Source organism: Herpailurus yagouaroundi, unplaced genomic scaffold (genome assembly GCF_014898765.1).
Source record: "Herpailurus yagouaroundi ecotype Mexico unplaced genomic scaffold, PumYag 162, whole genome shotgun sequence".
In the NCBI taxonomy this organism is placed as follows: domain Eukaryota; kingdom Metazoa; phylum Chordata; class Mammalia; order Carnivora; family Felidae; genus Herpailurus; species Herpailurus yagouaroundi.
This window is the reverse complement of record NW_024412403.1, coordinates 41,073,049-41,145,137: the sequence shown is the minus strand read 5'-3', so window position 1 is coordinate 41,145,137 and position 72,089 is coordinate 41,073,049. Positions and strand designations below refer to the sequence as shown.

At 37.6% G+C, this 72,089-nt stretch overlaps 1 protein-coding gene across 1 annotated transcript; it reads right to left on the bottom strand.

The window, feature by feature from the left end:
* Positions 1-35,311: 35,311 nt before the first annotated feature.
* On the bottom strand, positions 35,312-37,029 carry HTR1F (5-hydroxytryptamine receptor 1F). The gene has a single exon (XM_040484229.1). The coding sequence runs from the start codon at positions 36,971-36,973 to the stop codon at positions 35,873-35,875; it is 1,101 nt and encodes a 366-aa protein (XP_040340163.1). The 5' UTR covers positions 36,974-37,029; the 3' UTR covers positions 35,312-35,872.
* Positions 37,030-72,089: the final 35,060 nt, after the last annotated feature.

The following is a 72,089-nucleotide window of genomic DNA, read 5'->3' as shown; positions in this document are numbered from 1 at the left end:
TTATGAGTCATACTATTGACCTTTTTTCACTGAATGTTATTTATTATTTTAATTAACTCATCTTCAATGATAAAATTCTATCAAGTTTTAAGTTGGATAAACACTCGCTTCCTTAGGGATTGAGAAAATTATAGCCAAAGGTTGCTCACAGAAAAAGCGTAATAAAACCCAGGGGAAACCTGAATCAGAAATCAAATCTGGTGGCTATTTATTTGGCTCTATGAAAGAATGTGATCTCTACATTATAAAATAAAATTTTTCATGATGTTATTAGTAGCTAATAGTGGCATACAATTTCTTTTTTAATTTCAGGTGCAAATAGTTGCCAGTCTCACATTTTGGTTCATGGTACACTATCCTTATTAGCACAGCTTTCTCTTCTTTGATTTTGTCTTATTTAATTGTATTATATTTTCTCTTCAGATCTTATTCCAACTCATATCTGCTTCCCTAACCCCAGGGTTTATGCTAATGTGTTTTATGTCCTAGAAAATTTTTGTATCCTTAAAATATGTAGTGTTTCTTTTGTATTCATGTGTTTTTAATTTACACAAATGACATTATATTATGTATTTTTTTTTCATTTCTCATGTTTTCAAGATTATCCATGTGGCTTAGATTATTTCTAGTTCATTATTCCTGACTACTTCATAGCATTCTATAATATGCATCATCACATTTTATCTATCCATTGTCTCAGTGATGGATAACTAAGATTCCTTCAAATGCTCACTTTCACAAATAATGCTGAGATAAACTATCTTGTATCTGTTCTTTTAGGGATTAGTGCAAGATTGTCTCTGGGCACATTACCACGACTAGGGTTTCTGAGTCATCGGTTATATTCATATTTATTTATCTATCTTATTTGATTTCCCGAAGAACAGCTCTTGGTTTCATTAATCTCTCCTTTTCACTTTATTATTTATTTATATTTTTGTCATTTTCTACTTTATTGATTCTTCCTCTCTTTATTGTGTTCTTCTTCCTTCTCCCCTCCCCCCCTCGTTTTTAGTCGGTTGTTCCCTCTCTATTCTTTGGATCGACTGCTAGTTCATTTGTTTTTAATTATTCTAGTTTTCTGATAAATACATTCAAAATTATGTTTCCATTAAGCACTGCTTTAGTAATGTTCCTTAGACTTGATACAAAGTACATTGTTTTTTAGTTCTAAGTATTTCACAAGTTTCTCTTATTTTTCTCTCTTTAACCAGAGATCATTTAGTAGAGTGCTATTTAAAATCTCCAAATAATAATAATAATAATAATAATAATAATAATAAAGAAATGAATAAAAAATAAAATAAAATCTCCAAACACAATATTTGCATTTTTTTAAGGCATTCTTTTATGCCAGGGTCTATGTATGAGTTGGCTCAAATTGTTGGAATGAGCTAAAAACGAACCACTGCTACACTCTGGACCTATCAGATATGGCATTGAAAGACAATGATGAAGGGAAATCCTCCCAGAGGACAGAGCTTCAAGTAGCACACTAGGTCACCACCTTTGCGTGGACAGAAAAGTAGTCTGAAAGAAGACTATACATAAGATCTTGAGACATGCCAGGTAGGTTGGCTGGTGGGTCAGGAGCCTAGAAAGAGCAAGATTGAAAGATCCAAATCAAGGAAGACTGAGCAACAGAGAAGTGGATAAATTTTTGGAATGAGCATAAAATGGAAGAGGAGGTAATGAATGACCAAGTGTGCCGGATAATGAATCCATGGAAGTTAGCCTAGCTGCTGTCCTTGGCCAGTGCTCACGACATGCTTATTGAGGGTAGTGATGGTGGAAGAGATGGAGGTTGTACACGGGCTCATCAGCATAGCTTCCTCTTGCCAATGCTAACTACTACTACTAGTTACTACTACTAGTAGTAACTACTACTACTGTTGAATGTCAGATCTGCAGAGATTGATGCTGAGTCCCAACAGAGTACTGTCATTCAAGGAGAGAAATCAACAACAACTGTTACTCAAGGAGGCAAAAATGACCAGGTGGCAGGTTGGTTGTTTTGGACCTCTTTACCAGCAAAGGAGGCATGACAATATGCAGATGACCAGGAACCACCAGTCCTACTATATATTACACTACCCAAATTTGCCAGTGTGATAGAACGTTGAAATAACCTCATAATAGGCACAAACCTAGTCATTATCTTGTGGATGACATTGTGTGGTGCTGGAGTGCTGTCCTTCAGGGTGTGATATATACTTTGTACTTGATCTTAGCCAAAAGGCCAAGAAGCAATTATACTTTGAACCAATGGTTATCATATGTGCTATGACTGTAACAACCAGGCACATGAATCTGGGAATCAAAGGACAGAAGTAGGAGTGGCTCTTAACACTCACACTGGACCACTTTGGATGTTTGTACTTTTATCTGAAAAACCTGGTTTATGCTGGATAATAACTATGTGTGATAACATTTCTAGATTATACTAGACTACAGGGGACTAGTAAAGTTCTACTAAATCTGAAGCTATGGCTGCCACCCAGTCTTTTTGGCTCCTCAAGCCAAGGAAAAATATGTCTGGAACTTAGGGGATTCACTAGGTTCTTCTATGGCTACTATGGTTAATGATAACAGTGAAAAGGCAATTGCAACAACCATGGACTGGTTAGAAAACAGTAAAAAGAGGATCAGAGTCCTCAAGAATGAGGGTCTGAGTTTCATTAAAATGAAGCCAGCTAGACTACCAGAAATGCCAGTCAAGGATGAGTGAAATATAAAATGGCTGCTAAAGAACTAAGACAATGAATAGCAAAGATTGCAGTTGGTCCCATTAGCTTCCTATCGTTAGTATTTCATCTTATTTTAAAATTGTGACTGCATTAAAAAAAAAAATTAAAAGCAAAAGCGGCGGGGGCGGGGGGTGGTGCCTGGGTGGCTGTCTGTTAAGCATCTGACTTTGGCTCAGGTCATGATCTCAAGGTGGGTTTGAGCCCCATGTGGGGTTCTCTGTTGACAGCTCAGAGCCTGGAGACTGCTTTGGGTTCTGTGTCTCCCTTTCTCTCTCTCTGCCCTCCCCTGCTTGCACTCTGTCTCTCTCTCTCAAAAATGAATAAGCATTAAACATTTTTTAAAAATAATGACTGGCCACTGAATTGAAGAACAGTGGCAAAACAGAAGGAATTTAATGTGGGACATAAGTAGATCTGTGCAGGCAGTGGCAGACTGCAGAAGTTGCTGTTGGTGTCCATTCCATGTCCCCTATGCTATTTATGTTTCCCATACATGCCAATAGCTTCTTACTTCAAGAACTGTGACCCATAGCCAGAATTTTCCTGGGCTTCACCAGGGTGTTTGGCCATATAGGGGGCAGAATGGAATCTCCAGGGAGTTAATGCTCATGGGAACAGCACTTAGCCAATGACAGATAGGAGCTGGTGGGTCAACGCCCATTTTTTTTTTTTTTTTTTTTTTTTTTTTTTGCTCTTTGAATGGGACAAATCTGAGGCCTGGTCTACATCTCCCAGAAGTCCCCAGTGAGATTTAGTGTCATTGTCCAAAGTGAAAACCTGCTCCCTAACATGTCTTGTATTGGCTTTCTTCCCTTTCCTGTCTCCCCTCTGCATTTCCCTATTGGTGTTTTTTGGGGGTCACCACCAAAATAAAATATTTGCACTCAAATCTTTGGCTCAGGGTGTGATCCTGGGAAAATCCAGCCTAAAACAAGATTGATATGTTCCCTTCAAAGAAGATCAATATCTTAGCCCTATCTCCAATCCCACTATTCTTTTTTTTTTTTTTTTTTAATTTTTTTTTCAACGTTTTTTATTTATTTATTTTTGGGACAGAGAGAGACAGAGCATGAACGGGGGAGGGGCAGAGAGAGAGGGAGACACAGAATCGGAAACAGGCTCCAGGCTCTGAGCCATCAGCCCAGAGCCTGACGCGGGGCTCGAACTCACGGACCGCGAGATCGTGACCTGGGTGAAGTCGGACGCTCAACCGACTGCGCCACCCAGGCGCCCCACCAATCCCACTATTCTTGATAGCACCCTTCAAGAGTGTTGACATTGTGATTAATTTATTGCAGAATCCTTATTGATGTATCTTTTTTTCCTTTTTTACCCTTTTTGTTACTTTCTTTTTTTAGTGGTGATCATATAAAAAACAGTAAATGTTATGGGGTGGCTGGGTGGCTCACTTGGTTAAGCGTCCGACTTCAGCTCAGGTCATGATCTTACGGTTCGTGGGTTTGAGTCCCGTATCGGCTCTGTGCTGACAGCTCAGAGCCTGGAGCCTGCTTTCGATTCTGCATCTCCCTCTCACTCTCTGCCCCTCCCCCGCTCATACTCTACCTCTCAAAAAATAAACATTAAAAAAAATTTAAAAAACAGTAAATGTTATTGTTAATTTCTCCTATTTCTGGAATGCTTATTCTGTGTTTTTTTTTAAACATTTTTTTGAGAGAGAGAGTAGGAGAGAGGGGAAGAGGGAGAGAGAGTGAGAGAGAGAGAAAGAGAATCTCAAGCAGGCTCCAGGCTCAGTGTAGAGCCCCATATGGAGCTTGATCCTACAACCCTGAGATCATGACCTGAGCCGAAATCAAGAGTCGGACGCTCAACTGACTGAGCCACCCAGGTACCCCTGCCCCTGCTTATTCTGTGTTTTTGATAATATGTATGTGTGATAAAGTTTGAGTCTTCTATGCTTGAGAACGTCTTCATCTTACCCTCACATTACCTGCTAAAACTCTAATTCAAAATTGGTTCAGCACTTCCAAATGAGTAGTCCTTGCTCCTATTTTTTTTTTTAACAGATTTTCATTTTTAAGTAACCTCTACACCCAATGTGGGACTCAAACTTAACAACCCTGAGATCAAGAGTCACATGTTCCACCAATTGAGGCAGCCAGGTGCCCCTCTATTGTTGCTCTTGAAAAGCCTGGTGTCATTTTATTTTTTACTTATTTTTTTAAATGTTTATTTGTGAGAGAGAACGAGAGGAAGCGAGTGGGGGAGGGGCAGGGAGAGAGGGAGACAGAGAATCCCAAGCAGGTTCCATGCCACCAGCGTAGAGCCGGATGCATGAGCCCAAATCAAGAGTCGACACTTATCTGACTGAGTCACCCATGTGCCCCGGCCTGATGTCATTTTAAATCTTGTTCCACTGTAGACTTCCTTGCATCTCTCTGAAACATTCTATTTTTCCCTGATACATATTTTATTTTCATAATAACTGAAAGAAGAGTCCATATGACATTGTTAATATAGTACATATTGTATCTGGCATTTAAAAACTATTTATCCTGTCATTAAAGAGAAAGAAAGCTTCATGGTTCACTATAATTTAAATGGGAAATGCAGTAGCTGTGAAGGTGTGCCACTTAGATCTCCCCTTAAGGGAGAAGCTGCAATGAGCTGACAGCCTCCAACTGCAGTGCCTTGAGAATCTGCCCCGTGTTCAAATCAAGGCCAAGCTCTCCCCAAACAGCTCCCTGGAGAGACTAAGCACAGCAGGGATACTAGAGCATGGCAATTTCCTCCCAATTTGAAACTCTACTATAGGAAATCTTTGCACCACTGCTCCCCATTGGGCTGCCTGAAACTTTCTCAGAACTACACCATAGTCTGAGGCTTTTTGCCAATCTTTCATTCTTCTCCTATTATGTTCACTGGTGTCAGACTTGCATTGTGGACTGTAGGCTTTCTCTGCCCACTTTTCCTCCCTCTGCTCTTTGACTTTCACAGGTGTTACCTCCACCATAGCTCTTGTATTTCTAACTTCATTTTGGTGTCTGCTTCCGGGACACTCAGACTGAAAGGAAAAAATGACTGTGTGTGTTATTTATCTTAGAAAGTCCAGCCCAGAAGACTTGAAATTTGATTATTTTCTGTATGCTGCCATGGGAGTTGGATTTCTCTTACCCAGCATGTTCTGCTTTTCCTATTCCTCATCCCATCAAGTTCTGCAATGAAATGAATTTTGGGCTATCAAAAATAGATACTTTTATTATAGATCAATAGACTCTTTTTATGATAGCCTTCTCTGGCTTGCCATGACATATTTTATATTTATAGTATAAAGAGAATGCAAATGTTTACCATTATCTCTCTAACCCATTCATGGTTTACCAGAGTGATTTTGCCACAATAGATCACAACTTGGATACTGGTTTGGCAGTACTTGTTAGGTCATTCCTGTTTACTTTTCTGGCTGTAAGAAATCTGTGAGTGGTTTCTGACTTATTTAGAATTAATATCTTCCATCTTCAGTGTGTTGCTACTTTATAAAATGCTAAAACCTAAGAAATAAGACACCAAAAACTCAGAATATCGTTGTAGGCTGTAAGGCAAGTTCATAAAGACAAAAGAATACATATTTACAGTATAAAGATGAGAATTAGTTTTAAAAACTTGATGTATTCTGGAAACACTTTTTACAAATATAATTTCAATATGATATTTTTATATTAAAGCACATTGATTTAATGAAAAGTAAAGGACCTCTCTAGCTACATTCTTGGTTTGGCTGTAGCAATTTGGATTTGTTAAAACTTCAAAAAATTTAGAGCTACTCCTCTATCTCAATCAATTCAAATCACTAAAGTTTATAGTGGAAAGATTATATTTCTTCAGCCTGAAGGCTTTCTCCAATTACAGGTACTCAGCCTGACAATAAGAAAGTTGGAAACATTTTATGAAAAACATGTGGTTTGTAGTGGTGTGATTATGATTACTTACATTTCAATTTTTACCATGTATTAGTCTGCATACTGACTTTTTCACTCTGTGGTTAGCATCAAATGTTTGGCACCAGCATATTTGTATAGAATAGACTATTGTGGTTATAGTTTTTTGAGTTCACTACTTATTTTTTTGTGTCCACAAAAACCACAGAGCTACTAGATGTCACATAACAGCTGCATTGCAGCAAATTTTTGCTGAAAGCCACATTTACTTTTGCCCTAGTGTGATGGATCCTTACTATATGTGTTCTAAGACTCGTCTCTGCCAGAAAAATGGCTGGCACCATGGGCACTTTTCTGAACACATTTTTTTTATTTAAATTTTTTTTTTAATGTTTTATTTATTTTTGAGACAGAGAGAGACAGAGCATGAACGGGGGAGGGGCAGAGAGAGAGGGAGACACAGAATCGGAAGCAGGCTCCAGGCTCCGAGCCATCAGCCCAGAGCCTGACGCGGGACTCGAACTCACGGACCGCGAGATCGTGACCTGAGCTGAAGTCGGATGCTTAACCGACTGAGCCACCCAGGCGCCCCTGAACACATTTTTTTAAATTATAAACGTTGAGTTTAATTTCAGTATAATAAAGACAAAAGCAACAACAACTAACTTGTCACCTCCGCATAATAATTTTAACATAAAAGGTTTATATTTATTTATTTTATAAACGTGTTCTTCGCTGCATATAGCCATAAGAAGAAAAAAGACAGAAATCTGTGGGCCATATTTTATAAACAAACAAAGGTAAGAACACAGGGTTTTAAATTTCCATTGGAGGAATTCTGCATTAAAGTGGTTCAAGCTATTAGTGATAAAACAGAAATTATAAGAAATCCCTTGATGAGAGTAAGAAAACAAAATTATTGAGGAGCTGGAAATGTACTAAGGATATGATGGTAAACGAAGCAAAATCCTTGCTCTCATTAGATTTCTCTTCTCAAGTAGGAGACAGACAATGAGCAACTTTAATGTCAGATAGTGATAGAAACTATTATTAATAAATTGTGTACTCAAGCAGAGAGGAACTAATCCAAGTGGCTTAAAACAAATAAACAAACAACCAAACAAACAAAGATATCCCTCAAGAAATGGCTGATTCTAAATCTTGAGCAGTAATAGTACAAAGTAAACTTCGAATATCTTCTTATACCAGGAAGTAAGTGAATTATCAAAGACTACACAATGTTATGTCAAAAGGACTCAGGAACCAACCTGAAGAAACTCTTTACCAGCCCAGATTCAAACAAGAGAAGAGTCACCACAACTATTATGGGAATAAAAGGGATTACTATAAGAATTTGAATTTACAGGAGTGTAGAAAAGCTGGGAAAGAAACCACAAAATCACACCACTATTGTTTTCAGCCTGAAGCTTGGAGTTTGGTTTGAAAGGTAAGAATTCTAGAGAAGTTTGAGAAGCTGTCAGTTTACCTAGTATGTCTCGGAAGTAGGAGCTCATAGACAGGTCTGTGAAAAGATTGAATCTGGTCGCAGCAAACTCCTGAGAATACTGGCTTCCACTTTCAACTTTCAACTTTTTCCCAAGTTCCTGTCATTGACATGATTTTGTCACACAGGAAAGGTGATTCTGGGAAATGTGGTTTCCAGACTCAGAGGATGTGGCAAGCCGTTCCAAATATATGCTGGCTCTCAGTGCTAGTATTATCCTAATATGGAAAATTTGACTATCAATAAGGATAACTGTAATTGATTAAAATACATCAAATAGGACTGATTCCATAAGTCAATAATAATTCTTGGAGTGATTACAAAAACAACCTCAATTATTCCCTTTCTTATATCTCTGCTCCTTATAACTGTGACTGCAGCTCTTCTCTTCAAGAGGTAGGATATTTTCCCCATCTCTTGAATCTGTTTTTTTCTTTTCTTCAAATTTTTAATTAAATTCTAGTTAGTTAACATACAGTGGAATACTAGTTTCAGAAACAGCTCATTCAGTGGTTCATCACTTACATACTACATCAGTGCTCATCACAGCAAGCACGCTCCTTAATACCCATCACCCATCTGGCCAATCCCCCGCCCACCTTCATCCATCAACCCTCAGTTTGTTCTCTATCCTTAAGAGTCTCTAGGGGCACCTGGGTGGCTCAGTAGGTTAAGTGTCCAACTTTTGATTTTGGCTCAGGTCAGGATCTCACCATTTGCGGTGTTGAGTCCTGTATTGGGCTGTGCCAACAGTGCAGAGCCTGTTTGGGATTCTCTCTCCCCCTCTCTCTCCCGCTCATGCATGTGCTCTCAAGATAAATAAATAAACCTAAAAAAAAAAGAGTCTCTTAGGTTTGTTTCCCCCTCTCTCTTTTTTCCCCCTTCCCTTTCCCTATGTTCATCTGTTTTGTTTCTTAAATTCCACATATGAGTGAAATCATTGGTATTTGTTTTTCTCTGACTGACTTATTTCGCTTAGCATAATACACCCTAGCTCTATCCACCTTGTTGCAAATGGCAAGATTTCATTCTTTTTGATGGCTGAGTAATATTCCATTATATATATGTATATAAACCACATCTTCTATACTCATTCATCAGTTGATGGACATTTGGGTTCATTCCATAATTTGGCTATTGTTGATAATGCTGCTATAAACATTGGGGTGACTGTGCCCCTTCAGATCAGTATTTTTGCATCCTTTGGATAAATAACTGGTAGTACAATTGCCAGATCGTAGGGTAGTTCTATTTTTAACTTTTTGAGGAACCTCTATACTGTTCTCCAGAGTGGCTGCACCAGTTTGCATTCCACCAATAGTTTGAAGTGTAACAAACATGTAATAAACTGCACATACTTAACATGCATAACTTGATAAGTTTTGGCATATGTGTACACACATAAAACCATAATCATGATGATTTGACAGATATGTCCACCATCCCCATTTAATTCTATTGTGATCAGAGAAGATACATTGTAGGACTTTAATCCTTTTGAATTAATAGAGACTTATTTTATTGTCTCAGAATATGTCCTTCTTGTTAAGTGTCCCATATGCCCTTGAAAAGAATGTGTATTTTGCTTTGTTGAATGAAGTATTCTATAAATGTCTATTAGGTCAAAGTGGTTGTACTTTTCTTGTATGTCATGTGTTATCAAACTTTTCTTTAAAGGGAAAGATAGTAAATATTTTAGGCTTTGCAGCCCATAGCATCTCTGTCACAATTATGCTGCTCTTCAGGTGGAAATTGAAGGCATTTATTTGAGATTGTTTTTTCTTTTCTTCTATTGGCACTTAGTGCTATAAATTTCTAAGTAATGCTTTAGTGGTGCTTTACAGAGTTTGTTATGTTGGTTTTTATTTTCATTCTGTACAAAATATTGGCACCTAGTGCTATAAATTTCCCCCTAAATACTACTCTTCTGCTACACAGTGTGAAAGCAGACATATATATCTTCTGTTGTAATGTGAAAGCAACCACAGACAATACATAAATGTATGAGCTTGTCTCTAGCCCAATAAAATATAATTTATAAAAACAGATGAGGCAGGGAGATGAATGGATTTAGGTGTCAGGCCATAGATTGCTGACCTCTGGGAACAGAGGTCATTACTGATTTTCCATCTACTTGTTCCATCAATTATTGAGAAAATGATATTGAACTCTCTGAATGTACTTGTGATTTGCCTATTTCTCCTTACAGTTCTATAAATTTTTGCTTCATGTATTTTGAAGATGTGTTAGGCAAATAAACATTTAGGAATGTTTTGTCCTCTTGATAAATTGAGTTTTATCATTGTGAAATGACATTCCTTACTGTCATAAAATTCTTTCCTCTGAAATCTACTTTGTATGGTGTTGATACACCATTATAGCTTTATTTGATAAGTAATAGCAGGATATATCTCTTTCCATTCTCTTACTTTCAGCCTATTTGTATCTTCATATTTGAAGTGTGTTTTTTGTAGGTACCACAGAGTTGAGCACTGATTTATTAATACAATATGACAATTTTCTCATTTATTTTTATTATTATTTTTTTTAATATTTATTTTGAGAGCGAGAGAGAGCAAGCATGCATGAGCGGAGGAGGGGCAGAGAGAGAGAAATTTAAACAGGCTCCGCACTGTCAGCACAGAGCCCAAAGACACACGGCTCGATCTCACTAGCAGTGAGATCATGACCTGAGCCAAAATCAAGAGTCCGATGCTTAACCCACTGAGCCATCCAGGCACTCCCCTCCCCAGACAATTTATATTTAATGTCATTATAAGTATGGATAGGCTTAAATATATCATTTTATTATTTGTTTTCTATTTTATTCATGTGATCTTTGCTTCCCTTTCCATCTCCTTCTTCATTTGGCTTAACTAAATATTTTGTGTGATTTCATTTGATTTCCATTGTTTCCTTATTGCCTACAACTTATTTTTTTATTTTAGTAGTTGCTTTAGGTTTTATAGTATATACCTTTACTTCATCAGAGTCTACCTTCAAATACAGCAGAAGAACTTTACAATAGTATACCCACCTTTCTCCTCTCCTGACCTTTGTGCTATTATGGTCACACGTGATACTTTTATATATGTCATAAACTCCACACTATCTTGTTACTATTTTTGTTTGAACAATCAATTATGTTCTAAAGTATTTAAATAATAAAAACCTACTCATATAAATGAATTTACCATTCCTGGAGCTCTGCATTCCTTGGTATAGATCATGTTCTCATCATTGTTCTTCTAACTGAAGGATTTCCTTTTTTTTTTTTTTCTTTTAGAGAACGAGAGAGAGCATATGAGTGGGGGAGAGGGGCAGAGGGAGGGAGAATTTTTTGTCTTTCTTTTAGAAAGTTCAGTGGGGGAGAGTGGGAGAGGCAAAGATGGAGAGAGAGAGAATCTTAAGCAGGCTGTACCCTCAGCATGGAGCCCAATGTGGGGCTCCATCACACGACTGTGGGATCATGACCTGAGCTGCAATCAAGAGTTGGACACTCAATCAACTGAGCCACCCTTTGTGCTCCCCAAAGGATTTCTCCCCTGAAGGATTTCTTTTAATACCTCTTAAGGTGTGGTATGCTGGAGATCTTTCAGCTTTTGGACATCTGAAGATGTGTTTATTTCACCTTCATTTTTGAAACATTTTACAGGGTGTAGACCTGACAATTTTTTTTTTCGTTCAGAACTTTAAAATTGTTGCTCCACTATCTTCTTGCTTGCATCGTTTCTGACAAGAAATCTGCTGATACCTGATTTTTTCTTTCTGTACATATTGTCTGTTTTTGTTGCTGTTGTCTTGTTTTGTTTTTTTTTTGGTTTTTTTTTTGTTTTTTGTTTTGTTTTTGTTTTTTTGATCTGGTTGCTTTTAAAATTATACTGGTTTTGAGCAGTTTGATTATGATGTGTCTTGGTGTAGTTTTCTTCATCGTTTTTGTGCTTGAGGTTTGTTGAGCTTTCTGGATCTGTGGCTCTATTCTTTTCATCACATTTGGGAACATTTCAGCTGTATTTCTTCAGATAACTTTTCTGTCCCTTTCTCTCTACTCTCTTTTGGGAACTATAAGTATGTGTCGATTAGTCTGTTTCAATTGTGTCACAACTCAGGGTTTTATCATTTTACTAAAATTTCCTGTTCTCTGTGTTTTATTTTAGATGGTTCTGCTGTATCTTTCAGTTTACTTAATTTTCTAATCTATGTTTCTGAAATGTCTAATCTTGCATTAATCACATTTGATATTTATTTCACACATTGTAGTTTTGATCTCTAAAAGTTTGGTTTGGATCTTTTTAACATGTTTTATGTCTACTTTTATTGAATGAAATAGTTATAATAATTTTTTTAACATTCTGGCTTGCTAATTCTAACATATGTCAAATCTGAGTGAGTTTTGATTAAGTGGTTTCTTTCCTTATTATAGGATTTATTTTCCTTCTTCTTCCATGCCTATTAATTTTTTATTGGATTCCAGAGAACGTGAATTTTACCTTTTTGGGTGTTATAATTTTTACATTCCTAAAAGGATTCTTGAGCTTTGTTTTGGGTTATAATTATATTACCTCAAAACAGTTTGATCTTTGACTCTTTAAGATTCTTTTTTTTTTAACATTTTATTTTTGAGAGAGTGCAAATGTGGGAGGGGCTGAGTGAGGGGGACAGAGGATCCGAAGTGAGCTCTTTGCTGACAGACTGATAGCAGTGAGTCCAATGTGGGACTTGAACTCAGGAACTGCAAGATCATGACCTGAGCCAAAGTTGGATGCTCAACTGACTGAGCCACCCAGGTGCCCTTAAATTTAAGATTCTTAGGTGAAACCAACTCAGTGCTTAGTCCAGTACTAATTAATCCCTACTGTGAAGATAAGACCCTTCCATGTACTATTCCCAATGCTTAATGAATCATAGGGTTTTCTAGACTAGATTGGTGGGGGCAAGCACTATTTCTGGCTCTATGTGAATGGCAGGCACTATTGTGTCTAATCCTTTCAGATGGTTCTTCCTCCAATCTTAGGTAGTTGTTGATCAGTACTCAGCTAATATTGAGGAAGTACCTCCGCCTATCTCTAGAGCTCTCTCTAAGAACAATTCTCTCCATTTTTGGTACTCTGTCCTGTGAACTCTAGTTTCTTTGTACCCCCTAGAATCTCCACTATATATGCTGAACTCAGGGAGTACTCTGGGATCTGCCTCAATTCTCTCTCCCTGTGTCATGGCCTATAAATTCCCTCAAGTCAGTATGGTAGGGCAGACAGTGAGCTTACCTTGTTTGTTTTCCACCTCTCAAGGATAACTGTCCTTTGTTGCCTAATGTCCACTGTCTTGCAAACAGTTGTTTCATATATTTTGTATATTAAAAAAAAATTTTTAGGCAGGAGGGTAATATGTGCCTTATTTCTCCATCTTGGCCAGAAGCAAAGTGCTTCATTGTTTTAAGCAATTGAGTTTGTAGGGGTGAGAGATGGAGAGGTTTTTTTTACCTAATGATAGCTAACTGACACAAATAACAACACTGATTGATAACTGTTGCAAAATGCTAGTGAATCCATTATTTTGCAATAACTTTTTAATAAAAGGAACCAACCAAGCATTTATCCTATCTTTCCTATATGAACCATATTACTCAGTAAACAAGCCATTGATGAGGGGGTTCCTCTTTATAGAAATACTCCGGTTAATGAATTAAGATGGAACAATAGAATTGGAATTTATCATTTTGCAACTCCTAATGCATTAATGGATCTAGGCAATGCCCACCAATGTTTGTCTACATGACAAAAGCAGACAGTGTACTTTTTGTTAGAAGAACACCACACCCACTAGGAAGCAGTTTCATCAAGAAAATGTCATATGATCTAGCAACCACTGCACAGGAAATATGAAAGACAAGGGAACATAGTAATGAAACTCATCAGCAAAATCCAGACTTTAGGAAATGTTACAAGACAAATTATTAGTTTTTTTTTAAGTTTACTTATTTATTTTGAGATAGAGCATGAGTGAGGGAAGGGCAGAGAGAGAGGAAGAGAGAGAATCCCATGCAGGCTCTGCACTGTTAGCATAGAGCCTGATGTAGGGCTTGAACCCACAAACTGTGAGATCATGACCCGAGATGAAACCAAGAGTTGGACGCTTAACTGACTGAGCCACCCACACACCCTAGTTTTTTTTTTTTTTTTTTAAAAAAAAATGATTACAGAAAAAAACGGGGGGGGGGGGGGGGAGAGAAAGAACCTATAGAGTAAAAGAGACAAGAAACTTTACCAATCACAATTCTGTATCTTATTTAAATATTGATTCAAATTAGGGAAAAATGGGTGCACCTGGGTGGCTCGGTCAGCAATGCATCTGACTCTTGATTTCTGTTCAGGTAATGATGTTATGGTTCATGGGATTGAGCCCCATGTTGGGCTCTGCACAGACAGCATGGAGCCTGCTTGGGATTCTCTCTCCCCCTCTCTCTGCCCTTCCCCCATAGGCACGCACACACACTCTATCTTTCTCAAAATAAATAAATGAATAAATATAAAAAAAATTAGCTGGGGTGCCTGGATGGCTCAGTTGGTTAAGTGTCAGACTTCAGCTCGGGTCATGATCTCACGGTTTGTGGGTTCAAGCTCCACATCAGGCTCTGTGCTGAAAGCTCAGAGCTTGGAGCCTGCTTCAGATTCTGTGACTCCCTCTCTCTCTGCCCCTCCCCCACTCATGCTCTGTCTCTCTGTCTCTCTCAAAAATAAACAAACATTAAAAAAATAAAAAAAAAACAAATTAGGGAAAAATGACATTCATGAGTAATTTGATAATTTCAACACTGGATATTTGATATATTACAGATTTTTTGTCTTGTTTTCAGCTGTGATATGGTATTGTGGTTGTTTAACAAAAAGATACATATGTAGAGACATGAAATATTTCTGGATAAAAAGACAGGATGTCTGGGAATTACTTCAAAACAGTATGTGAGGGGAAAGTGATTTGCATCTGTATAAAACAAGTTTGCCCATGAGTTTGGTAACTGTTGAAGCTATTGTATCCACTTTCCTATATTTAAACTTTTCTATAAGAAAAATAAAAAGAGGAAAACATGGGAGAAAGAAACTGTGATATTAGGGAGATTAGGGGAGGAGTCTCTTAGGGAGAGACTTGAGAAATTTGTTGGAAATGAAGTAGCAAATGAGGATGAAAACAAGTCTATAGGATTTTTTCAGTTACGAAGCCACTGATGACCTTTACCAGTTTTAGCTAAGTGTGGAGAATGAGTATCCTGGCTGAAAATGAGAGATGGCAGGTAGCATTATTCTTTCCCATAGCTTACTGTAAAGGGAAGAGGAGAGGCAGTAGTTTCTCTCTTCCTGGAGCAGAAGAGAACACTATGCTGATCAGAAACAATACACAATTTGCCATGTCTCTACTTGGAATTACCACCTGACTGTTAGCTCACTTTCTGGAGCCAATATTTCTGATCCTGTTTCCTTTTGTCTTCAGGTATTCCCCCCACTGTCTAGCTGTCCTCTTTGGCCTTGCACAATTCCTTTGGGAGCTGACCAGTCCCATGTCATATACCAGGTACCCCATAGAGAGGACTGCCAGAATTCTTGTGCTGTCGGAGGCTTTTATTTCTTCACCTTTGGCTAAATTGATTCTTCAATTGCTTCCTCCTTCTGTCTGTCCCCCAATCCTGACTTCTGACTTCATTGCTCACTTTGCATTTTCAACTTTGCCTTGACTTTTAGACTAAATTTTCAGCATTGTTTTCTCATCCATAATCGTGTCTCCTTGTTTACCAAGAATGAGGTCCTTTCTATACCCTTCCTTGGGGTGCTTATCTCACCCAGCCCCAGGGTCAGTGCTGTTTACTGAAGATATAGCAGTGAAACCACACATTAGGTTGTTAACCTACAGTTCTGGATCACCTCCTTGGTAAAGCCATGGTCATTTCATGACCAAATTAAAGTCTTCTATGGCTAGCCAACCTGGCACTAGAGAGTACGACATTACTCTAAGTAACTGGAATCTCTGGGCTCATTAACCATTAACAGAGACCAGGGCAGAAGTGCTGGTTCAGCATTCTGAGGTCCAACCCCCCCTCCCCCCCAGTTTCTCAAGCCCTCAGAATTCACTGGTTTACTCCAAAGCACTTGTTAAAGCATTTTCCCAGTGGTTTACACCTGTTCCTTTCTAATGTCCTGTGTGAGGACATGGGAAGTGTGCACAAGGCAATTTGCTGAAATAATGAAGTATTATGATGGGTATCTTAGGAAAGCACTCGGGCTCTAGTTTTAACTGCAACCTGGAACATCTGCTATTTTTCACGGAACACCATTTTTACTTGAAAGGGTGATTGGCAGACGAACCATGGTCATTCAGACGTGGGCATCTGGCAGATATTTTCTTAAAAATAAATGAAATGGGGGACACCTCGGTGGCTCAGTTGGTTGAGCATCTGACATGTTGGTTTTGGCTCAGGTCATGATCTCACAGTTCATGGGTTCTAGACTCGAGTCAGGCTCGGTGCTAACTACATGGAGCCTGCTTGGGATTCTCTCTCCCTCTTTCTCTGCCCTTCTTCCGCTCTATGTTTCTCTCTCTCAAAATAAATAAACTTTAAAAAGAAAGAAAGAAAGAAAGAAAGAAAGAAAGAAAGAAAGAAAGAAAGAAAGAAAGAAAGATTGTCACTTCAGAGAAATCAACTAAGAGTATTTGTTGCCAGTGATAACTTTTAAGTTTTCAAGCATGGGAGAACAATTTATACATACAGGGTTTGCCTTTAGTATTTTTCCTACTTTTCTCTACAGTTATCCATATTGAAGGCCAGAAAACTGCCTTTAGTGAAGTGACTTTCTCCATATGGGGTTAGTTTTTGAGATGATTCACTTATATAATTTTTGTTGTAGTAAAGGAGCTATTTCCTGTAAAATAGGACTTCAGTGCCAAGTACTACACTTTTAAAATGTAATTTAGCAATTTTATTATCTTACCAGTAAGGGGCAGCAGACAACACTGTTTGAAATACCTTTAGTTATTGGACCTGTCCTTGCATTCTTTTGCTTCCTGAATGCATTGCTGACCCCTTCCCTCTCCTCCTAGTGATGCTGAGTCAGAGAGACTAAGAATGGCAGGGACATCCAAAAGGGAAAAGAAGTTACATTTAAAACACCATTCTAAGAAAAGGATAACATTCTGTCAGTCCTGGGTGTTGACAAAAGGTGAATTGCTTATTATTTCTAAGTTGGATTCTAAGTAACTGCCACATACCAAGTTAAGTATCCACAGAAATTATACATAGTCCATTAATGAGAAAGAAAGGGTGTAAGTAATATCTTGATTTTTTTCTGCATGCTTACAAAAGACTTGTTTCTCCTCTAAGCTTTAGTCATCTAGTTTTTTTTAATCATTTCATTTAAGTATTTTTTTAAAATTTTTTAATGTTTAGTTTTGAGAGAGAGAGCATGTGCATGCATGCATGAGGGGGGAGGGGCAGAGACAAGGGGAGAGAGAGGAGAGAAAGAGGAGAGAGAGAGGATGCCAAGCAGGCTTTGCACTGTCAGTACAAGCCCAATGCAGGGCTCGAACTCACGATCCTGACCTCATGTGAGATCATGACCTGAGCTGAAGTCGGATACTCAACTGACTGAGCCACCCAGGCGCCCCTTTAGCGAGTATTTGTTGAGCATGTACCATAAGCCAGAGCCATTTTAGGTACTGAAGACACGTGAGACACATGATAAATAAACCCAACACCCCATCCGTTGTCCTGGTGCTTTCTTTTTAGTTAGGGACAGTGAACCAAACTATGAAAGGGACCAGTAGAATAGAAGAGGAGAAATTCTGAACAAGTGTGAACAGAGAGGAAGATGCTAGCAAAGGAGTGGACAAATGCCAAACTCTAGCACTGGTGAGATTTTTTCAGAAGCCTCCTGAATCCTTCACTGGTGTTTCTGTTTGGTTGGTTGGTTGGTTGGTTGGTTGGTTGATTGGTTTTTCCTATCTTAAGACCCTCATCTGTCTGAAGGATAAAGCCTAATTATTTGCAAGTAAATTCAATTGCTCTATGGGTATCTATTTCACACTTTGCTCAAATTCAGAATCTGCCCTCTGCCACGTTCTTTCCTCCCAGGCTAGGGAAAGTACATCTACTTCTCTTGTTGTTCTGTCTCAATGCCGTGTTGTATAATCTCTGCAATGTAGAGGTACTCTACATTTTATACATTTTATATACATTTTATATGGTATTCACACATCCTCTCTCCATGCTGACACCATTTTCAAGATGTGATCTAAGTGCCCCTAAGTGCCCCTACAGGCCAGCTGGCTGGTTCCTTCTCTTCTGAGACCTAGCTCCTATCTTGGACCTTTGCAGAGTACTGTCATGTTACACTGGCAACAGGATGCTCACTGGGCCTGCATCAGTCTCTTTTCTACCCCATACCCTATGCAATTATATCAAAGAGATTCCCACTAGATCCTTCTAGAATGGAAAATTATCTGGAAGCTATTAGCTGCTAAGGCTCTCATTCCAAAAGCTCAGAAATTCTTTACTTTCAGAATATCCGGAATAAATTCTGTGTTTTCTATTACCCAGCTCCATACGTTGTAATTCAGTTGCTGGTGGGACTGAATTAGACCAACATCTTTTTTTTTTTTTAATGTTTTTATTTATTTTTGAGACAGAGAGAGAGACACAGCATGAGCAGGGGAGGGGCAGAGAGAGGGGGAGACACAGAATCTGAAGTGGGCTCCAGGCTCTGAGCTGTCAGCACAGAGCCCGACGTGGGGCCCGAACTCAAAGAGTGTGAGATCATGACCTGAGCTGAAGTTGGACACTCAACCGACTGAGCCACCCAGGCACCCTAGACCAACATCTTTTAAAATTTCTTCTATGTTATACTTGTATCAGGGCTTCTGAACTTGAAGGCCAGCATTTATTCCAGAGAAACTGCCTTGAATGAGAATCAACTAATGAAAGGAAAATTCAGGAGAAAATAATATAACAAGTAATGTTTTACATATTGATCCATATGTTCTACTGCCTGTTATTTAAGAATCAAAACCAAGGGGCGTCTGGGTGGTTCAGTCGGTTACGTTTCTGACTCTTGATTTCTGCTCAGGTTATGATCTCATGGTTCATGAGGTTGAGCCCCATGTTGGGCTCTGCACTCACATCACGGAGCCTGCTTGGGATTCTCTCCCTCCTCTCTCTCTGCCCATCCCTGCTTGTGCTCTGTCTCTGTGTGTGTCAAAATAAATAAATAAACTTTAAAAAAAGGAGTCAAAACCAAACAGTAACTTCTATCCCAAACACACTTCTCTTTTCCTTTCACCACTACACTCAGAAGTCTCCATTTCTCAATCATGTAACAAGTAACAGTTCCCAGTCATCTGGCTTCCATGCAACAGAAATAAAATTTTGAGATTTTATGAGCATTCTTGTTTCAAGCTTACTAATGTACACCTACACTGGAATATGGGGGAGTGGATTTTTTTCCAGACTTCCAATATATCTGTGAGGTTAAAATTAGCCTGCAGAGGGCAGCAGATAGTAGTGAAAAATGCCTGTGCTTTAAACCTCCTCCTTGTAGTAGCAGTTGAATACGAATAAAGAATCAATGTTAGTTCACGTTATTTAAAATCAGTACATAAAAATTTTCTTGACATAAGGAAGGCTTTTGTGACTACTTAAAAAAAGATAGGTGACAGGCTGGTTGTTAGTGAAAACGAAGTAGTCAAACTTTTTTTGGTAGTTTTTTATTCCTATGGTACTTCTAGGTCCTTTTTCCAGACAAGCAGTACCTATTCACTGCGCCTAGATACACTGGCTCTCCCAGTGGTCTATCATACAAGTCCAGCACCCAGAATTACAGCCCCTCCAACAACAACAAAAAATTATCTTGTCATTCCTACTTGTGTTTTCTTCTATGGGTAGTGATAACGTATAAAGAATAACTGCTCTTGTTATATGCACATTATCCTTCACAGATAAATATTACTGAAACCTAATTATCTAAAATTAAACTACTCATAAAAAGGAATGATTTTTTATTTTAGGGTTGTTGTTGTTGTTTTTTTTTTTTTAATTTTTATTTTAGAGAGAGACAGTGAGCAGGGGAGAGGGGCAGAGGGAGAGAGAGAATCCCAAGCAGGCTCCACGTTCAGCATGGAGCCTGACATGGGACTTGATCCCACAATGTTGGGATCATGACCTGAGCCAAAATCAAGAGTGGGACACTTACCTGACTGAGGTGTCCCATCCAGGTGCCCCAGGATGGAATTTTAAAGTAAGTTTTACTTGGTTTAAGGACAGTGGAAATGTAGCAAGATTCCCCAATACATGTCAATGGTCAAATAATTTCAAAATCTTACAAAAGGGGGTGGTGGTAAAATCTATCATCAGCAACAAAACAAATAACAGGTCACAACCTAGTACCATAAATGAAAATAAATGGGGTCAAAAGAAGAAACAGAAAATATTGTCATATTATGTTAGGTCTCCTATACCTGCCATTCAACTTCTCAGAATTAGTGGGAAAATGAGTCCAAGTATCCTGAAAATTCTCACTAACGTCACCTAATTTGGAAATATTCAGAGAGGAGTTAAACTGCCCTAACAAAAATGAAGGCGAGATCTGCAAAAATTTAATTGGCACTACATCCTTGAGAATTCATTAGAGACTAGAAGGGCCGATAAACTTACAATCTTTAAAAATGCTTATTTATTTTTGGGAGAGAGAGACAGAGTGTGAGTGGAGGAGCGGTAGAGAGAGAGGGAGACACAGAGACTGAAGTAGGCTCCAGGCTCTGAGGTGTCAGCAAGAGCCCAACACAGGGCTCGAACCCACGAGCCAGGAGATCATGACCTGAGCCGAAGTCGGAAGCTTAACCGACTGAGCCACCCAGACACCCCAAGGCCTACAATTTGTAATGAACTGTGTGACATTGTAATAGCAGCCAATCCACGAATCCACTCATGACTACATCTCAGAAAAGAACTCAGATGCCAGACATCTAGCAAGCATAACACTCCTCTACAACAGGGTTCCACCTGTCACCCTTGCACACTCAGTCCGCACCCCCCCATCCCTGCATACTCAAAAAGCCTCAAGGATAGATCTAGCTGGTTTTAGAGTAGATGCCAAGTGATTCAAGGAAAATGATCTATTCTGTTTTGAACTGGGCAGTAATACCTGTGATCAAGGTAAAAATAAATCACATGGCAATTATGAAACCACAGAATAAAAAAGAAAAAACTGGAAGGAAGGAAGGAAAGAAAAATAGAAGGAATGAAGAAAGGGAGGGAGGAAACAAGGAAGAAAAAGACTTATGGTTTATATTATGCAAATGTCTAGAAGTAAGCATAACTCAGACTACAGAGCAGAATCCCCAGAGTGTTTTATGTTATGCAATAGCATAATAAAATATAATCCAATAAAAGAAGAGCTAAAAACCAAGATGATTAGTTAATGGGTTAAACAGAGATTTCAGAGATAAGAAAACAATCTGAGAACTGACTCATAATTGTTGATCTTATAAATAAATCATAATATCAGAAACAGCAAGGAAGAAAATGATAATAAAATGGAGTAAAGGCTTGAGATACTTGTAATGAATGCAGAAGAAAAACCATGTATAAAACAATTTTGCCTGCATGGTAACATGGTAAACTGAGTACCTGAACTGATCCTATTGTTGAAAACTACTAAAACTGCTCAGCAAAAATATTTCTTAAAATTTAAATGTGTCCAGGGGCGCCTGGGTGGCGCAGTCGGTTAAGCGTCCGACTTCAGCCAGGTCACGATCTCGCGGTCCGTGAGTTCGAGCCCCGCGTCGGGCTCTGGGCTGATGGCTCAGAGCCTGGAGCCTGTTTCCGATTCTGTGTCTCCCTCTCTCTCTGCCCCTTCCCCGTTCATGCTCTGTCTCTCTCTGTCCCAAAAATAAATAAATGTTGAAAAAAAAAATTAAAAAAAAAAAATTTAAATGTGTCCAAATGCTGGCAAAATGCATAAATTCCACTCAGGCCCAAAACAAGTTTAAGGCAGGAACTCTGAGACATAAGTAAAGCACTAAGGTTGGCTTTTTCCCTTAATGGCATTTGCTGAGCTCAGAGGATCTCAAAAGGATGTGAGACAAAGCCTATACCTCGCCCAAGTTAGGGATTATATTAGGGGACCCCTTTTAAAATAAAATTGGAACCCCAAAGTGTTATTCCAGTTTAAAAATGAACTAAAACATGCACTCTGACACCAGTATGGAATCGACCAAAAACAAAAACAAAAACACAAACAAAAACCACTGCTCATCTTGAAAGTTGAACACTGAACCTTGATTCTGATTGGAGGTAGAAAAGGATTTCTCCTAAAGATTCATAATCACCATCTGGCTTCCATTTAAGTTTGTATCCTGAACTCACACCATCTGGTGTTATGAAAAACACACACATAAGTAAAAACTTCACGTCTATAATTTAGTATAACTGAAACAGCACTGATAATGCCTGTGAATGCCTAACAGAAGCAAATACTAATCCTCCCAGGAAGAAATCCACCTCTTCCCAGGCCGCACAGGATTTCCACTGAGAAAGTTCAACTGAAAATGAGGGCTCAAAGGGGAAAAAAACAAAAAAACAGTAAATATAGGAAAATAAGGCACCATGAATGAGAGCAAACATAAACAAAGTAAAGAAAGTTTCAGAAGTTTTCAGATACAGGAATTGTCAGATGGAAAAAATAAATATAAGTTTGTTTAAAATGTTTCAAAAACTAAAGTATGAAATCACAGTAGATGTGTAAAAAACCCAATGCTTCTAGAAATAAAAAAAAAAAAAAAACATAGCAGAAATTTTAAACTCAATAGATGGTTTATACCAAAGTGTCTACATACAATTGAAGCCCAGGGATACAGGGAAATAGACCATATGACGAGACATTAAGGACAGAATAAGATGGTCTAACAAATATCTAATTGGAATTCTACAAGGAGAAGGGGACTGCGGGATACAGTAGGGGGCTATATTTGAAAACAGTGATTGAGAAGTTTTCTCAAACTTCTGAAAGAAAAGCATTAGAACCAATGCCAATGTATTCCAATGAAGCCCAAGGAGGAGAACTTAAAATACATCCAAATTTAAGATCCACCATAATTAAATTGCAGGTCACTTAAAGAAAGGAAAAGGGAAAAGAATCTTTAAAGTTCTATGGTAATTTCTTCAGAGGAAGAAATTTAATCAACTCTAATTTCCTTGCCATGTTTCCAAGTCTGATAAATCTTACTCCTGTAGAGGTTTTGGGGTTTTTTTTGTTTTTTGTTTTTTGTTTTTGTTTGTTTGTTTTTTTCCCCCTGATTGGAAAGGTTCTATTTTAGTTGGCACATGATGTAAGATTCTTTTCGGACCAATGTCAAGGCGTGATATGAGCATCTATATCTTCAAACAGGCAAATGTGGTATTTCAGTTGTGCTAGTATCACGAAGTTATCACGAAGTTAAATTCAGCTGAGTTAAACTGACAAACTACAAACATACGGTTTGCTCTTAAGACTCAACAAAGAAATCCACGGTGTGGTAAAACGGTTACCTCAAGCTGAGTGGTGGGAAATAATCACCCAGGTCACTGTACAGTCAGTCAAGTTAGTTCTGCACCAACACTGTCGTTCACGAATCGCTCAAGTCCGCGTACTCAGAGGCCCGGAGAGGCTGTGACTGCGCATGCGCGCCAAGCTCCAAGCCCGCGGTCTGTTCGAATCGCGCCAACCCCCAAAACGAACGCAAGGGGGCAGATGTGGTCGTGGCATTTATTTCTGCAGAGGAAGGACAAACCTATGGCTTCAGATCCCGTTTAATACCTCAGCGATCAAATTGCAGAAACTCTCGAAACCTCCACTATCTAAATCGCAGGTGTGTACACCAAATTGATACTGTAATAGAAAGCAGAAGGAAGGGAGGGGGAGAGGAGAGGAAAAAGAAACAAAGACCAAAGGAAAAAAAAAAAAAAACAAAAACAACCCCAACCAAGCAAACCCACACCTCTCTGGAACTACAGTTACCCATTCACAAATATTTTGAAATGGGTGCAATTTTTTTCCCTCTTGTTTCCTTCTGATATAGTTTCCTTAATAATTAATGGAGATATATCCTTCTCTGTGGAATATGTGCAAATATTTTTCTTTAACTGGCGGTATAACCTTTTCTTCTTTAAGTCCTCTGTGAGTGCCAACATTTCTTTCATTTCGTCTCCATCGAGATTTATTTTGAGAGGGAAAAGTTGAAAGAAGCTGTTTCTCAAAATATGATACATAATTCAACATGATTTCACTCAAAACTGTTCTTGAAATATTGGAACTCAAAATAAAATACAATGCAGAGATGAAAAAAATCCCCATCCTTTTCCATTTGGACTTGACTGTTATTTAGTAACAGTATTTCAATAACTACTTTTTACTGATATTTTTTTTAATTCAGGAAAGTAAAAGGAAGTGTCTTTGTTCTAAATGGAGTTTAAAAAATGAGAATGTTAATTCTTTGAGTGATGTGAAGTGAAGGACCAGAGGGAAAAATTGTAGGTTTTATAGTCAAATAAGAGAGATTCATTTTATAACTCAGACTTTCAAAAACACTATGAAAAAACATTTGGACATTTAAAAACTCCATGTCTTCTGCATAGTTTTTATTTTTCCTTTTAGTTTTTAAAATAGAATCTATTGCGTATTTGAAACGATAAAGTGAAATCCAACACTCATGATTTGAAGAATATGGTTTATTTCATATTTTACTATATTTTTAGGCTAAGCAACATCAAATTCCAGCGTACATTTATTTTTGTTACCCTCTTAACAGCAATAAACTGAGTAAACTTTGATATTTCATAGACTATTAAAATTCATGTTTGAACATTTCCTATAGTTTGGGTAATTGCTATTAAACCTTAAAATAAACAACTGATTTTTCATATCTTATTTTTCTTTTTTTACTAAAGATAACTACTATATATTATTTTTCATCGATGGGAAGATTTGGGGGAAAGAAAACACATTTAAAGTTTTGGCTCAGGTTTAATAGTGTACATATACAACTCTAGCTCAGCTATTACTCAATGGAAAATACAAACATAAGAAGTCAATTACCCAACTTGAGCCTCCAGATACTTTGTTTGTGACATACTGTGAGAACAGGAAAATGACAGAAAATTCCTAATGTATGCATGCATTTACAATTAGAGTTATTTTTGGATAAGTATGGCTAGTAGAATAGATAGTATTTAGACTTTTAGATTGATTGGAAGATAAAAAAGAAAAGAAAATCAAGCCCCAAAGTCATCGCTGTATTCAGGTTTTGTATTTTGAGACATCTGCATAAATGGAAACACAGAGATACAAATATAAACTTGTAATTCACCTTTTATTCTCTTTTTTTTAGAAGTATGTAATTAAAACCAGAGTTTGTGAATGAAAGGACAACCGTGACAGATACAGGATGGTGAAGTAGGTGTGGGCCTCAATTACTCACTACCTCTTTTAAGATGCTTGAGCTAAGTGAAACTTAAGAAATGTTTCTCCAGGGGTGCCTGGGTGGCTTAGTTGTTTGAGTGCCTGACTCTTGATTTCAGCTCAGGTCATGATCTCAAGGTTTGTGAGATCAAGCCCCGAGTCAGGCTCTATGCTGGCAGTGCAGAGGCTGCTTGGGATTCTCTCTCCCTCTCTCTCTGCCCCTCCCCCACTCATGCTCACTCATTTTCTCTCTCTCTCTCTCCCTGTCTCTCAAAATAGATAAACACTTAGAAATATTTTGTTTAAAAAAGAAATGTTTCTCCAGTTTTAAAAATATACAGAATGATTTCTAGAATTCTCCAGGAAGTAAGAACGGCTCTGTTTGAGCTGAAGAACATGTTGCATTTCCTACTTTACTACAGAGATATTTCCTCTTCTAAAATACTATCCTCTTTTCATCCACATTCAAATCGTGGAGCAGAGTGGAGCTGGGGCCAGGGAGGGCGTATGAAGAGGAGTGATTTCACGTCAGGTGCACTGGAAGCCAATAGCTGAACTTTAATATGACCAAGCATATTTATTTGTATGTATTTTAGAATAGTTATGGAAATATTGTTTTGGAAAGAGGTAATTTAAAGCATTTTTATATAGTGCGTATTTGATTTATAATATATCATTACCAAACAGCTTATTAAAATTTATTGTTATGCATAGATAATTCAAAAAAAAATAGCGTCTATGCATTTCATGCATTTCATTATTTTACTGTCAGTTATATACTCCCAATAATCAAAAAATAAGGACTAGTCTTCTATTTTTAGCAAAACACATTACTTCTCTATTTCCTTTCTGATAAAAATCCATTCGGATTTCTTTTCATTAAATTTAGGAATAAAGATAAATTCACTGTTTAAATTTTAATTACTGACACACGGTGAAATAGACCATATTTACTTAGAGAAGAAGATTGGCATTTAAAAATATTTGAAACAACTATAGAAGGAATATAAAGAAATACACATATGTCCTTTAAGTCACTTACTATGTTTAGTTGATGTAAAAACCAAGCAAACACTCATGAAGAAATTAGTGATATTAAGAACAAATAAGGAATATTGTGTCTTTATAGTATTGAAACTGAATCTAAATTCAGTGTAATGAGGAAGTGGAATTTAATCTGTCCTTTGAATGATAAGTTGCTTAAACATCAAGGAAGTAAAGGGCACTTCAGGTTTGAGGAAAAAAAAAAAGCTAAAAGAGCAATGGAGGCAAGAATGAGTACACACATTGTGAGGATAGTGACGAGAGGGACAGGATTAAAGCAGAGAGCATTTGTTGGGGGTACGTAGGATGATGGGAAATAAGATTTTCTAGAGAGGATCTTTGTTATTAATATTAAGGCCTCAAAAGCAAACAAGGGAGTCTAGATACAGTGTAATAAACCATAGGGAGCCATTATTGAGTAGTTTCTTTAAATTTTAGTATCCTTATATGAATTAGTAATTTTTTCTTACACCCAGTAGAACCCAAAATTAAGCCTCCAGTCTTGATTTCATCAACTTAGAATTCTTGATTCAAATTAAAGCTTCTCTTTCACTGTTTAAATGATTAAAATGAAACCTTAATCCTGAAACATATGGGAAATCACCTCTGAATCTATTGATAGAAGAAATTAATGCTGGAATCATTGTAGCTGTGATTTTCATAGGGTAGAAGGATTGCATTGTATCCTTCTAGAAAGCTAAACACGTTTTGTGGATGCCCGAGTTTTGCTAAGAGGAATGCCTGGACAGAGCAGGGAAAGAGACTGTTGAGTACCCTGCAGGGGGGCATCTTTATAGCTGCTGATGGGGCTATTAGGAATTATTGCTCTACCACGGTTTGAGCTTCCGGGGAGAGCCAAGAGCAGGAGGCCATCTAGTACTTGCTTCTCTCCAGATTCAGAAAAAGGCAGTGCACAATATAGAACACCAGGTTCCGCATCAAGCGGGCTCTGACTCATTCCAGACCTACCATAGCAAAGAAGAATGCTAATTTACATTAAAAAAATTTTTTTTAATGTTTATTTATTTTTGAGATAGAGAGAGAGAGCGAGCACACTAGCAGGGGAGAGGCATACAGAGAGGGAGACACAAAATCCAAAGCAGACTCCAGGCTCTGAGCTGTCAGCACAGAGCCTGATGTGAGCTTGAACTCAGGAACGCTGAGATCATGACCTGAGCTGAAGTCAGACGTTTAACTGACTGAGACATCCAGGTGCCCCTCTAATTTACATTTTGTAGTCCCTTAACATTTTTCAAGAGTGTTGGCTTTATTTCACTCTATTTCCTTAGCCTTTGATTCCTGTGTGAGGCAAGAAGGATAGATGAAACTTGCTCAGCATCAAGATCATAATTAGCAAGATCAGAACTCCCATTGGAGCCTTTTCTTCTTTCAAATCTAGAGAGTTTTCTACTCTTCTAAATTGCTCCTTCATATATGATGAAAAGCTTGTATTCTTTGCCCTAGCAAAATTTAAGTAACTTACTGATTGAAAATAGATTTTAGGGGCACCTGCATGGCTCAGTTGCTTAAGCATCTGACTCTTGGTTTCGGCTTAGGTCATGATCTCATGGCTTTGTGAGTTCATGGCCTGCATTGGGCTCTGTGCTGGCAGCACGGAGCCTGCTTGGGATTCTTTCTCTCCCTGTCTCTCTCTGCCACTCCCCTACTCGCACTATCTCGGTCTCTCTCAAAATCAATAAATAAACTTAAAAAAAAAGAAAAGAAAATAGATTTTAATAGGTTTTTTTTCTAACTAAATGTTTCATAATACATTCAGCAATGTTGATGTGATTTTTACTTCTGTTCAGTTTTGTATTAGGCACTTCTCATGTAGTAGCAAAGTAGTTTTCTGGATTCTGATGGGTACTCTACTAGTGAAATGGAGGTAAAATTTCATGGAAGGTTACTAACTCTGTCCCAGAAAGCACTTAACTAGTTGGGAGCTTTCAAGCAGTGGTCTCTAGGAGAGGTCCATGCACCACCTTTGTTAGACTAAGTGGAGAATCTCTCTCTCTCTCTTTTTTTTTTTTTTTTAGTGTTTATTTACTTTTAAGACAGAGAGAAAGAGCATCAATGAGGGAGGGGTACAAAGAGAGGGAGACAGAATCTGAAGCAGAGACTAATGGAGAATCTTGCTGAAGACTCAGATTTTGGGGGCTCCACTCTGGACTCACATACTTAGAATCTTCGACCTCTGCCCCCAGCATCTCAGGTGATTGTTATGCACAGTGGTTTTAAAACTCTAATATTTTAAATTAGATTTAAATCTAATATTTTAAATTAGGCAACTGGGTGGCTCAGTCAGTTGAGCATCTGACTCTTGATTTCGGCTCAGGTTATGATCCTACTGTTGGGAGATGAAGCCCTGAGCCTCCTGCTGAGCAGGGAGCCTGCTTAAGTTTCTCTCTCTCTCCCTCTTCCTCTCCCCCTGTCCCACTCACACTCTCTCCCTCTCTCTCAAAAAAAAATCTGATAGTAGATTTACTCTTCTGCCTTTCTGTTAAACCCCCCCCCCTTCTTCTTCTTTCTCCTTTATCTTCAAGTTCAACATGTGTGTGCTAAGGAGAACATTTTTTTCTCCAGTTTAGTCCTTCTTAACACCTGCAAAATCTCTCTCTCTCTCTCTCTCTCTCTGACACACACACACACACACACACACACACACACACACACACTCTACTAGGATCACAGATCCAGTTGAATCCTGGCCAAGACATCGAACACAAGGAGGACATTGTTTCTGTTTTTGTTTTGTTTTGTTTTTTAAGTTTATTTATTTATTTTGAGAGAGAGACTGGTAGTGTGAGTGGGGGAAGAGTAGAGAGATAGGGAGAGAGAGAATCCCAAGCTGGCTCTGCATGGTCAGCACAGAGCCCGACTTGGGGCTCGAACTCATGAATCGTGAGATCATGACCTAAGCTGAAATCAAGAGTCAGGTGCTCAACCAACTGAGCCACCAAGGCACCTCAAAGAGGAAATTGTTGATATGTATGTGTGTGGAGGAAGAAGTGGGGATGAGTAAAATTTTTCTTTATTAAGTGGGTTGGGGTAGAGGAAATTCCAAGACAGCAGACCCAGCAATATAATATAGTTGTAATAATTAATGATGATTGAATATAAAAATATGATATAATAAGTACAACTTTTTAGGAGTGAATACCAATTGCATATAATTTAGGAATATTAATAGAACATAATGAAAAGGATATTGGGGAGCATAGGAAGGAAGACATAGCAAGCTTTGCTGTGCAGACATAAATCAGTAAGGTCATTTTGTTGCCCTTGCAGAGGTGGAAACTTTCCAAGTAGAAATCAGACCCGTGACAGAACACCAGCTTTACTGAAAGGCTGCTTTGACGAGCCCTTGTTGTTACCATTGATGAAGACAATGTTATACTTTTTTTTTTCTCAGAATTTTTATGATTTCTGACCTAACCAGAGAGTATAAATTCTTTGAAAAATTTTTATCCTTGTAGTTTCAACTACTACAATCTTGTTTTATACAGAGAAGGCATTCTATATCAATTACTACACATTCATTATAATGTTGGAAAATCTTTCTCTCAACAATAACTTCATTTTAAATAATGGAGAAAGCATATTGATTCATATGACCAAGAAAAATTACCACAATGTCAAAAGAAAATGTTTATTCATGACAGAAATATTAACTTGCCTTTAAAATATTTTCTGGCAAATAAAGGTCTGAATATAACCATCTGGGTTATTAGGAGGATGTTAGAAACACATATTTTCTGAAACAAATTAATGTGGACACATTCTGAATTGAACAGGATTATTTTTGAAGGTCTTTAGAATATTATAAGGAAAAATCCTTCAATCCTCTCTACTGCAATGCAACAAACCTAATTCTCTGATTATAAGTCAAAAAAGCTCTTGTCAAAATTCATGAGGAAGCCATTCATTCCTTGATGTAGAGCAAAGCATGTCAGCAAGAAGCATAGAAGTGCCCCTACTTCCCTGATATTTCTTGGAGCAAGTCAACACATTTTCTAGTACTTGGCTTCCAATTAATTCTCCATTTTTGTTTTGTCTTTCTGACATAAAACTCTTGGGTACAGAGAGACAAGTTTAGGATTGAGCCAATGAATATGAGGATTATGCTCTACTAAATTTTTAATTTTGGAACGAACATAACTGATATAGGCAAGAATTTGGAAGCGGGTTCCCAAGAAATTTGTCTTCACTCGCAAGCAGTGAACATGTAGGCTGTAGAGCACAAGAGTGGGGGGATGCAGGGAAATTGGCTTCTCCGGAGAAGGACAAGGAAGATTGGTTTTAGAGATACAAAATGGAAATTGGTCCCACATAAAGGTTGACCCATCAACTGCCAGTAGCTAGATAAGCTGTTTATGCTGTGAATTTGACCCTGTGGGCCTATTGTGAGACAAAGCAACCAAAAAACTATTAAGGTAGGCAATCCATATTCCTATACCAGTATGATAAAGACCGTATTTCATAAGCAGGAGTGGATTTTCAAACACGATTTGTACATAGCTATGTATTGAACTGAATTTAGGGGTGCCTGGGTGGCGCAGTCAGTTAAGCGTCCGACTTCAGACAGGTCACGATCTCGCGGTCCGTGAGTTCGATCCCTGCATCAGGCTCTGGGCTGATGGCTCAGAGCCTGGAGCCTGTTTCCGATTCTGTGTCTCCCTCTCTCTCTGCCCCTCCCCCGTTCATGCTCTGTCTCTCTCTGTCCCAAAAACAAATAAACGTTGAACTGAATTTAGTATACAGTAGTTTGACTTCCTATCTTCCTTTGCTGTTTTGTCCTTTGCCTTTTATATAAAATTCTTTATCTGAAAATATTTAGAAAAAGCCGAGGAAATATTAAATCTCCATTTACTTCTCTAGTGCTGGCGTATTTGAAATTGTAGCAGGATTTGAAACATTTGAAATATTTCTTACACAATTCTTACACAATTAAAATTGTACAATTTGAAATATTTCTTATCTAATATTTAACGACTTTCTATGATATTTATGTTTTCTTTCTGTACCTAATCAGTTAAATATGTGCATTATTATATTGTTACATTTGCTATGGATGTGAAAAAATATTCTTTTTTTTTTTGTGAAAATCTTCAGCTTTTAGTTACTTGGGAAATTTTCATTGAGAGAATAAATCCTATATATTCAGGGAAGTATATCATGTTTTGTGTAATCTGTTCTTCTTAAATTTTTGAGAAAGTGCTGTTAAAGAACAAAAATTCAGAGCGCCTGGGTGGGTTAGTCGGTTAAGCGTCTGGCTCCTGGTTTCAGCTCACACCATGATCTGATGGTTTGTGAGTTCGAGGCCTGCATTGGGTTCCATGCTGACAGCATGGAACTTGCTTGGGATTCTCTCTCTCCCTCTCCGTCTCTGCCCCTCCCCCGCACTCTCTCTCTCTGTCTCTCAAAATAAATGAATAAACTTAAAAAAAAAAAAAAGAACAAAAATTTAACTGAGTATATCTGAAGATCCAATTGGCTTTATTAAGTGATTCATGATTCGGGAACTGTGATGATTTGTACAAATGGAAGTTTTCCCTAGGAAGAAGGGTGGGGAAAGGAAGTTATTAGTAAAACAAAAGGATTGTTTCAGGCAAGGTCATTTTCCCTGAGGGGAAGAGCAGGGGGTCTCATCAAGCAGATGACCTCATCTTCCTTTGGAGGACAGAGAGGGCCCATGTGATAGATTACCTCATTGGTGTTTATCAGAAAATTCCTGACTGAACTGTTAAAACTGACATTCCTGATGGAGGCTTAAACTCCAAATAGGTTAGATATTACACCTCAGTTAGGTGACTTGGCCTAAGTGATACTATTTGGAGCCTTTGGTTTTCTTTTTTATATAAAAATAGCAGATTATTAGCTGCAACATTACCTAACATTTAAAGATCAAAGAGAAGTCACTTGTTCATGAGGGATGGCATTATCTGTACCTTCAACATGTGAGGGAAATATAAAGATGAAGTGATAAGTGCTGTCATATGTTATGGTGCCTTTGGATTAAAGCCTATTTCATATACATAGAAATAATAAACTTGGTTCTCCCTGAGCTCTGAAGGCAGATTTAACTTGTCTGTCATTTGATAGCATTATTTCCCTGGATTTGAGCTTTAGTCCAACTCTGAGTAGAGGGTAGTATGTGTATTTGGGTGGGCCTCACCCTGTGTGAGATTTGTTCCTTTGGGTTGATGGGCTGTGTCTCTTAGAGGTCTCCAATATAACTAAATAAATTTCTGAGATGGGTGTAAATAAATTAATGCAACAGATTATTTCCACGTTATCAAGATCTTTGAATGAATAAATCATAAAATCGAATTTTAGTGAGTGAGAGAAAGAAGAACAAGCAGAGAATGATAGGGACTAGAATAGGCTTTCGACTGTCAGCACAGCAATGGGGTCCTGGGAGATAAAGAGAAGAGAGGAGGACAAAAGAGGCGGCCGGGAGTCTTATATAAACCTGTCATTTTCACTTGGGCCAGACCTGCTCAGCAGGGCCTATGAGGTCTCATGCATGTGTCTTTGAGTGTTTGACATGCCCCCAAACAGAAATCATCATTCCACTAACAGGCCCCTTCTCTTGAGTTCATTTCAGTTGAGAGCAGGTTATCTCAGTGTCTCTCCATCTGTCTGCTTATTAACCTATTTGCTGTATCCTATAGCTTCTGTTTCCATACTGTCTCTCTTCTGTTTTCTCCTTCACATTCCCATTGCCAAAATCAAGTTCAGAACTTCACCTCTTGCCTGGATTATTGATTTGCTTTCTAACAAGAAGTCAGTATCACCAGTACCCTCTCTGTTCAAATACAGCCAGATGCGCGCGCGCACACACACACACACACACACACACACACATATTAGAATTACTCTGAACTTGTAATATTTCTACTAAGAAGCATCAGTGACCACTTGTTGACAGACTACAACGAAATGGACTGTAAACTTCTTTTTCTGGCATTTAAAGTCAGCCACAATAATGGCCAAATTCTCTTGTAATTTTTTCTTCTATTGTCCTAATTAGCTGCCAAATTCATTGCTATTTCATGAACAAGACCCATGAAATACTGACAGAATTCACTCTGAATTCCTGAGGTTGCCGCCACCTGGAGGATGCTTTTCTATTTCTCTTACCCAACGGTTGCTTATTTAATATCTATTTTAAATACATTCTTTATGAAATTTTGCTGATTTTCCTCAATCAGGTGTGATCAACTTTTCCTTTGAATCATCAAAATTATGCAAACAACTTCTATGCCAGATCTTTGTTTTTTCTTTTCAATTACAGTGTTCATTTGTTTCTTTGTTTCACCTTTTTTATTTTTTAAGTAAGCTCCATGGCCAGCGGTGGGGTTTGAACTCATGACCCCAAAATCAAGAGTCACATGCTCTACTGACTGAGCACCCAAGTGCCCCATTTTGTTTCACCTTTTAAATTTTAAATGTGTTAAGAAGAGAAACTGTATGTCATTATTTCCTGTATCTTCCATATGGTATATCTCAGTGCCTTATACAGAATGAGAACTCTGTAAATATTTGTTAGATTGAGAGTAATCTGCCATAGATACGTAAAAAATCAATGTAATGTATTCTTCAGTACCTGAACAGGAAAAAATATTGAAAATACACATAAAAGTGTGGCTTAAAAAAAAAGGAATGTATTATTTTTCAAATGGTCTTATTTGATGGTATTCCTTCCAAAAGGCAGTCTGTCAACTTTCAGGTTCAAATGAAATCTTCTCAGAAGCATGGTTATTTTATTTTAAAATCTGTCTATAAATCAGGAAGAGAAACTTAATGGAATTGCTTTGGCTTACTGAACTAGTGAAGTGACTGGGAGATATATAAAAACTATAATATATTTATAATTAGCATATGAATCTTTTTACCTGTTGATTTCTACCAGTTGAAAAACCAGAGATGTTTTTAAAGTCAGTGGAAAGTTCTAAGAATTCCTATCACATTCTCTCTAACAAAAGGGATATAATGTGTAAATTGAAGATATGGAACTGCTGAAGTGCAAAATACCACTGACATTTTAGTGAGCAAATGAGCTTGCTAACATTAACAGAAAGGACGTTTAGTTTAGATTTCAAAAAAGGCATTAGGAATACAATAACTATGGTGAGTAACTTGGGGTACTTAGTGCCTTACATTTGAGTCCTAAATCAACATGGGGGCAATTAGAACACCTCCCCTGAACCCTCTCCTGAGTTACTGTTACTAGGGTAAGGTTTTGATTTCAAATATTGAGAATACATGGTTAAGAAAATATCTTTCTAGGAATTCATATCGAACAAAAAGAATGTTAAATATGCACAAGTTCAACATTCAGAATTATTTTACAATGCCCAACTCACTTTATGATTACTCTTTACTATCTAAATACAAAGATCATATTGGGGCGCCTGGGTGGCTCAGTCGGTTAAGCGGCCGACTTCAGCTCAGGTCATGATCTCGCGGTCCGTGAGTTCAAGCCCCACGTCGGGCTCTGTGCTGACAGCTCAGCCTGGAGCCTGTTTCAGATTCTGTGTCTCCCTCTCTCTGACCCTCCCCCGTTCATGCTCTGTCTCTCTCTGTCTCAAAAATAAATAAACGTTAAAAAAAAATTAAAAAAAAATACAAAGATCATATCAATCTCCTGGCTGACATTTCCTCCAGTCATATTAGGAATCATTGTTGGCTGCTTCCTCCTCCCATTTTTCCCAGGATAAGGTGAAGGTGGCACAAGAGTGGCTAGGTGGGAGAAATGGGTGCATTGTGGTGAATTTTCTTTTCTCTAAAATGGCAGAATTTTATAACAAAACCATAGCATTATATAGAAATTACAGATGTGGTTAATTGAATACTCTTCTGTAATTGTCGTAAGCCATAAACCTGGAAAATCACTGTTATTAATAATAATTACTCTAATACGTATTTTCAGTTAGCCTGTTAGGGACATTGCATAGGCAAAATGTTGTTTATAAGCAGTACATTTTCTTCACGTTTTGAATACTCTAGAATGATGGTCAAAAGAAACATCTTTTACTCAAGAAGTTTATGTTCATGTTGCTATTAAAATATAAATTATATCCTTGGAAGTTTAGCAGTTTTAATGTATTTCCTCTAAAAGTTTAACTGTTTTGTTATTCATCATTCATTTAGTTACTTCACCTCAAGAAATCCCCAACCTTCTAATGATAAACTTTCTTTAAACTAACATCGACATCGTACAAGTTTTTGGAAGGCTTTCTTGAAGTCTTCATTAAAGATTGTATAAATCAGTGGATTTATAAGGGAGTTGAGATATCCAAGCCATGTCAAAAAATTTGACATTTCTTCAGAAATTTTACACTTTTCACAGACATTCACAACCAATTCTTTTACAAAGAAAGGAAGCCAACATATTACAAATGCACCCAAGATTAACCCCAGCGTAGTGGCTGCTTTGCGTTCTCTTGTGCCTGAGATCTTTTGCCTTCTCCAAGATTTCTCATGCTTGAAATCAGACCTGGAGCTTTTCACTGTGCTGTGAATTTTATCAAAGTCTGTTGATGGATCAGATAAAGATTTTTCTAGCATGTAGGGTGTGGAGACTAGTCTGGTGCTTTTCTCACTATTCCCCAAAAGGACTTGGCCATTCACCTCCTCCTTGGCAATCCTACTTGCTTGTCTCTTGTGGTATAACATTTTCGCTGCTTTATATATTTTGTAGTAGAGGATCAAAATCAATGTTAATGGGATGTAGAAAGCTCCGAATGTTGAGTAAATAGTCGAGACGATGTGGTCGTGTTTGATGATGCACTCATCATCGCGGCTAGTTCCTTGGTGCCTCCAGAATAAAGGAGGCATAGAGATAAAAATAGATATAATCCAAACTATTGTAATCGTAATGCCAGCATGCTTGGGAGTCCTTTTCCTGGAGTACTCCACAGCATCTGTGATTGCCCGATACCGATCCAGAGCTATAGCAGAGAGATGCAAGATGGAGCACGTGCAGCACGTAATGTCAACGCTCAGCCAGATGTCACAGACCACCTGCCCCATAATCCAGCTCTCTCTCACAATGTACACGATGCTGAAAGGCATCACCAGGACAGCTACAAGAAAATCTGTGACGGCAAGGGAGCAAATTAAATAGTTGGCTGGGTGGTGCAGCTTCCGGGTGACAATAATTGCAGCAATCACAAGGGAGTTGATGGTTGTTGTCATCAGTGCCAGCCCGGAGAGAGTGAGGGACACCAGAATTTTAGACGGCATTCTGTTTAATAGTTCTTCTGAAGTCAAGTTTTGATCAGATGAGTTTAAGGAATCCATTTTGTTTGTTTTAAAAGATTAATATAGCTGCAAAAATGGATACCTGTAACAAAGGAGGAGAAAAACAGTTCAGAGAAGTCTTCCAAAATTTTTCTCTCCCTTTCAGAATGAATTTTGAAAAAGTGTATGTGTGTGTTTTCCCAGAATATTCCATGGATTTAAAAAAAAAAATGGGAATTTAGATTATAGATTTTCTTTTTCTTTTCATTTAATTTAAAAATTCTAACGAAAACAGTAACAAACAATAACTTTCAAAACATTTCTGAAAATACAGCTCACAGAAAACAATTTTTATGAGTAAACTAACCTATTACTCGGTAAAATCTCTACCATTGTAGAATTGCATTTAAAAACTATATTAATTTGAGCTATGTTTTTCTCTTCATCTATGCAGTAAAAGTTTAATAGCACATGTCATTAATACATATTTATGCATTATATAACCTAATATAAGAAAATATCATATTACAGGCAGTATTCAAAATCATAAACAATTTTGTACTTAATTCAAAGTTACATTGAGAACATTATCATTGAACTCATGGAGTCTAAAGGAACTTCTAAGTATTTCATGTCAGGATATAAGTATTATAAAAAGGGAAATAAATAAAAAATAAATATTTTTAGTACATCCCTAGCCTTCTATGATCATTTTATGAAATGAGGAAAATGTCAGAGTGTTTAGTAGTCTTTGTGGACATAAGTAGCGAATTTGGTTTAAAAAGATGAAATAAAATTAGTGGGAGTGAAACAGCCATAAAATACTGACCATTATTACAATGACATATATGACAAAATAACTCACTTAACAAGGTGAACTTGCCAGCAAGGAGAGCTCATAATGGCACTCACTCTGAAATGGAAATTATTCTTCTTTACAAGTCACCATTGTAAGGACCCTGTGACCTTACGTCTGAAAGAGGACATTCCAAACAGGGCTTATAATTTTTGCTTTAATCAATGCTATTGTTTAATTGTAAGCCAAATAAGAGCAATTAGAGTGTAATGAAATAGGATTAATCTTTTTTATATGATAGTATTTTTTCTTTTTTTTTTTTTTGCATCAGCCCTTCTCTCTTTTTTAATAATTCTATAGCAGCCACCTATATCTTAGGAAAAGACAGAGAGAAGATGGAAATCTGAAGCTTTATTCTTGGTTGTAACTATTATTGTACCTCCATAGTCCTTAAATTATTTTTACTTTAAAGTCATTATGTCTTGGGGAGCCTGGGTGGCCCAGTCGGTTAAGCCTCTGACTTCAGCTCAGGTCATGATCTCACAGTTCGTGTGTTCGAGCTCTGCGTGGGGCTCTGTGCAGACAGCTGGGAGCCTGAAGCCTGCTTCAGATTCTGTGTGTGTCTCTCTCTCTGCCCCTCCCCCACTTATGCTTGTCCTCTTTCTCCCTCTCAAAAATAAATAAACATTAAAAAAATTTAAAGTGGTTATATCTTATTTGTTGGAACTGATAAAACAAATACTTTACTTAGTATTATTGTATCAAGTGTTGTGTGTGTGTATAATAAAACTTTGACGTAAGCACATCTAGTATTTTACTTGTGTTTGGTTATCAGTAGTAAATTTAATTTTTATTTTCTGATATTCATTGAAGGCAGGTGCTGATGGCTTGCTCCTAAGCAAATTGAGGGGCACAAGAAATTTGAGGGTTAAATTTGAGTGGCTCAGTCGGTTAAGTATCTAACACTTGAGTTCAGCTCAGGTCATGATCTCATGGTTCATGGGATGGAACCTGGTATCAGGCTCCTCGTGTTCACAGCACAGAGCCTGCTTGCGATTCTCTCTCTCCCTCTCTCTGCCCCTCCCCCACTTGTGCTGTCTCTCTCTCTTTCTCAAAATATATAAACAAACATTAAAAAAAAGAAATTTGAATACCTGTTACCCAGAAAATGAGTAGTTGTCCTGTGTATAATTGAGAAGCTATAAACCTACGTTATTTATATCAACACTTACCCCTTTTATCAACGTTTATTTATTTTTGGGACAGAGAGAGACAGAGCATGAACGGGGGAGGGGCAGAGAGAGAGGGAGACATAGAATCAGAAACAGGCTCCAGGCTCTGAGCCATCAGCCCAGAGCCTGACGCGGGGCTCGAACTCACGGACCGCGAGATCGTGACCTGGCTGAAGTCGGACGCTTAACCGACTGCGCCACCCAGGCGCCCCGACACTTACCCCTTTTAAAGGGTAACTAGGATAGCACCAGAAAAAGAATGGAAGCTAAAGTTTCCCTAGAAATTCTAAACCATTGGATGGGGCGCCTGGGTGGCTCAGTTGGTTAAGCATCTGACTTCAGCTCAGGTCATGATCTCACAGTTGGTGAGTTTGAGCCCTGCATCGAGGTCTGTGCTGATATCTCAGAGCTTGTAGCCTGTTGCGAATCCTGTGTCTTCTCTCTCTGCCTCTCCCATGCTCATGTTCTGTCTCTCTCAAAAAAAATAAACGTTAAAAAAATGTGTTAATGTTTATTTACTTTTTTGAGAGAGAAAGAGAGAGAGAGAGAGAGAGAGAGAAACAGAGTGTGAGTGGGGGAGGGTCAGAAAGAGGGAGACACAGAATCAGAAGCAGGCTCCAGGCTCTGAGCTGTCAGCACAGAGCCTGACAAGGGGCTGGAACTCACAGACCATGAGATCATTACCTGAGCTGAAGTCGGATGCCCAACCGACTGAGCCGCCCAGGTGCCCCAACATTAAAAAAAAATTTAAGAAAAAGAAATCCTAAACTGCTGGAGCGCCTGGGTGGCTCAGTCGGTTAAGTATCTGACTTCGGCTCAGGTCATGATCTCACGGTTCATGGGTTTGAGCACCAAGTAGGGCTCTGGGCTGACAGCTCAGCCTGGAGCTTGCTTTGGTTTCTGTGTCTCCCTCTCTGTCTGCCCCTCCTCAGTTCGCACTCCATCTCTCTCTGTCTCTCAAAAGATAAAATGAAATGTTAAAAACAAAAAAGAAATTCTAAACCTGTGGTTTTCCAATTTAGCTTGCCTCAGAACCACCAGTAGGACTGTTAAAACACAAGTTATCGGGTCCCACCCTTTGGAGTTAGAGATTCAGTAACACTGGGGTGGGGCCCTCAAACTTGCATTTCTAACAAGTTCCCCGATGTTGCTGCTGCTGTTGGCCCAGGGAGTTAGGGGTTTGTGGAGAACCGAACAGGGCTGTTACTCAGCTGTTTGTCTAAGCCTTTTGCTACTACAGCATCAATGACTTCTTGGTTGAGAGCAGCTCTGACATTTCTGTTGTACAACTTTCTCAGCATCTCTCTTTCTCACATTCTTAAATTATTTCTTGGAATTTTCCAAATAAATGATCTTACTCTAGCTTTTCTTCTGCTGTTTCCCTGGCTATTTTTATTGCTGACTTTTTACAGTACGGCTTAGACCTCCTGCTCTAGGGCTATTATTTCCTTCCCCCACATCATTTCCACTCTTTCCAGCCTGTGGTGAGAGTTATGTCATATGACCGACCATATTTTCTAAACCAAATACTGGATCGCAGGGCCTGAGGCTTAATGGCATGGTCATCTGCACCATCAGGGTTATCATGAAAATCCTTGATATGTGCTTTCAAGATCAGTGGACCTCACAGTTTTTAACTAATTTCCCTGGAAATATCTTTAGGCAGTTAATGGTCACAGGTGAAATGCTTACTCCAAGCCATTAGACATATTAGAAACACAGTAGATTAATTAGTTTCTACCTTCCTCCTACCCCCCCCCCCCATTCTCTCATCATAAAACTTGTACCAAATATTCAATTAAAAAACTAAATATTTCTTGATTGGTTAATTATTTATTTAGTGTTTAATTAATTTATTTATTATTGAGTGTTATGTGAATGTATCTACTGCTTATTTAGTGTTATAGGAGTTGATTTAATAGCGATGACATTTTCTGTATTATAAACAAAAATAACTTCCCACTTAAATTTGCCTGATAAACAGTTCTGACATAAGAGTCTCTTCAAGAGGCAATTCTGAAATTACATTTTGAATAGAATATTGAATAAGAGAAACTATTTGGAGATAGTTATGTGTGTTTTCATAATAAAAGTGAATTCTATTGGTAAGTGGACCAGCTTAATATTAGTGGCTGAATTATTTGATAATTCAGCTGAATCCTCTAAGAATCACATTGTAGCATTTAAATTAGGCTCAATAAAATGGTAGGTAGTGCTAAGGAGAAAATCAAAATGAGTCATATAAATTTGATTGCAGTTTCTAAGAAATCGTCCCATTATTAAATTTAGAAAACTAATCTTCTGATAGTTGTATTTATTGAGCAAAGAAAATGGAAAACAAATGTAACCAATCACAATTGAGTTTCTTTTCCTTTTTGTTTTATTTTCCTTGCCACTTCCAATTAGAATTTCACTAAATCGGGGTGCCTGGGTGGTTCAGTCAGTTGAGCGTCTGACTTCTGCTCAGGTAAATGATCTCGAGGTTTGCGGTTCATGGGTTTGAGCCCCACATTGGGCTCTGTGCTGACAGCTCAGAGCCCGGAGCCTGCTTCAGATTCTGTGTCTCCCTCTCTCTCTGCCCCTCCCTAGCTCATGCTGTGTCTCTTTCTCTCTCTGTCTCAAAAATGAATAAACATTACAAAAAAGAATTCCAATAAAGCATCCACCTTCATTAATTTATGCATGGCCTCCAATCAGATTCTTTCCTGTTCCTTTACATCTTAAGGTCGTATTGTGAGTCCTCACAGTGCTAGGGACTGCTAGGGACCACCTCTAGGTTACTGGACATAGACTAGGTCACACGTCTCTCCTACTCCTAGAACATAGATGGCAGTCTATATTTTGAATGGGAAATAGTTAGCATTACTTGTTAAGCAGAGCTGGAAGTCTCATAAATTATATGTGGCCTTCTTGATAATAACAAAGAGAGAAAAATTTCCCCAGGCTTTCCTGAGAATTAATATTTGCCAATTTATTGATCTAGCCGCCATGCATTTACTCTACTTGCACAGTTGTTTTTATTATGTTCAGCTGTTGGTTTGATCTTAATGTCCAAGTATATTTCATTCATATTAAACTATAAGTTCATTGAGTCATAGTTTGGTTTACTTTATACTATAAATAATGAGGGGGAGGGCGAGGTCATACAAAAGCAGTTTTGTTTTCGTTTCTGTTTTTTTTTTTAGAGAGAGAGAGAGAGAGAAGGAGGAGAGAACCTACACACATGTGTGCACAGGTGCACGAGCGAGGGAGGGACAGAAGGAGAGGGAGAGAGGGAATACTAAGCAGGTTCTATGCCCAGTGCAGGCTTGATGTGGGGCTTGAATCTCACAAACTGTGAGATCATGACTTGAGCCAAAATCAAGAGTCGGATGCTTAGCGGACTGAGCTACCTAGGCGCCCCGAGGTAGGTACAATTATTATCTCCCATTTCGTAGATAAGAAAACTGACGTACTGAAGTTTAATAAACTTCTCTACAATGACAACATAACAAACAATTGGTAGAACAAACTCATTCTCTTAATCATCATGTTCCTGTCAGTGAAAAATTTAGTACTTTACATAATAACTCTCTTCTAGTCATGAGATCTACGAAGTAACTATTTTGTAAAGTAACTATTTGTAAAGATTTTGTTATAGAGTAAGAAGTAGTTTCAAGGGGAGGCAAATACCCAGTAGAATGAACCCTGAAACACAAGACAGATTTTATACAGCCATGACTTGGAGCTCTGCTTAAGCAGAAGCTGGTCTTCCAGGCTGCTGATTATTAACTACAGGCTATTAACTACATTAGGAAGAAAAGCTTACTTTTAAACTTGGGTAAGATAGGCCGTGATTGACTGGAACATGTTTAGCTTAAATATACACTGGCTTTATGTAAATGTATAGTATAAGGTAGCCACAATGTTAAATAAGATGGGGATCTTTCTATTTTCATTGTATTCAGTTGGCTTTACATAACGCTGTGGAATATAATATCTTGTATTTCTCCATTTGAGACAGTGAATTATCCTAACATGCCAAGATACAAATTGAAGCACAGGGTTAAGATAGTAACATCTTGAGACTCAATCCCAAGATAATTATGAGAAATCTGTCCATATCTGAAAAACAAGAAAGGAGAACTCCTTTCATATATTTTCACTTAGCTGTTTTTCCTATCTGAAAGCACTGAAATTGCTAGCAAGTAGTTTTTCTCTTCTTCAAGATTTTAAGGCTAGTTTTTTTTATAATTTAAAATACAGGTTCTCATTCAGTAACTTCAATTATTTCTACCCATTTTTTTACTTTGATTACTATGATAGTAGTGGCTATTATTATCTGTAGATTAAAACTATTTTAATGAATGTACTTGGAATTGATATTAGTAGTCATGCATTGTAGAGAAAATTATAAACAAATTATAAAGAACCATGTCAGACATGACATGGTTAAATGATGATAATTTTACATTACCTAGCTATGACTTAGCATAGGACAAATCTGAACTGTCATCTGGACAGAATGACAAAATATCAGAGCACACAATGGTTGAACCTCCTGATTTGTTTCCTAAGTTTTGAGCACCAATCAATAAAATTTATTAAGCAATGCAGTGTGTGTTAGGTTCTATATGTGATGCATATGCATAAAAGATGCAACCCATGCCATTAAGGAGTATATTGTTTGTTTATCAGTAGTTCAGGAAAAAAGGCATATACCTATTGATCAAACATTAATTTAGTTTCAGCTTTGTAGCTGGCACTCTGGATATAAACATGAATGTGTCACTAAACATTTTCTCAAAGAGCTTATTAGCAGGCTTTACAGATCACTGCACTATGACGAGCTAAGTGCATTATGGGAGTCATTTGAAAAAGTTTCCAGGCACCTACACCTTGCATTTCCTATAATAGTAGGGATGTTACCAGCCGTGCTTATTGGGTATTCAATATTATGAATGTTGATATTGAGGGGTGCCTGGGTGGCTCAGTTGGTTAAGTGTTCCACTTTGGCTCAGGTCAAGATCTCACGGTTGGTGAGTTTGAGTCCTGAGTGGGCTCTGCACTGACAGTGCGGGGTCTGCTTCAGATTCTCTGTCTCCCTCTTTCTTTGCCCCTCCCCCACTCTCTCTCTCTCTCTCTCTCTCTCAAAAATAAATAAATATTAAAATAAATAAATAAAATAAAAAAAGAATATTGATATTGAAATGGTTGTCTATCAGTTGGCAACTAAAGTGTTAAAAATTTTAATAAGTGGTGCATCTAAAAATATACATTCTAAAATAAGTGCTTTAGTTCAAGTCAATCAAGGCAACTATTGAAAATTGTTCTCTGATCTTACTGAGAATTGATAATAGAAATAGTGAATATGGAAAACTCTCAGGCAGGATTTTGAATATAATTGCTGTTAGTTTAGCAGAAGTTGAGGGAGGTTTCAGCATGATGAACAATATTGTTGCTATTAAAAAACCTTCCTAACTTCTTGAGACCACAAGTTCTGCGAAGATGTTGCCCACTGGGCCACTGAGGTGGGTAACAGGCCATGGATGTGGTTTCTACATGGCAGTGAACTTCCCTGGGCGGCTGCCGAGCAGACTGGAGCCGCGGCCGGGGCAGGAATCATTGCTCCCTGCTGCTCTACAGCCATCCAGCATGCCAAGGTGACCCTGGTGAGATTGTTGTCATTGGGACGTGTTTCTGGACCCAGGTCATGTGGGAATCTGACATCGAGGTTCCTCCCTGGCCGTGGTGCACAGACAGGGTGCCTATCGGTATTGATTATGGTTCCAGGCCACACCACATCTTTGTAATTAGTCCCTTTGTATATAAATTCTTTTTGAATTATCCTAATTTGAGTTTGTCATCTACTTCCTGTTGGGACCCTGACTGATGATAAAAATTGTAACTCCTTGAGGGGCGCCTGGGTGGCTTGGTCGGTTAAGTGTCTGACTTCAGCTCAGGTCATGATCTCACAATCGGTGAGTTCGAGCCCCGCGTCAGGCTCTGTGCTGACAGCTCAGAGACTGGAGCCTGCTTCTGATTCTGTGTCTCCTCCTCTCTCTGCCCAGCTCATGCTCTGTCTCTCTCTGTCTCTCAATAATAAAATAAATGTTAAAAATTAAAAAAAAAATTGTAACTCCTTGGGAATGAGTGTAACTAACAGTGACTAGTTTGGTAGTGAGCATGTATCCAAAGACAAGTGAATCTTAGTAATTTTGTATGTTTCCCAGGAAAAGAGGAATTTTTTTCCCCTCACTGGACATTCAGCCTTTATTTCAGTTTAGATTTCTTGAAATGCTTATACCACCACATGAAGCCTAAGAATGAAGCCAGTACTTATAACCTGAAATGTACCATGTGATACATGCATTGGTAAATATGTAAAACAGAAGCCATGATCATTCATAGGAGATTGTAGCCATCCTGCCTGGGAAGACCAGAAAAGATCTCACATTGGAATTTAACCTTAAACTAAGACTTCAATGAGTGTCAATAGATTTTGGGTGTGTGTGTGTGGGCAGGGGGAGTAGGATGCAGTGAAGGCCTTTGAGAGAGCAAACAGTTTGCAAAGGTACCATATCAGGAGGAGTATGGTAGGAGAATAATTTGAATGGGTATGGCAGTTGAGGCTGAAAAATTGGACAGGAGGCAAGAGTTTTATATACCACAATGCTGGAGGCCATCCAGAGCCACTGGAAAACGTGAAGCAGAATTAGGTACAGGTTAGAGGCTCTGATAGGAGATTATTAAGTAGGCTAGGTGAGAGTGAATCTCCAGCCAAGGAATGAAATAAGGGGATGAGGACAGAAAATAATTTTAAGCCCCTTTCTAGTGTATGACAGGATCTGACAGTTAACTTAATTTGGGAGATGATGAAGCTTGAGGTAAATGGAAGATCCTAGAACAACTCCTATGTTCCATTGTGGGAATTCAATTGGGAGATGATATCATATACATGAAGGGAACATAGGAAAAGGAGGTTTCATGGGGAAGGGAAAGGGTCATTGTAAAAGTAATAGTTTCAAATACACTGAGACTATCATAGGAGACAGCCTGTATGAAATTATCTAGAAGAAAGATCTGGATTGGAAATTTAATTCATACATTATTAGCTGAATCCCTGCATATCTATAAAATCAATAGGGATTGGTGACAGCAGTGCACTGAAGAATGAATGGAAGATGAAGAATTAGAGGAACTATGAAGCATTTCTTTCAGAGGTTTGACTACTAATGAAAAACTTAAAATTTAGAAACTTCAAAAGCTAAAAACATAGAAACTCTGAGTTTAGAGATTTGAGTTTAAAAATTTTTTTTAATGTTTATTTTATTTTTGAGAGAGAGAGAGAGAGAGAGAGAGAGACAGACAGACAGAGTGCCTACAGGAGAAGGGCAGAGAGAGAAGGAGACACAGAATTTGAAGCAGGCTCCAGGCTCCGAGCTGTCAGAACAGAACCAGATGTGGGGCTTGAACCCATGAACAGTGAGATCATGACCTGGACCCAAGTCGGTGCTCAACTGACTGAGCCACCCGGGTGCACCGAGATTTGATTTTTTTTTTTTAAACACAAACATAACTTGGTGTATTTATGCAGCATGGGAACCAAAGCTCTCAGGCAAAGTAAAAAGTTAAATTATAAACTTAACTGCCATTTCTTTATTTCTTTATTACATCTTCCCTCATTAGAATACGAGTTCTTTAAGAGCAGAAATTTTAATTCCTGGGCCTAGCACAAAATTTGGTTCATAACAGTCACTTAAAATATATTTGCTGAATAATAAATAATGAATGAAAAATACACTGTGTTGATTCAGAGTGAGGGAAGCATGTACTCTTACAACACGGCTGACATAAACTGGTACAATCCCACGGACACAATGTGGCAAAGACCTTTGATACAGTCATTCTATTTCTAAGAATCTATCCTATAAGTATATTTCCATGTGTGAGAAATGAATACGTCCAGCAATATGTACAAATAAATTATTGTGCTTACTTATAATGAACAAGAAAACTCTATATTTTGATATGAAAAGACTTCCAAAACACATTTTAAAGTGAAAAATCAGAGTGTAAAAAAGTATGTATAGCATGTTACTATTTGTGTAACATAAAGGATATGTATGAATATAGTTGCTTTGTTTATGCATAGAATATCTCTGGAAAAACACACAAGAAACTGGTAACTGTGGTTGTCTCTGGGGGATAGAAATAGGGGAAAGTGTTTGGAAAGAGACCCTAAAATTTTATACTCATTATGCATTTATCTATTTCTTAAAAGTAATAAACTAACAAAGCAAAAAGCTGCCACGAATAAATGTAAATGAGCCCAGTAGTTTGTGTCAAACACCTTCCTAAATGCTTTGTCTGTGTGGTCTTACTTGAGACCAGGGGAAAAAAGATAAGTGGAGGAAGTAAATTTGTAGCTAGTAAACATGCGTGCACATATGTATTGGGGGAGGGTGGAAAATGGAAGGAATGTGGAGGTTTTTCTGTGTCATAGACAGCGTTTTCTTTTTGAATAGGAGACATTATCATATGTTGAGGGGGAGGAGGCAGGGATCAAGAAGGGTAAGAAGAACATTTGGCACCCTTGCTAGAGAGTAGGAAGGGAATGATCAAAGGCAGAAAAAAGAATGCTGTGTATTGCTTAATGCTGTTTGGGCATTATTCTTTACTACAAGTGCAACTTTAGTTTGGAAATGCTCAGTAGCCCTAGCATAAGAGTGGAAAATAAATGTTGTCAGATCATATACCTTTCTGTGGGAGAAGCACAGTGAGGACATTTGCAGAGAAGTAGCTGAAGTCAAATGATAAAGATACCAATTGGGAAATAAGTTTAGATTATAACTGGAGGAGGTAGCATCTTAACGGAATGGGTGAATTTCATGAGGTAAGTGAGAATTATTTCTAGGCTGAGCAATTATCTTGTCCAATTGGCCACAAAAATTCTCCCTTAGCCCGTGGTTTTTCTGTTGCCCAGTCCAGTCTCAGAAGGTAGCCCACCGGGGTAAAATGCTTTCAGAATGGCTCCAGCTAGCTCTTCTCTGAGCAGTCCTCACAGGGAAGCATCTGAACTCATCTGGCACATTACCACCTGGGGGGCTTTCCTCTAGCTCAAGGATTCTTAAAGTGTAGTTCCTGGAGAGCAGCATCCACATCAGGTGAGAACTTCTAGAAATACAAATTCTTGTCCCCTTCCCTGCGACTGAATCAGAAACTTTGGGAGTGTGTTAGAGTCTCTAGAGCTTTTGTACACATGCTTAAGTTAGAAACAACCACTCTAGCTGTTCCCTCTTACCTGAGATTACCACTCGGCTAATTAACTCCATAACCTCCTTTAAGTCTTTGCTTTAAATTCCCAGAACTCTGTGTAATATTTCAACCCACCTTAACCTTTATTCCTTCTCCTGACACCCCCTTCCCTTCATCTTCCTCATCAGCTTTATTTTTCTTTAGCACTTATCATTTCCTGTACTATATAATTACTTCATGGTTTTTGTCTAACTGATTTCAATACAGGGATATTTTCTGTGTTGATATTGATATATTTTAAGTTCCCAGAACAGTGTCTGATGTATAATAGGAGCTCAATCAATATTTGTAAAATGATTACTTGTCCATGGTCTCAATAAAGAGCCATTTCCAAAGCAGTCACCTTTCCTGGGTTTGTGACAAAGCAGCTGGCCAGCAACAGTCTCCCAACCTTAGGCTTTTCCAGGTATGGGTTTCCCACCAACCCCAGCTTTCCAGACTGTAGGAACCATGAAGCATGCTCTTTGGGCAGTCTCCTTGGAGTTCCTCTCTCTCAGTTTGAGATGAGACCTCCACCGTCATCCCCAAACCACCCTTTACCTCCAAACACATTTCCTTATAGAAAGGGTGGGGGGAGGGAGCAAATTCTCAGAAAATCTATGACTTTCTCCAAACATCATCCTCACCCTCTTTTCCAATTCTTACCTCTTCAATTTAACACTGTAATAATCTTGAGGTATTGAAGGCTCACTTTTCCCCACTGCTTTCTCAATTCCGAATAGGGCATAGTTTAGTATAACATCTTGTATTAGAATATGATATAGTTGATATCCATTTTCTTAGGGTGTCAGCCCAAACTAGAATGTTTAATTTTTATTTATGCTACATGCTCTTCTTGGCTTTTAGAGTCCATTCTTTATATTTTAGGCTTTTAGAGTCCATTCTTTATATTTTAGTCCACTCTTTATATTTTTATATATTTTATATAAAGCAAGTTTGTTTTTTTGTTTTGTTTTGTTATGAGAGAGAGAGAGTAGGGGAGGAACAGATGGAGACAGAGAGAATCTTAAGCAAACTCCACACCCAGCATGGAGCCCAGCTTGGGGCTCGATCTCATAACTGTGAGATCATGACCTGAACTGAAATCAAGAGTGGGATGCTTAACTGAGCCGCCTAAGCACCCCAAAGTGAATCTTTTTAAAACATGACTTTTCTGTTCTTCAAAATTGCCAATGACCTCCCATTGCACTTAGAATAAAGTCTAGATCTTTAACCATGCCCTCAAGGCCCTTATGAATTGGTTCTTGCTTACATTTTCAGTCTTCTATGGTATCAATTCCCATATGCTCCTTACTATTCTTGAGGCCACACAGGCCTTCACAGGTTTTTTTTTGTTTGTTTGTTTGTTTTTAAGTAATCTCTACACTGAATGCAGGGCTCTAACCCACAGCCCCGAGATCAAAAGTCTCACACTTCACTGACTGAGCCAGCCAGGCACCCCGAGCCTTCTTAGTTTTGCTACTTGATGAAATCAAGCTCTTTCCTAGGTTATGGCCTTTTAACTTGCTGTTCCCTCTGCTTGGAAATTTCTTTCCTAGATAGCTGGTTTTTTCTTATTAAAGTTTCAGACATTCTCATATTACATTATGTTTCATCATAGTATTTATCCCTCTCTAAAATTCTTAGTTTTTTACTTGTGCATTATCTGTTTCCCTTGTTAGAATATAAAATTCATGAAAACAAGGATCTAGAATTTTGGTTCAATGCTGTGACTTCAGTGTCAAGAACCTAGTATGTAAGATTTCAGTAAACACTTGACAAAGATTTTATTGTATGCCTCCTAGATGCTAGGCTCTATACTATAACACAATTTTGATTAAAAACATTTTTTTAGCCCCTGCCCTTAAGAAACTTTCAGTTACAGTATGAAAGGAACAAGAAAAGAGCTTACTTTTCTTGTGGTATGGTAAGTGTTAGGTAAGACCAAAGTGTGAGAGTTTCTATGGGAGCTGAGAACGAATCTGGAATCTGGTGTGGCAGCGAGGACAAGGGAGTCAGCAGGAGTAAGGTGGGATTTCAAAATGCAGAGACTGCTTCCTGACTGTTCACGTAGAGCTAAATGAAGAACGGAAAGAACTAGGAGCAGAGGGGGAAGGAAATGGTTGGGTAATGGAGATGGGTGACCTTTTCTTTCATTTCTGGTGCCTCTACATTCTTGGAAGGACTTGATGTTGGTATGGGAGCCCACTCAGACTCGTCTTCCAGGCTCTAGCCACTTCTGTCACTGCTTACTTTGCATAGATCTACACATCTAAAGTACAACAGGTTTTCTTTTTTTTTTTTTTTAATTTTTTTTTCAATGTTTATTTATTTTGGGGACAGAGAGAGACAGAGCATGAATGGGGGAGGGGCAGAGAGAGAGGGAGACACAGAATCGGAAACAGGCTCCAGGCTCTGAGCCATCAGCCCAGAGCCTGACGTGGGGCTCAAACTCCCGGACCGAGAGATCGTGACCTGGCTGAAGTTGGACGCCTAACCGACTGCGCCACCCAGGCGCCCCACAACAGGTTTTCTAAAACAAAATTTAGTCTTTTTTCCATTGGATATTTTTTCCTGCTTTGTCAAAGATGAGTTGGCCATACGTTTGTGGGTCTAATTCTGGAGTCTCTATTCTATTCCATTGGTCTATGTGTCTGTTTTTGTGCCAATACCATGCTGTCTTGATGATTACAGCTTTGTAGTAGAGGCTAAAGTCTGGGATTGTGATGCCTCCTGCTTTGGTCTTCTTCTTCAAAATTACTTTGGCTATTCGGGGCCTTTTGTGGTTCCATATGAATTTTAGGATTGCTTGTTTTAGCTTCAAGAAGAATGCTGGTGCAATTTTGATTGGGATTGCATTGAATGTGTAGATTGCTTTGGGTAGTATTGACATTTTGACAATATTTATTCTTCCAATCCATGAGCACGGAATGTTTTTCCATTTCTTTATATCTTCTTCAATTTCCTTCATAAGCTTTCTATAGTTTTCAGCACACAAATCTTTTACATCGTTGGTTAGGTTTATTCCTAGGTATTTTATTATTCTTGGTGCAATTGTGAATGGAATCAGTTTCTTTGCCTTTCTGTTGCTTCATTATTAGTGTATAAGAATGCAGCTGATTTCTGTACATTGATTTTGTATCCTGCGACTTTGCTGAATTCACGTATCAGTTCCAGTAGACTCTTGGTGGAGTCTGTTGGGTTCTCCATGTATAATACCATGTCATCTGCAAAAAGTGAAAGCTTGACTTCATCTTTGCCAATTTGGATGCCTTTGATTTCCTTTTGTTGTCTGATTGCTGATGCTAGAACTTCCAACACTATGTTAAACAACAGCGGTGAGAGTGGACATCCCTGTCATATTCCTGATCTCAGGGTGAAAGCTCTCAGTTTTTCCCCATCAGGGATGATATTAGCTGTGGGCTTTTCATAAATGGCTTTTATGATCTTTAAGTATGTTCCTTCTATCCCGACTTTCTTGAGAATTGGACCCACAAAAGTATGGCCAACTAATCTTTGACAAAGTGGGAAAGAATATCCAATGGAAAAAAGACAGTCTCTTTAACAAATTGTACTGGGAGAACTGGACAGCAACATGCAGAAGGTTGAAACTAGACCACTTTTTTACACCATTAACAAAAATAAACTCAAAATGGATAAAGGACCTGAATGTGAGACAGGAAACCATCAAAACCCTAGAGGAAAAAGCAGGAAAAAACCTCTCTGACCTCAGCCGCAGCAATTTCTTACTTGACATATCCCCAAAGGCAAGGGAATTAAAAGCAAAAATGAACTATTTGGACCTCATGAAGATAAAAAGCTTCTGCACTGCAAATGAAACAATCAACACAACTAAAAGGCAACCAATGGAATGGGAAAAGATATTTGCAAATGACATATCAGACAAAGGGCAAGTATACAAAATCTATAAAGAACTCACCAAACTCCACACCCAAAAAACAAATAATCCAGTGAGGAAATGGCAGAAAACATGAATAGACATCCAGATGGCCAACAGGCACATGAAATGATGCTCAATGTCTCTCCTCATTAGGGAAATACAAATCAAACCCACACTGAGATACCACCTCACACCAGTCCGAGTGGCTAAAATGAAAAAATCAGAAGACTATAGATGCTGGAGAGGATGTGGAGAAATGGGAACCCTCTTGCACTGTTGGTGGGAATGCAAACTGGTGTAGCTGCTCTGGAAACCAGTGTTGAGGTTCCTCAAAACAATAAATACATACATACATACATACATACATACATACATACATACATAAATACATAAATAAATAAATAAAAATACATCTACTCTATGACCCAGCAATAGCACTGCTAGGAATTTACCCAAGGGATACAGGAGTGCTGATGCATTGGGGCGCTTGTACCCCAATGTTTATAGCAGCACTTTCAACAATAGCCAAATTATGGAAAGAGCCTAAATGTCCATCAACTGATGAATGCATAAAGAAATTGTGGTTTAGGGGCACCTGGGTGGCTCAGTCGGTTGAGGATCCGACTCTGACTCAGGTCATGATCTTGCAGTTCGTGAGTTCGAGCCCCGTGTTGGGCTCTGTGCTGACAGCTTGGAGCCTGGAGCCTGCTTCAGATTCTGTGTCTCCCTCTCTCTCTGCCCCTTCCCCGCTCATGCTCTGTCTCTCTCTGTCTCTCAAAAGTGAATAAACATTAAAAAAATTTTAAAAAAAGGAATTGTATATATACATAATGGAATACTATGTGGCAATTAAAAAGAATGAACTATGGCCTTTTGTAGCAACGTGGATGGAACTGGAGAGTGTGATGCTAAGTGAAATAAGCCATACAGAAAAAGACAGATACCATATTGTTTCACTCTTATGTGGATCCTGAGAAACTTAACAGAAGACCATGGGGGAGGGGAAGGGAAAAAAAAAAGTTAGAGAGGGAGCCAAACCATAAGAGACTCTTAACAACTGAGAATAAACTGAGGGTTGATGGGGAGTGGGAGGTAGGGGAAAGTGGGTGATGGGCATTGAGGAGGGAATCTGTTGGGATGAACACTGGGTGTTGTATGGAAACAAATTTGACAATAAATTTCATATTAAAAAAAATTAGTGGTATCATGTCACAATGGTATTCTAGCATGGTAGAATGTCTATAATAATACTCAGGACACTAAATATAGCTAAAATTTCTATTTATTTCTTAGACACTCATTTCCAGCATACTTGACTATTGAAATATTGATTTTTTTGCTCAAAAAGGGCTTAAAAACCATAAACATTAGAGCTTTAAACAAAAATGATTTAACCCATTTCTATTTAAAATTTATTACTGCTAGAATAGACTTAGGTTAATAGTTTAATGATCTGTACTGTAGCAGGAGTTTTTAAAGTCAACAAATCATGTGCATAATTCTAGAAGCAAACCCCATTTGAAGATTCTGCGATCTAAAAAACTAATTAAGAGTATATGAGTTTGGGGTGCATGGCTGGCTCAGTCGGTTAAGCATCAGAGTTTGGCTCAGGTCATGATCTTGGGGTTTGTGAGTTTGAGCCCAACATTGGGCTGTCTGCTGTCAGAATAGAGTCCGTTTCTGATCCTCGATCCCTTTCTCTCTCTGCCCCTCCCTTGTGCACGCATGCACTCTCTCTCTTTCAAAAATAAATAAACATTTTTAAAAAAGTATATGAGTTAATGTATTTGAAAGATTTTCTAAGCCCTGTGAAAGGAGAGCTATCTTTTATCTTGAGTTTTAAAAAAGTATGTAGAATAATCTAATTCATCAATAAATATTTATTTTTAATTCTTATCTCACTAATGAAGTGGAGGGTTTTTTGTTTTGTTTTGATTTGTCTTGTTTTTTGGGTTCTCATCAACTTAAAATTTAGCTCATTTACCATTTTATGTCAGATGTCAATTGTCATAAAATGAGAAGAAATCATAATGCAACAAATGTCCATGTGACAGACCATTATTTTTCTATCAAAGCTGAAGTTTAACATATAATAGGAATAAAATGCCGTATTTAGCAATCAATTTTCTCCTTTGAATAGAAAAAAGCTCACAAAAGTGGGAGAAAAAAATGATTCAAAAGCTAATTATGTAACAGTTCTGAATTATGTAACATTCTCTTGATGTCCTACTCTGTCTAAGAAGAGGAGGAAATAATACGAAGTCCCTAAAGGACTTCATAGATAATCCAAAAGGTTTCTGAGATGCAGGGTAGCTAAAGGAAAGTAGAGTGTTAGCAGTTTCAGCTGATGTGGCTCTAACCTGGGCAGGTCTAGCCTTAGTCAATAACCTATTGGCATTGACTTGAAGAAAGCTTCATGGGTACATAGGTATTCCTTGCCTTGATCTCTCCTGGCTAAATTTTCTATTTGTACAGGCTATCTAAAATTAGTGTTTTGTGGGTATAACATTTGGCATTTGTGTTAATTCTGTTTATTTAGTATCCTCAAAATGTCTTTCAAAACTCATACGTTATGTTGCCAGTTATCTCCTAAAGACATTAATATTATCTATTGTCCTTGGAATATATGTCCTTCCATATATGTATGGAAGGTCCAGAATGAAATGGCATCCTCTCACACATCTTGCTTTGGTTTTGTATGGTCCAGTTCAATTGTACAATTTCCATTCCCCTATTTCACAATTTGACATTAGCTACCTCCTTTTGACTGAAGTTTACTTTTGTAATATATATGAAAAAGTAAGTGAATAGTGTGAAACATATAGGGAACATTTATTAAACAGTTTTTGAAACATCTTTTTAGAGATTATATAATGTAGCATATTACTCACCTAAAAACGTAGGTCACTAATTTAAGTTTTGATAACTTCCTGTGATTAACTGAATTAATATATATTATTAATTGAAGTAAGATGGATTTATGAAGGGCATGACTTCTTATTTAAAAAGAAAAAGAAATCCAATCAAGCCACCTTAAGAAAAGGGGGTCATTAGAAAAAGTGACTGTACCACACCTGGTCAGGAAATAAAGTATAATTGGCCACATTCAGGGGACTGAAAAGGAATCACCATATTTTTTTCCAGATTCAAGTCTCTCTCATCTATATTTACCTTTGCTTTTTTCTTTACTAACTTTCTCTGTTTGCGTTTCAATCAACATGAAGTCCTGGCTCCAGGACTCCAGTGTTGTATAATTTTTCCATTCAACTAGCCAGCTTCATCTAGCAGTAATCGACTCAGTATCTCTCTTCCCTACTGGCAATTTCTGAGGCGAAAGCTTGAAGTGGTATTAAAGTAAGGTGGTATTAGATGTTGCCAGTGGAGTGGATTTGGGGGCTATGGTGGGGTGGGGTAGATGGCCAAAGGAATTTCAGGGAAAGAACAATTACCCCAAACTATGTCAACAAAATCTAGATAATAGATAGTGTTGAAGAATTAAATTATTTATTACTCCATGTTGATAATTTTTATTGGTGTGTTTGTGACCAGGGTACATAAGTGACATCAGAACCTTAGCACTGACTTACTTTAGCCTAATGCTTACTCGGCTGAAGAGAAGAGTCAGAGCAAAAATCTGGGCTACGCCATATTTTTAATCTAATATTTGTGGACTATTTAATAACATTTTATTTTATTTCATTTTATTTTATTTTATTGAGTTTGTTTATTCTGAAGGAAAGAGAGAGAGCATGAGCAAGGGACAGGCAGAGAGACAGCAAGAGAGAGAGAATCCCAAGCAGGCTCTATCTACACAGTCAGCATGGAGTCCAACGTGGGGCTCCAACTCACCAACTGTGAGACCATGACCTGAGCTGAAATCAAGAGTTGGATGCTTAACCAAATGAGCCACCCAGGCACCCCTTGTAGCATTTTAATGCATACTGGCCATAGGAAGATCCCTGAAGGAGGTTGAATACGTTGGTGTTCTTTCAAGGCAGGGAGAAAACCAGATCAGAAAACCTGATGACCATGATATTTTGGGCAATTGGCACAGATGGTGCCCCAATCTCTTTGAAATGTGTTTAATTCTTCCTTTCCAGGTCACTTTGTATTTGTAGGACTATATCAAGGCAGTCCCAGAGGAAATTACTCTAATTGAACTGCTCTTTATAGTGCCAGCCTTTTTGCATGCCCTCCCTCCCTTGGTCTTGCTTCTTTGAGAAGAGTTAATCTAAATCTTTAAGTAGGAGAAATACATAAGTAGAGAGCTGTGATCATTGTGTTCTGCTATGAAATCAATTTTAGGGGAAAATAACTTCATAGGGCTTCTATGGGTATTGGGGAAAAAGAAAATGGTTTGAATTCCTGGATCCTGCTTCAAGGAGGGAGAGAAAGCCCAGAAAACCAGCCTGGACTGGTGAGAGGTCCTGGTGCTAAACAGAAGAAAGATGTGTTTAATTTCTAAGTCTTAGTCTCTGAATGTTTAATGAACTCCTACCACGTGTGAAGTCAGTGCTCTGGGGAAATTTCAAAGGGCTTACCATCCAGCCAGAATCCAGGACACATATTTCTAGATAGGTTTAGATAAGATACACCCTGAATTTAGAGGAAGTTAAGCTCTCTGGCCTGGAGGCAATAGTATAAATGTTCTCTCTGTAATGGTTTAAATTCTGTGGAGTTTGTGGAGTCCCAAACCCACAGCTCTTAGTTCTGAAGTATAAAGTCATGGATTTCCTGCACAGGAACCAATGCTGTAGGTAACATCCTGAGGCCAACAAAAATGTCAAAAGTGAGGGTTGCACCCTGGCCAATGGAAGGTGTTAGTTTAGTGTTACCGTGTAGTGTAGAACACGTGACAGAAGGTTCATTTTCTTCTTGCAGCTTTCACTTTAAGGACAAACAAGATAACTAGAATTCAAAGTAAAATAATAATAATAATATTAAAGAACAAACAAGATTTAGTAGGGTAACTCTGGGTTTCTGTAATTCTTCACACTTAGGCAATTAAGGCATATCAGGACAACTCATCACCTCCTTCCTACCTAATATTTGAATACATTATAAGAAGCTTTTCTAGAGCAGTGGCAGGAACTATTTTTCCATAATGCAAAACTTTGTCAGAAATAGTATAAATGTTTCTGATTAATGTACAAAAGCAATCCTTATTGAGGAGCTACTACATGTGCTAAACACATTTGAAACATGAAAATGTTCTTAGGGTAAATTTAGCTTATTCATTAAATAATCAACTATGAAAATCAAATCAAGAAAACAAAGATGGTTCAATGAATAAGAAAGCCAATACTTGGGGTGCCTGCGTGGCTCAATTGGTTAAATGTCTGACTCTTGATTTCAGCTTAGGTCATGTTCTCAGGATTCGTGAGTTGGAGCCCCATGTCAGCTCAGCACTGATAGCATGGAGTCTGCTTGAGATTCTCTTGCCCCTTCTCTCTGCCCCTGTGCCTTTCTCTCTCTTTCTCAAAATAAATAAATTCTCTCTCTTTCTCAAAAAAAAAAAAAAAGGCCAATAAGTCACATTTGGTAGATTTATGTGGTTAGAAAGGTTAAATGTATCACTTAAAATCACTTAAAATATTATCAGAGTATAAGATCAGTATTTTATTCATTGTTTTGTTTGTTTGTTTGTTTGTTTGTTTGTTTGTTTGTTTTTAGTAGGCTCTACACCCAGTGTGGAGCCCAATGTGGGGCTTGAACTCATGACTGAGATCAAGACCTGAGCTGAGATCAAGAGTTAGATGCTTATACTGACTGAGCCACCTAGGTCCCCTAAAATCAGCATTTTTTAAATTAAAAAAAATTTTAAATGTTTATTTATTTTTGAGAGAGAGAGAGAGAGAGAGAGAGAGAGAGAGAGAGAGCAGGGGAGGGGCAGAGAGAGAAGGAGACACAGAATCTGAAGCAGGCTCCAGGCTCTGAGCTGTCAGCACAGAGCCCAACGTGGGTCTTGAACCTGTGAACCACAAAGTCATGACCTGAGCCGAAGTTGGACACTCAGACACAGGCACCCCTAAAATCAGTATTTTAACCAAACTACTGAAAAAGATGAAATCACAATTATTTGATCTATTAGGTACTTATGAAAAAAGTAAAAAAAAAAAGAAACAACTTTTGATGTTATTATGGCAATATTTATTTTACATAAAGATCATTAGGTTTAACCATGGAACCAAAGAAAATATTTGATGGTGGTGGTGGTGGTGGCAATGTGTGTGAAGGGGTATTGTCTGAATCTGCTTAAGAGCTGTTAAGAAACAATTTAATTTTGGGTGTTAAAAAACGATATTTTCTAACAAGGGCAAAGCAAACTGTCAGTTATAGTCTGTGTTTCTGTTTTTCCCATTAGTTAGCTACTATACAAATCCTGTTGATATGAATCTGAGGAGTCTAAATATTGAGATAAAATGAAAATAAATGCAATTAATATAATTTAGTTTTCAAAAAAATTCTGATTACTTCATATCTTGCTAATTTAAATATAAAGGAAAAATCTATTATGTTTATAATAAATTATAATGCAGATATATATTTAGCTCTTTATCTATCTATCTATCTATCTATCTATCTATCATCTATCTATCTAAATACATAGAGGACAGGCAGAGGGAGAGGGAGAAAGACTCTTAAGCAAGCTCCTTGCTCAGCACAGAGCCCAACGCTGTGCTTGATCTCATGACCTGAGCCAAAATCAAGAATCAGATGCTTAACTGACTGAGCCACCAGGCACCCCTTCTTTTTTATTTTTATTACAAAAAAAATTTTTTTTAATGTTTATTTACTTTGAGAGAGAGAGAGAGCAAGCATGAGCAGGGGAGGGGCAGAGAGGTAGACATAGAATCTGAAGCAGGCTCCAGGCTCTGAGCTGTCAGCACAGAGCCCAACATGGAGCTCAAACCCATGAACTGTGAGATCATGACCTGAGCTGAAGTCAGAGGCTTAACCGACTGGGCCACCCAGGTGTCCCTCTTCTTTTTTTATTTTTAAAAACAGCTGAGAATACAATTCTCAAATGTTGACTCAACTATAATGAAGTTCATGTTTTCTTTTTGCATGTGAATGTCTCCCTTGGTTTATCTTTAGTTTTATGCTCAAGGAATTTTACATTGGTTCAAATAAAAGCTGTTTATAGGTTTAGGACTTTAAAAAATGCAATTCTGAATAGCTTTTATAGCAGTTTCTCACACTATTAACCTCTGTTTCCTGAAACTGTTTCTGTAAAATTTAATTGATTTACTTATTAGTTATCCATTTTTGCCCTTAAATATTGCTGTCCTAAGTCATTGCCAAATAAACCATTCTGAATTTTTAGATAGATCCTAATGTGTATCATCTGTTTGAAAAAAAAATCAAAGTTGCCTCATTCTCTTTTCCTTTCTCTTTTTAATTGTGGCATGTCAATATTTGAAAGCTAAAATATTATCTATTTTCACTGCTTGTATCGTATGTATGTCATTTTCAATGCAATTTAGATATTTAGCACATTCGGATTGCCAGATTTAACAAATAAAAAAAGTAGAGAATGCCTATTTAAATCTGAATTTCAGATAAACAATGAATACTTTTTAAGTATGTCTAGGATGCTTATTATGACAAAAATATTCATTGTTTGTCTAAAATTCAAATTTAAGTTGGTGTCCTGCATTATATCTGCCAACTCTAACACATTTTATCATATTTGATAGGATGTGTAAACATTCTACTCCTTTTTAGATCTCCTCTCTTTTATACTGTCTTCCTTATTTATTTTTAGATTGCAGAATGAGAAAACAGTGAATTCAGTTGTATAATTTTTGCCATACAGAGCAGATGTCTTGCTGGTTAACATATTAGATACTATATTTACAGGTAATATTTTAAAGTTATAAGAAAAATTCAACAGCACACATACCCATAATCCTGAATACACTTTAAACTACAATCTGTACTTTAACATTTCACTTCAAAACTTACTTTAAAACTTCCCCCACAGCTTTTAGGCTTTGTCCCTTCATTGAAGTTGGCTGGGATGGGCCATTCTCTAATGACAAGGGTGAGCAAGTTAAAATGAGTTTTCTGGCTTTTGACTAGTCATCAATAATATTATTCAGCAGAATTTCTCAAGCTGTGTTCCTTGGACTTAGCCCACTAAAGCTGTTAATTGGTGCCTTGGGGAGAGGGTGGTCACTTAAAATTAGGATATTATGGGTTAAAGGCATATCTTTACTGTAGAACTTTTCTTAAGTTCAGTATGCTATTTTTTGCTGGGCATCTGTAAGAGAGGACTACTGCTTTCCCCTAGGTTTTTTTCCTATAAACGTTTTTGGCATGTGGCACACCATGTACATTTTGTAAGACACTAGAGTTTTACGAAACACAATTTGGGAATTCTGAAGAAAGTTCCAGGCTTGTTTTCATGATTTCCAGATCATAGATGGCTTGAGGACTAGAGTTGTGTGATAGTCATCAGGAACCAGTCTACCAAAGTATCAGTCAGGCTGTCTAAGGGACAGAAATCAAATGGTCCAATTTGATCATTGATGCATTAATTTAAATTGAATAAGCTCAATTAACAAGTAACAGGAAATAGAGAAAAGAGAAGGCACAGGGATAGGCTACAAGAAAAATTGGAAATAACCTTTGTTGAGTATCCACTATAGTACTAGAAATCACACAAAATGGATTGTATGGCATATTTCTATGATTTTCCTAATACCCCCATAACAAAAGCATTATACTTTTTTATAGATGAAGAAATTGAGGCTCAGAGAAATCTACTGGTTTGTTTATTGTCATATTTCTAGGTAAGTTGTCACAATTGGGATTTGGTACAGGTACTTAGTCATCAAACACGTTTTCTTTCCCTACTCATAGTAATTCACTTAAGCTCGATTTCTTTTGTCTTTTTCTATCCCAGGAACCTACCAGACTACTTCAGTTTTGAGAATTACCACTTTAGAGCAGCAAATATTCTTTTTCTTCCTTCCTTTCCTTTCCTCCTTCCTTCCTTCCTTCCTTCCTTCCTTCCTTCCTTCCTTCCTTCCTCTTTCTTTCTCTTTCTTTCTTTCTCTCTCTCTCTCTCTCTCTCTCTTTCTTTCTCTCTCTCTCTCTCTCTCTCTTTCTTTCTTTTTCTTTCTTTCTATTAATCACCTGGACAGCTACTGTTTTCTGGTAACTTACAATGACGACTTCTTTTTGTGATACATCTAAGATGGTTTCCAAATTGCAGATGAGTAATTACTCACAGGGGTGAAAGAAGTCTCATCAAGTACTGAAAATGCAGCTGTTCTCAATTTGCTGGCTGCCATATTGAAATCATCTGGGGACTTTTAAAAATGCTGATGCCTAGGTCTCTGTCCCAGAAATCCTGATTTAATTGATTTGGGTATGGCACTGGGATTTTAAAACACTACCTAGGTGATTGTAATGTGCAGAAAGGCTGAGAATCACTATTTTTAAGTGATTGGGATGAGCTTATAAGTATTTTCATAAAGAAGTAAAGGAAATGTGTTAATGTTACTTTTTATTTAACAAACTCCATTGTTTCTTTTTTTAAATAGCTGCTCAGTCACTTTTTTCAGATGGAAAATGAGCAAGTTGCAACTTGGTATCTTTTCCTATTTAAATGATATTTGTATTCAGTTGGGGTACTGTGGTGTAAAATATGTACTTATTTCATTAGTTAGGCTACTGAGTCATTTCTATTTAATCTGTGAAACTCATAATCCTCCCTAAACCATGGTGGTCTCACATCACATCTCAGTGTAAATTTAATTATTGCACTAAGAAAATCACATTATCAAAACAGCATGAAATATCCCCATAGCAATGTCTTAAATCCTTTTACTAATGCACTTTTTACATCTCATATTTGTCTCTCTCATACTAATATTGTCTGAAGTCTCATAAAGTGAACTTAGGCAAACTACCACTTGCTGTAACTAAAACATTTTTCAAATTATTCTTTAATTTTGGATGTTAATTTTTTTTCTTATTCGCAAAAATAAAGAAAATTGAAGTAGACTTTAATAGATTGTTCTAGTATAGTATAATTAAAAAATTTTTTTAACGTTTATTTATTTTTGAGACAGAGAGAGACAGAGCATGAACGGGGAGGGTCAGAGAGAGAGAGGGGGACACAGAATCTGAAACAGGCTCCAGGCTCTGAGCTGTCAGCACAGAGCCCGACGCGGGGCTTGAACTCACGAATCGCGAGATCATGACCTGAGCCAAAGTCTGACGCTTAACCGACTGAGCCACCCAGGCGCCTCGTAGTATAGTATAATTTTAATTTTAAAAGAAAATGCTAAAGTAATAGTAATGACTGGGACCAGCATCAGCTCACATCCCAGAACTGATAACAGGCAGAAGCAAAGAAGGTTCTTCTACAGGGGCCCAAGATCAATTAAATCCCTTTAAAATGGGGAAGATTTTTGCAGCAAGCTGTCAGATTCTTCAGACTTGACTTCTCTGTGTTCGACCATTTACGAAAGGCAACTGCCACCAGACTCTGCCTGATTGATCTCCAGACAGAACTGAGGTCCTTCCGTGCTTGAACATAATGAGTAGCAAGTGCCAAGAGGTGACCTGGACCGGACGGAGGCCTTCTATCAACTCTGCGCCCACAGACTGACTTCACATTTGGTTCTTTAACTTCCTACACCTGTCTGCTATCTTGTTGGTTTTGTGATTTGTCTTATGTTCTGCTCTGTGTGCTGTGTAAGAAGCCAAGTTTAATCACATGGTGAAATGTCACTGAGTTTGGAATCCAGAGACTGCTTTATCATTGTGATTAACTTTGCTTTATGATTGCATAAAGCTGACACTGTGGAAAGATAGAACTTGTGTGTGTGTGCCCTCATAGTGTGCTCATGACAAATAGTATTTATTGAAAGGACAGGCTGTGGCACTGAATGGGTGTAGGAAGCATGGAAAAATTCAAAGATAATAAGGCTGGCAAAAATCTATAGTGTACTAATTGCATCATAGTCATGAGCTCAGTTAACCCTCACAACAACACTAAGATTTAGGTACTATTACTATCTCAGTTATATAGAGGGGGTAATTGAATTTAGAGAGAAGTTTCAAGCTCAGAGAATCTGGCTCTAGAGCCTGTAGTCTTAACCACTATATGTTCTTGCCTTCCTCAACTTGAGTGACTGAGAGGTTGGTCATATCAAACAACATAGATCTATAATTCAAGTCAATAAATAGTTTCAGGCAGTTGTCAAGGTGATGAGTTTGTACTTAGACACATGCCATTTGGGGTGTTGGAATTTTACCTTGAGGTCATACTCATCAAGCAGTTAACAATGTGGATCTGAAATTCAGGAGAAAGTTCAGAGCTGGAGATAAAGATGTGGGTACTATATGCACAGAGGTGAGATAAAATAACCAAGGGAAGAAGTTTAAACAAGAAGAGTTTGTTTTTTTTTAAATGTTTATTTATTTATTTTTAGAGAGAGAGTGAGAGCAAGCATGGAAGAGGGGGCAGAGAGAGAATCCCAAGCAGGCCCTGTGCTGCTGGTGCAGAGCCTGACATGGGGCTTGATCCCACAAACCTCAAGATCATGACCTGAACCAAAATCAAGATTCAGATGCTTAACTGACTAAGCCACCCAGATACCCCTAAAATAAGAAGAGTTTTTAACACTGGATCCTGTGAGGAAACAGCTTTAATTGTGAAGCAGATAGGGCACAAGTGGATTAGGGAGAGAGATGACAATAAATAGAATATACATCACCAAAAACAAGGGAAGAGATTTTAAGAAAGAAATGATGATCAGCAGTGTCAAATGCAGCAAAAATATTCTAGAATAAGGTATAGGTACAAGGACCCAGGATTTGACTATTAGCAAATTATTAGCAATCTTCTAAGGAATGATTTTAATATCCTTATAAGGTTGGAATAGAAACTGTTAGCTTATTGAATAAATAAAGAGTGTTAGTTTAGAAGTAGCTAATATTTCCGGAATGCTTCCTATGGGTCATGAAGGGTTTTACATGTTTTTAAATGAGTTAACAATCCTACTTGGGGATTCTGTGTGCTTCAGGGCACATACAATGAAAGGATTAAAGAAAAATAGACAACATAGTGGAAGTTTAAAAAAAAAAACAAAAACTTCTCTCAGCAAATGATAAAACATTGGATGCAAAAAAAAAAAAAAAAGAAAAGAAAAGAGTAAGAACAGAGAGGATTTAAACAACACAATTTTCTACCATGGTCTAACATATTTATAGAACACTTGACAACTGTAAAATATACTTAAGATGTTTAGTAAAAACCCTAAGTATTTGGAACTTGAACACCTTTATAAATAATCCATGAGTCAAATAAGAAAATACAAGAGAAATATAAAATATTTTGAAATGAATGATAATAAAAATACTAGACATTAAAATTTCTGGAGACAACTAAATAGTTCTTAGAGGAAAATTTAGAGCTTATTGCCCGTTCCTGTATTAGAAATCAATGACTTAAGACTCCAACTCTAATTCCACATATGTCTGAAATCATATGGTATTTGTCTTTCTCTGACTTATTTCACTTAGCATAAGGGGAATAAAAGAGAGAGAGGTGCAAACCAGAAAACAGACTCTTAACTATAGTGAACACACTGAGAGTTGCTGGAGGGAAGGTGGGAGGGAGATGGTATAAATGGGTGATGGGTATTAAGGAGGGCACTTGTGATGAGCACTGGGTGTTGTAAGTGATGAATCACTAAATCCCATGCCTGAAACTAATATTATACTGTATGTTAAATAACTGCAATTTAAATAAAAACTTGGAAGGAAAACAAAAAAGACTCCAATGTAATAAACTAGAAAAAGAAGAGCAAACAAAATCCTAGTAGAAAAAAGGAAATAATAAAGAGCAGAGATCAATGACATAAAAAATAGACAAAAATAAAGAAAACTAACAGTCAAAAAATGGCTTTTTGAAAAGACAACGTGATGAAATTCTAGATTAATCAAGCAAAATAAGATTAAAACTAAATTAGCAATATTGGAACTGAAAGCAGAGGTTTCTGTACAAGTCATGCAGATTTAATAAGAGAATATTAGTAACAATAATGTGAACAAATTAGACAATTTTGATAAAATGGACAAATTCATTGAAGGACACTGTGAGATAATAGAGAATATTTATATTTGTGTCTGACCCAGTTCCTGACACAGGGCTTCTAAAACCCTTGTGAATTCCTAAGCCTTTTTTCTTTTTTTTTAATGTTTATTTATTTTTGAGAGAGAGAGAGAGAGAGAGAGCATGAGTGCGTGAGGCGCAGAGAGAAAGGGGGACAGAGAATCCAAAGCAGGCTTTGCACTGACAGTGCATGGGGCTCGAACCCAGGAGCCATGAGATCATAACCTGAGCCAAAGTCAGATGCTCAACTGACTGCGCCACCCAGGCGCCCCTAAATTCGTAAGAGCAGTAGGAGCAATTTTTGTTCTATTAAGGTGACTCTGGGTGAGCTCCTGGATGAGGGCTGGTCACCAGAAAGACCAAACCATGATTAGGAGCCTGGAAGTTTCAGTCCTGCTCCTCAGAGGGGAGAGGGCTAGAAACAAAGTTAATAATTAATCATGCCTATGTGAGGAAGCCTCCATAAAAATCCCAATAGTATAGGGTCTGGTGCGCTTCCAGGCTGGTGAACACACACACACCAGGAGGTGGCATATCCCAACTCCCTGGGGACAGAAGCTCCTGAGCTGGGACTTTCCTAGACCTTGCCTAGGGTATTTCTTCATCTGGATCCTTTATAATATTTTTTAATAAACTGGTAAAGGTAAGCAAGCATTTTCCTAAGTTCTGAGAGCTCCTCTGTAAGCAGATTTAGGGGTAGTCAGAAAAAGAAAGATGAGACATAGCTTTCAGGACACAAGAAAAGCCATTTTTAGGCCCCTAGCTATTTTTGTGATCGATGCCCAACTGGTTTTACTTGCCCAAGAAAACTTCTTGCAGAACTTCCTAGAAGGTGTTGGAATTATTACAGAAATGCAAAAACTTCAGTAGTTAGGGATTTTAAGGAAGCAAAGGGAATGTACAAACTTAAGTCTCTACAAGGCCAAAAGATAGTGTAACTGCACCAATGGTAAAACTGTGCTGTTTCAAAAGCAAAGATTGACCTACCACATATTCTTGAGTCATTTTTGCAGGATTCAAACCTGTTTGAGCACTTGAACACCAGACTAACTGGAGCCAGAGAACTGCTACTGACTCCTGCTGGCCCTCCGGACATCAGTCAGTTAGGACTTGGGTTCTGTCAATTTAGGATAACGTTTGCCCCAATTCTACACTGAATTCTCCTTTGCCAACCCTCTTTTGAATATACATGTGTCCTTAGCTTAAAACTTCCTAATTTTATTGTTTGGGGAGATGCTGGGAAATATCCCCAGTGTTCTCCTTATTTGTTGCAAGTAAAATCCTTTCTTTTTCATTCTTTGTCTTGGTTGTGTCTTTTGGCTTAATGTCCACTAAGAGGTGAACATTTCAGATTACAGCTCTACCAAATTGAAATCAAGGAGGAGGTCATTAGAACCTGGATCTATAGCTAGTCAGTCAAAAGCACAGGGGATAACCTAGGTTTTCTGAACTGGGGGTGGGAAGTAGTCATGTAGAACTGAACTTGTGACATCTGATGCTATCTACAAAGAGATAGTGTCTGGATTATAAGTAACTGTAGATAATTTTCAAAAAATATTTATTTATTTTATTTTGAGAGATAGAGAGAGAAAGAGAGAACATGAGCAGGGAAGGGGCAGAGAGAGAGAGAGAGAGAGAGAGAGAGAGAGAGAGAGGGAGAGAGAATCCCAAGCAGGCTCTTTGCTGTCAGCACAAAGCCCAACACAGGGCTTGATCCTATGAACCATGAGATCATGACCTGAGCTGAAATCAACAGTCGTATGCTTAACTGACTGAGCCACCTAGGCACCCCAGTAATTGTAGATAATTTTTGTCATGAGTTACCAAAACTCACTCAAGAGAAAAACGGATAATCTGAAGAGCCCTATTTGGTAAAAGAGATTGAACTGGTCATTAAATACCTTCCCATCAGGAAAATTCCACATGGTTCCAGTGGTGAATTCTACCAAATATCTAAAGAAGAAATGAGACAAATTTAATAAAAATGCTTTCAGCAAATAGAAAAGGAGGGAACATTTACAATTTAACCTTATAACAAAACCAGAGAAAGACATTAAAAACAAAAATAAAAACAAAAACACCCAATAGCCCCATTAATTTAGGTGTTAAAAACTCCAACAAAATGCTTGCAGCTGAATCCTGCAGTCTTTAAAAAGAATAATACATCATGATCAAGTGGGATTTATCTCAGGAATGCAAAGTTACATTAATATTAATAAAAATCAATCAGTATATTTCGACATATTAACAGAATAAAGGAGAAAGATCATGCTATTGTTTCAGTAGAAGCAGAAAAATTTTCTGATAGAATTCACCATCTATTCATGGTAAAACAAAACAAAACAAACCCCAAAACAAAAATACTTTCAGAAAACTAGGAATAGATGGGAACTTTCCCATCTGACAAAAGGTATTTATTAGAAATCTATACCTAACATACTTCTTTGAGTAAGTCTGAATGCTACTCTCCAAAACCTGAGAACAGGCAAAGAGGCCTGCTCTCACAGCTTTTATTCAACATTGTATACTTGGACATGGCAAAAAAGAGAAGACAATATTCATCAGAAAGAAAGAGGTAAAGTTTCTCTACTTGCAGATGGCACATCTATTTTACTTAGAAAATGTACAGGAATCTAAAAACCAATTATTAGAATAAGTGAATTTTTCCAAGTTGCAGGACACAAGGTTAATAAAATCAATTGGAGTTTTATACACTGGTAAATGAAATTTTAGAAAGCCATTTCCAAGAACACTAAAAACGCAAAGTATTGGGGAATTGATTTTATGAAATTAATTGCAAACCATCTGTTCTGAAAATAACAGAACATGGTTGAGATAAATTTATATTTATCTATTTATTTATTATTTATTTATTTGAGACAAATTTAAGAAGACCTAAATAAAAGGAAAGACATGGATTTGAAGACTCTACGAAGATAATTATTTATCTATTTTATCTATTGATTTAGTACCACAAGTCCAGCCAAAATTCAAGTAGGCTCACTTTTAGAAATTGGCAAGCTATATCTAAAATTAAATAAAAACTTAAACTTATTTTTCAAAATAAAGAACATAGTTTAAGGATGTACAGTTCCTGATTTCAAGGCATATTCTAAAGTTATTATAATAAAGACAGTGTAGTATTGGCAAAAAGGTGGATGTATAAATCATGGGAACACTTTAAAGTCTAAAAACAATAGAACAAACAATTCTAAAATTTGTATGGAACCACAAAAGACCCTGAAGAGCCAAAGTAATCTTGAAAAAGAAAAGCAAAGCTGGAGGCATCACAATTCCAGACTTCAAGTTATATTACAAAGCTGTAGCGATCAAGACAGTATGGTACTGGCACATAAATGGACACATAGATCCATGGAACAAAATAGAGAACCCAGAAATGGACCCACAAACGTATGGCGAATTAATATTTGACAAAGCAGGAAAGAATATCCCATGGGAAAAAAGGACAGTCTCTTCAACAAATGTGTTGGAAAAACTGGACAGCAACATGCAATAGGAAGAAATTGGACCACTTTATTACCCCATACACAAAAACAAATTCAAAATATATTAAAGACCTAAATGTGAGATCTGAAACCATAAAAATCCTAGAAGAGAACGCAGGCAGAACTCCAAAGAGCTATCACCGCACACCTGTCAGAATGGCTAAAATAATAACACAAGAAACAACAGGTGCTGGAGAGTCTGTGAAGAAAAAGGAACACTCATGCCCTATTGGTGGGAATGCAATCTGGTGCAGCCACTCTGGAAAATAGTATGGAGCTTCCTCAAAAAGTTAAAAATAGATCTACCCTACGATCCAGCAATTGTATTAGTTGGTATATACCCCAAAAGTACAAGAACACTAATTCAAAGGGATACATACACCCCTACATTTGTTTATAGCAGCATTATCTACAATAGCCAAGATCTGGAAGCAGCCCAGTGTCCATCAATTGATGAATAGTTAAAGAAGAAGTGATACACACACACACACACACACACACACACACACACACACACACACACTGGAATATTATTCAACCATAAATTGTTGCTACCATTTGCAGCAACGCAGATGGAGCTAAAGTATAATGCTAAGCGAAATAAGCCAAAGAAAGACAAATACCATGCGATTTTACTCATATGTGCAATTTAATAAACAAAACAAATAAGAAAAAAGAAAAAATGAGAGGGACAGAGAGAAATCAGGAAACAGACTCTTAATTATAGAGAACATATTGGTGGTTACTAGAGGTGAAGATGGGTGGGTGATGGGTTAAATAGGTGATGAGTATTAAGGAATGCACTTGTGATGAGCACTGGGTGATGTATGAAATTGTTCAACTACTATTATATACACCTGAAACTAATATAACACTGTATTTTAACTGGTTGGAATTAAAATAGAAACTTAAAAAGCCAAAAAAAAAAAAGTGTGGAAACAGACCCACACATATATGGCCAATGTTTTTTGAAGAAGGTGCCAAGCTAATTCATTTGGGAAAAGTAAAGTCTTTTCAATAAATAAATCATGCTGAGATACCTGGTTGTCCATATGGAAAAAAATGAATATTGATTCTTCACAGATGCACAAAATATAATTTGAAATGAATCATAGACATAAATGTAAAAGCCAAAACTTTAAAACTTTCAAGATAAAACATAGGAGAATATCTTAGTCACTTTAGATGAGGCCAAGTTTTCTTAGGTAGGATAAATTAATATAAACCATAGTGAAAGAAAATCATTAAATTAGACTTTATCAATGTTTTAACCTTTCCAGTTCTGAAAAGCATTCTTAAGAAATAAAAAGTCTAGCCACAGAATTGGAGACATTATCCATTTGACATATAAATGACAAAATGTTTGGGGGTGCTTGGGTGGCTCAGTTGGTTAAGCGTCCAACTTTGGTTCAGGTCACGATCTGACAGTTCGTGTGTGTTCGAACCCCGCGTCGGGCTCTGTGCTGACAGCTCAGAGCCTGGGGCCTGCTTGGGGTTCTGTGTCTTCCTCTCTCTGCCCTTCCCCCACTATTCTCTCTCTCTCTCTCTCTCTCTCTCTCTCTCTCTCTCTCTCTCTCTCTCAAATATAAATAAACAGGGGCGCCTGGGTGGCTCGGTCGGTTAAGCATCCAACTTCAGCTCAGGTCATGATCTCACAGTCTGTGAGTTCGAGCCCCTTGTTGGGGCTCTGTGCTGACAGCTCAGAGCCTGGAGCCTGCTTCAGATTCTGTGTCTCCTCTCTCTCTGCCCCTCCCCTGTTCATGCTCTGTCTCTCTCTGTCTCAAAAATAAATAAACGTTAAAAAAAATTAAAAAAAAAATCAAGTATAAATAAACATTAAATTTAAAAAAAATTTGAAGAGTGACAAAATGTTTGTATCTAGAATATATAAAGATCTCTTAAAACTTGAGACAAATAACTCATTTTAAAAAGTGGACATGGTTGAAAGACACTTCACAAAACAAGACATTTGAATAGCCCAAATCTCATGGAATATGGTCAACATCAGTCATTAGGGAAATTTAATTTAAAATAATAATGAAATTATCGCTAGAATGGCTAATACTAAAAAGATGAAAAATACCAGTTGCTGGTGAGGATATGAAGCAAGTGGAATTCTCATGCACTATGAATGGGAGTATAAAATAATACAACTACTCTGGAAAACTGCATTAAAAAAAAAAAAGTTAAATATACATATGTCATATGACCCAGCCACTCCATTGCTAGGTATTTACTTGTGAGAAATGAAAAAATATGTTCACAAAAAGCCTTGCACATGAATGTTCAATCTACTTTATTCATTTCAATCTCAGACTAGAAGCAACCCAAATGTCCACCAAGGTGAATGGTTAAACAAGAATGGTCATTCGTACCATTGAATGCTACTCATTAGAATAAAACAACAAACTGCTGTTAATATAAGTGTTATATATTAATGTAACTAATATAAAATGTAACTTATATAAAATGTAACTAATGTAGGTACCCAAAAGCAGATCAGTGGTTGCTAGGTCCAGGGACAAAGAGAGGGAAGGACTATAAAGAGGCACAGGAATCTTTTGAAGGTAGTTTAAATGTGTAACTTGATAATGGTGGTAGTTTCAGGGTATATGCAACCATTAAAATTAATAGAATTTTGCATTTTAAATTGATATAATTTATCTTATGCAAATTATCCCTCAATAAAATAGGCAAAAATAAAATAAAACAAAAAATAGATGGGGCATAATAGTCTGAGGTCCCAAAGCAGATGTAGCCATCGCCAAGAATATCCACCCAGCAGAATAAAGCATCGAGTATAACCAGTTTACCTTGGAGAACCTGTAAAGAGTTGATGATCTACAAACACAAGGGATGATATAGGATGGGAGTAAGATGAGGTGGAGAAGACAGGAAAATGAATTGAAAGTTTAATAACCTTCTCCCACTACTTTTTAAAAACTCAGATAAGAAATAATGTATTGATTTTTTGCTAATAGACTGTGATTTGGTTTATTTACTATGTTACAAAAACTTCTATACTCCATCCCTCCTACAAATTTATATCTGTATTTAAAATATCTTCACTGGTTATTTTTGTGAATTTTAGAAACATCCTATCAACTTTCCCTTTGCTTTCATTAACAATAAATATTTTTTGACTCTCAATTATGTGAATGAGGGTATTTACTTCCTGTTGATCCCTTACATTTCTTTTTGCCTCAGACCTTACAACTTATACTTTTATAGGAAGTTCATAACATTTCAGTTCAATTTTATCATTATTAAGTTCACAGAGCTTAGAATAAGTTGGAAATCAAATACATAACTGTGGCAGTGTATTTA

Coding starts and splice junctions, on each gene's coding strand:
- HTR1F (XM_040484229.1), bottom strand. CDS start 36,973: ATGGATTCCTTAAACTCATCTGATCAAAACTTGACTTCAGAAGAACTA.